Consider the following 69,928-nt stretch of genomic DNA (forward strand, 5'->3'; position numbering starts at 1 on the left):
AAAGAATAGCTTGAATTCGATTAAATATTTCCCTAGGCGAAGGTGCTGACGTAATACCATTTTCTCCCTAATTTAAAATAATAGTATGAGCTTCATTCGCATGTCTGCATCCATTCGATGCGTTCTTAAACCACGCTAATATGCACGAAGAAATTTCACATTTCAGGGTACGTGCATTTTCTTTGTTCTTTTGCAGAACTTCATAAGCCTGTTCACATAACTATCGCCAAAAATTACAAACTAAGTCATGTTACTATATGGTATTTGACAAGAGAGTGATTCTTTGTTAGAATGTTGCCTTTTTCAGAGCGTTTTTGTTATCATCGGCAGCCTCGAAAATACTGTCTACAACGGTCGGTCTCGTCGACTGGGCAGTTTGTATGTCTGTAACATTCTAATGAAAAGAGACATTATATGTGGCAAATATGACCATGAATAATGAGTGTGTATGTTTATAACTCGAAAACTCTCTATTTATTTCAAACTTGAGACATTTTGATCAAAAGAAAAACAACAAATTTTCACGGAATTCCAGCAGCTGATATTAATGCACCGTTAAAACATTTTATGAAATGGGGACATTTCTCCAAAATTGCCTAATAGTATCCGCAGTCAATAGATATCTTCAGCTAGACATATCAAGCAAATATTTCCTTTTGGATGTTATTAAGATAACATTAGGTGTATTACATCAAACCAACAATTGACGTTACTCAGAAAATCTGCGCATAATTTAAGAATAAATTTTGGAGGTTTGGTACTAATAATTAAACGAACATCATTTTTAGTATTTATAGTATGACGTATTCCATACAACATTTTACCATTATAAAACTACAAAATTAATAATAATGATATGCTTACAAGCCATTCATATAGAACTATGGCGTACCCACTTGCCGCCCCTGTCCCAGCAAGGCCTACAAAATGCTCACTGCCTATATTACTTGAAAACAATGACGCACCAACCTATTAACAATATAATATGAGCCGCGTCACGACAAAACCAACATAGTGGGTTTGCGACCAGCATGGATCCAGACCAGCCTGCGCATCCGCGCAGTCTGGTCAGGATCCATGCTGTTCGCTATCAGTTTCTCTACTTGTTATAGGGTTTGTAAGCAAACAGCATGGATCCTGATCAGACTGCGCGGATGCGCAGGCTGGTCTGGATCCATGCTGGTCGCAAACCCACTATGTTGGTTTTGTCGTGACGCGGCTCATATAAAGTTTTGATCAATCCTACGTCATGCACTGCAACGTAAAGTTCAGACTTTATTTCGTAACCCTATGTTAAAGATTGAATATTGGATACTGTTAAACACGTTTATTTCGCAAATTCGAGATCTTTGTCTTAAGCAGATTTGTTCATTTATTTGCGTTTTTTTATTTACAAAGACTAAAATTCTTTAAAAAGAAAAAAACTTCAAATTTTTTGTACTAACATTTTGGTGAGGTTATTTTATTCGAGTAAGGATTTTTCTACGACATTTTTTTAGTTTGCAAGGCTTGAAATCGCGAATATTAGCAGAAATTAAAACGTCATCAATACAACATGTTTTACATTTTTTATCAGTGCAAGGTAAAAGGTGTTGCTGTGTCAATAACTGTCAAGAAAACAAAGAATTGTGCGATTTTTACTTATTTTTCATGATTTGTTTTATCAATACTTCTAAAGGATCTAAAATATTTGAAATATAATTTTAGGGACTGGCCCCGATCAAAATAACATAGAGAATGCATTCTTTGTTTATTTTTCATTTTTATTTTTCTTATTGTTGTTGTTGTAGAAGAAGTTGTTGTTATTTATTTAGAAAAAAAAATGTTTACCGGTATCCATGACATTGAGCGTCCTGCAAGGAAATAACCTCGGACAGTCCCTCGATTCGGACGACACAAACTCTGTTTTAACGAAAAAAGTAAATGAAATGATTTTTTTTTGACAATGAAATAGAATTATTATAATAAAAGTACATAAATCAGGAACTTGTATTTCATTGAGGTTCTGGTGCCTACGGATTAGCTGGGGGAAAAAAACTAAAAAAAAAAAATTCTTAATTCCGAAGTTAGTCTATTGAATCTTTATTCGAAAAATTATTTTTAATTAAAATGTACGAATGTTATTTTTTTTAGTTTCATGTTTGCAAAGTAACTTACCCAAATTCCCACTAGCAACACTAGAACAAAATAAACAACAACAACTGAAATATCTCCCCAATGAGTAATCCGCCGTGACTCCATATTCAACTAATAATTTGATGCAATATTCCTGAATATATATTTTGTCTTTATAAAAGACTGTTGTATACTATTAAATGGAAGATTGATTTATATCATAGTAATCCTACATATAATTTTCACAAATGACCGTTGTGTTGTTTATATATGTAGATAAAACACCTTAAGGGTTAAGTCGTTGCACTGAACAAGAAATATAGGACATAAGATAACGCTTATAAGACAAAGATGGTCGCAACTACTATCTGCTATCAAACACATGAAATGACCTTTCGCATTTTTTTCTCCCACCACGTTTCGTGTAATGACATAATTATAATGAATTAGGAAATGTTTTGACGTTTTTTTCTACCGGCACAGTAAACGATTTTCACTTTTTCGTATGCGCGTGCGGTTTATCCAAAAAGTCTGGCTAAATGAAAGAATGGTAACGAAACGCTTTTGAATATGTTATCCATAATTTAATTTACATGCATGCATGATTCTGGAAAGGACGGCTTCTTTATTAACCATTTTTTAATGAAACCGTTGAGCTCACATGCATCACTTTTACATGTACCGTATTATAATATATAGGACAACGGTGGCCTAGTGGTTAAGGTGTCTGCCTCTCTACCCATGGATCATGGATTTGAGCCCTAATCGGGACACGACCATGTTTCTTTATATGAAATCAGTACTGATTGGGGTTACAGGAAGCGGATTCGAAAGTGATTATTATAAGTTGAATGAACTTGTTTCGCAAACGAGCTTAAATAACTATGGTTAAACCAAACCATGATACATACATGTGTACGATAGAAATTAATATGGTCAAATTAATTCATAAAAATATAAAATGGTACCACTTTTCAATTTCTGACATAGTTCAACCCGGCATGATTAGAGGATTGTTTCAGGATGTTTATCTCCCCTTATTTGATTTGTTTTGGGATACATTGTAATAGGACAAACAACTACCAATAAGGTTAGCCGAACCCTAAAGAAACTCCGCTAAGCTCGAAAAGTCTAAAGCATAAAAATTTGAATTTTTTACAGAGATCAGACGGGACAGTTATTATAATAGACATGCAACAATCAAGAAATATACTGAGAAATAGATGGAAAATCGTATTTGTGTGGAAGCCCGTTAGAGTCAAAATGTGGCTACGCTTTTCACTTTTGGCAATTTTCTACAATTAAAATGATTATTTTTAAAAAAGAAATATCAAATGATCAGAAATTTTGCACATTAGTTATTGGTCTAAACCTTCATTAAATAGAATATTATTCTCGAAAAAATTATTTTCCAGTCCCGTCCTGTCAAAAAACGTCAGTGGAGTCCCTTTAATAGGATAAAATTCATTGCATTACATCTAAACCGGTAAGTAGATTGCTCGATTCTAGTGCCTGATGCAAAGTAGTTATAAGGTTGTTATTTTGTTCTGGTTCTTTGAGATCAATAAGATAAATAAGATAAAAAATTTAGTATCAAGAAACTAATATCATTCATCCGGTGCTAGGGGGCCAGAGAGATGTCGCATTCTTCTATCCCAAATCAGCTAGTCTATTTTTATTTGCATTTTGTCTTCTCTGCTCGAGGAATCATGATTTATAAATTCAATTTAGTTCTAAGACCAGTCATCCTATATCACGTATTAAAGAGATCACATACATACCAGACTAGACGTTAGAGCCGTTACAAGTCAGATGGACAAAATGTTGCAATAGCAAATACTCGTGGACAGGTGGAAGGTAATGTTTGTAAATATGCCCACGCTTTGAGACTTGCATGTAGCCTTTACTGGAATTAGGTCACATGATCACAAAAAATAAAGGATCAGGATCATGATCAGGATCAAATTTGAATATTTCAAATTCTCCATTTTTGTATCCTGATAGATTAAATATTAAATATTAACTTGATAAAATTAGATTTGAAATAGCATATTTAAGAAATTTTATAATAATAATAATAATAATAATAATAATAATAATAATAATAATAATAATAATGACAATAATAATAATAATAATAATAATAATAATAATAATAATAATAATAATAATAAAAATAATAATAATAATAATAATAATAATAACAATGATAATAATAATTATGATGATAATGATAATAATAATTAAAATCATTATTATTTGCAAAATATAGTCATTTCACATTTGGTGCAAATATTGATCCTGATCCTAAAATAAATCCTATTTTTGATCGATTTATGCGTGTATTTTTTTTTATTGTTGATTATTGATCCCAAAATAGTTGGTTTCTTTGCAAATCAGCAGTTTTTTTTACAATATGAATATGTACCATTTAATCCTATTCTAGCAAAAACGATCAATTTAAATATTACAAAACAATGAAAATAAAATCAGAATCATTAATTTTTATCCTAATCCTGATATTTTCTTAGTAAACGCGCGGACAGGAGTAAAGACGAAGGAACTAATAAATAAAAGAGCATACAAAAACATGTGTTGCAGAAGAGAAAAGTTTATTCATAGAATGATAAGAGTTTGAAATACAAAAATGTAATCCTAAATGATTCAATAATGCATGTCTAATATAGACCATTTTAAAATATTGTTTAGATAAACAATAATTACTATTCATATTGTTTAGATACAATCTTTTACACAAATTAAAATGTCACTTAGATAGAGTAAAAAGAGGAAATCAACAGGAGCATTCAGGTAATGGTGTACATTGTAGGCGTCTATCCTTCAATCTTTCCAGATTAAAGATTTCCAACAAATTGATGAGGTCTACTTGGCTGGGATATTTATAATTCTCCTGTAGGTTTCTGTAAATAATTAAAAAGAAATTTGCAATGGTGTTATCGAGGCTTTGTTTTCGGGATACTTCAAAGATTCCAGCTATATCACTTTATTCAAAGTTATAAATTTTATAGCATTGTTAAAAAATTCGATTGTCTTATTTTATTATTTATCGAGGATTTGTTATGTTAAGAAACTTCAAGTATTCCAGCTATATTATTTTATTAAGATATACTTAAAATATATTTTATTGATTGTGCACCTACATGTTTCCTTTTTTTGTTTTTGGATTTCATGTTTATAACTAAATTGTTCTCACGTCAATATAAACACATATATTTGTACTTTTTAACTTAAACCTAACTTAATATCAGATTCGTACTATTTAACTTTAACTTAAAATCACATTCGCACTTTTTAACTTTAACGTTAACTTGATATCAGATTCGTACTATTTAATTTTATCTTAATATCAGATTCGTTCTATTTAACTTTAACGTTAATTTAATATCAGATTCGTAATATTTAACTTTAACGTTAAATTAATATCAGATTCGTACTATTTAACGTTAACGTTAACTTACTATCAGATTCGTACCATTTAACTTTAACTTAACTAAATATCAGATTCATTTTTCATGTCAACCCGATTAACTAAAAAAAAAACATGTGTGGTTCTTAACAGAACTTATTCATAATCATAACAGTTGTAGAATGATATAAACTATTGTTGTAAACAGATAAAGTCGAGATCATGACATGGAACTTTCCGGTGACTATTTAAAACTGATTGGTTCAAGAAACGTATTATAAGCTAATACATGTTATAGCTGGCAACACAATCGACTTAAAGTAAATAAACTTAAACTAAGTTCATCTAAATTAAAGTTAAACACTTCTTACCCTCTTTGATGACCGTGTAACTGCAGTGGCACTCTGAAAAAAGGGTAACAGCAAAATTAGTGTCACAGGAAGTAGCTTATGCATGTGTTTAGTGACCTTTAAAGGTACATAATGCCTCAGAATCAAATAAATATTTCCTTCCGTAAAAATGGCAAATATGAGTTCTATAACGTTAAGGTAATTGTTTAAGAGCATGTAGGATGCATGTCACTTGAAGAAAGTAGTCATAAATATGAAATAATAGGTAATTAAAGAAGCAAATGTAACCAAAGTTGTATTCTTACTTCTATACAAAATACTAAATCACAAAAACTGTATTTATTAACAAACAAAAAAAAGAAAAAATAGATAAAAAGTAAAATGTTGGTTTACGTATTTGAACATTGGGTAACTTTTTAGATACTACTCGTCTAAAGTTATAAAGTTACATAAAAACAGAAAAATACTTTTAAGAAATAAATATAAAAAACATCTGTGGGGCATGATTGGCCTTTAACCTGCTGGGACCGTATGTGATAAAGGTTATGTTCGTGTGACACTTATTGACCGTGCGGTTAGCTCAATAGGTGGAGCGTTGGACTGTGAATTTGGCGACCCGTGTTGGATTCCCAGACGGTTAAGCTCACTTTCGATGTGATTGATCATGAAATCTTTTCTACGATCATTCGCATTGTATCTCTGCCCTGGCATGAACAGAAGTTTCAGTTCCTTGCGAAAGTAGAGGCAACTTGTCCTGGTAAACTGACAGCGTGCCAGGGAACGATGCGGGGGCTAAACTGTGGCCTGGAAAATGTGGTTTACTGCCATGATCCCAACACAACACTTATTGACTTTGTTAATACAACGGACGTTACCCTATTTCTGAAAGTTTCGAGATCTATCAGTACGTCTTGGAAGAAGAAAAAAATATAATAAAAAATAGAATAATGATAAGAAAAATTAAAAAAAAAAACACGTTTATTTACCCAATAGTTCGTCCACTGTTTCTGAAAATAGAAATGGTAAATTGAAAATAAATTACAGCTTACAGCTTTTAAATCATTGGTTTATTTTCAAGAGCATTTATAATGATTTCAGAAGCAGAAATTAATACAAACGACCATAATTTACAAGGTATCTGTAATAAGCTAGGGTATTAAAAATGACAAATTAGATAAAAATGGTCTTACCGTCCGACATGTTGTCAAAATCAGCTCCAACTGAAAAAGATGAACACTAAAATATGTAGATTTTCGGAGTAATATGCCAAATTCATTGATACATTTGAATTTTATAATTCTATATGCAGTAAAACAGGACCTGTCTGCGGAGAGCGCGCTGCACTTTTCTCAGTGCCAGGTATTTAAGCAACACAGAAAAGAGGAGATAATTCTGCAAACACGCTTAGCAGCACTTTTCTCAGTGCTGGTTATTTGAGCAACATAGAAAAGGGGAGATAATTCTGCAAAACATACTTAAGAGACATTCTTGCCTAAAATAGTAAAAAAAAAAAATTCAAGTCTGAAGTGAGAACCTTTGACGCTTTTAAGAAAAGACAAATATTCTAATTAAAAAATAGGAAATGATTAAGCAAAAAAGGCTTTAAAGATTATCAGGTTCAGAAATGCAGGCAGTTGACAACTACTCATACTTCAAGGTGGATATATTTGATACTTTTAGAGTAGTGTACCTTTACAAAAAAGTTAATCAAGAAATTAAGACTCAAAAGGTGGCATAACTGAGAAACAATGAAGGTATATGTCCTTTAGAAATGCATTTTAGTTTAAAATTTGAACAAGTATTCTAAGCTTAGCAAGAAGTATTGAATTTTTTTTTTCTTGAGAAACTGAAATGAGAAGAAAAATCTTATGTCAAAAAAGGGGCGTAACTTTGCAAATTTAACTTTAAGGAGTAACCTGCCCTTTTGCAGTTGTGTCATATTATGATAGTGAACATGATCATGCATTTTAAAGCTTTAAAGTGAACGCCTTAGACAGTTTCCGATATAACTGGACATTAACTAAAAGGTTAACCAGTGCAAAAAGAAAAAGTTGGAAAAGGGAGCATAACTTTGCATTAAACACTTTTAGGACTATCCGTCCTATTGAAATGGCGTCCTTTTATGAATGGTTTCTGAGAAAATAGACATCAACAAAAATGTGTCTCAGTGTAGCAATTGGATAACAAGTTAGCCAATTTACATAAAAATGTAATAAATGGAACGGTCCATTCTTATGACGAGGAGAGATTCATGAAAATAAATCTTCGAAATGTGGAGTTTTTAACATAATAACGCACAGTTACCCTCTTTATCAATGCCTGCGATTAAAACAGTTCTGTTTCACTTTTATTTTAAAGATATACTATTAGTAATAAAGATGTCAAATATGTTATACGGTTCAATAAAAAAAAGGTTATAAACTTGCATAACTCGAGCCGCTTGGAGAGGGTTATATTGCAAAAGGTTTATACACAACCATGCAACGTGACAGACTTACACCATTTTATACGAATTTATCATTCAAAATGATTACTTTGCTTGAAAAAAAAGAAAGATGTATTTTACCTGACATGACAACAGCCGTGTATTATATAGGCTTATATAAAGGTCACGATTATCCAATGAAAAACGACGTTACAAACGTGCAGTATTATAAAAGCAAAACTTTACCTCTGAAACGAAGGTATCCCATTTCCTCCACCATCATGTCCGTATATTCCTTAACTTTCAAGGACACAAGGTCAGTTTTTCTTACTTAAAAGAAAACAACATAAAATAATATATACTTTTATATCAATAAAGATATACAAACTATAATTTATAAAGACTTTTTAGACAGGTTATACGGCCATATTTAAACGGTTGTTTGGGAATATATCGTAACTAACCGTTTATATGCAGTAATATTACCTGTCAGAAATACTGATTACGAATTTATAAAACATGTGCGATTTCTTAATAAATTGAGAGCAGTCAAGCATATCGTGTACATAAATTTACATAAACGTCACGATTACCCAATAAAAAACGGTGTACCAAACATGCAGTATTATTAGATCTGCAATAAGTAAAAGTAATTTAATTGTCACAAATATATCCTCCCATGTAAGTGACAAACTTGTATCAAAATAAAAATGTGGCATAAGGAGAAATTCAATAACATGAAAACGATTTATACTTTTACAGTACGAAAAAAGAAAGCCACATAGATACATGTACGAGTAATACAACTATGATTTTAGTTGATACATTTATTAAATAACATTAAGTGATGGTTTGTTTTCTTATATCGGCCTTCAGATTTTTTACAGGCAAGATTTTGGTTAGCAGATTTTATTCAGACGCGAGAAACAGGGTTTACGGAATATTTGCAAGTTTAAACAAGTAAAATTTATTTAAAAAGGTACACACATAAATTACTTACAGCCACTAGCAATGCGCAACTCCCGTTTACTGTAAAGGTCTTGGGTGTCGTCATTGTTTTCTTAAAAATATAACAGTAGCGTGTTAGAATTCGTCTTCCACTAAGCTTAGTAACGCATTTCCTTTAAAGGCTTAATATGTCTCAGAAAAAAAGTTTCCTTCTTTAGAAAAGGCAAACGCTAGTTTTATAACATATGGAAAACGTATGGAAATGGTTTAAGAGCATGTTAAAAGGCAGCATAGGCAAAACAGGGTTCAGCTGCTAATCAGTAAGCTTTCAGAAACTAAATCAGGTCATAAAAAATATGAAAAAAAACTTTTAAGAAATAACAATTAATCCATTTCTGGCGCATAATGGGTTTTTAGACAAATGACAATCAGATTGATCAGGTGTATTCTATGGTTTAAAAGTGGGGAGCTGACCACGTGATTAATCTAAACTCACAGAACAGAACTGAATAACAATTTTAAAATTGTTGAATAAAATTGTTGTTCTGTTCTAAACTAACCACTCTAGGAACAATTGATAGCGTAAATGTTATCAACAAGTGAGATTTAATATGCGATGCATTTCATTCACAGTAATCTCCCCTATAACGAGGAGCAATTGACTAATTGTTAAGAAAAAAATGGAAGATTTGATATTAGATTTATTTAATTAACAGCAGATACTTTTACAAGGAAGGGCAATTGTCTAAGTGTAAGAAAAAAGGAAATTTAATATATGGCTAATTAAAGGTCAAGAGATTTGTTATCTACTAAAATTTTCTAATTTTGATATGGAATAAGAAATTTTTTTTTTTAAATATTCCCATTTTAGGTATTAATAATTGAATATTCATCATGATTAAGCTAAAATGCCCTTACCTTTGTAGATTCTGGCAAAGGTTGTCTCTGTTTTCTCCCCTTCATCGAGTGCACACTGCATGAATTCTACCGACAAAGTAAAAATAAAATCGTTCAAAATCAATGTAATTATGTTTCAATTGAAGACAAATTAAAGTCATCAACACCGGCTTGCGATCCATTTACCTATTTGCCTCTGTAGTTGGCTCGCAAAAAAAAAAAAATCAAACTCGCATTCAAATTAACGCCGGTTAAAATTTAAAAAATGAATAGTTTTGCATGCTGTAGTAACCAGAATAGGTCACTAAAATTAAATCGACAGAATACAAAACAAGATATACAAAACAAAAATACTTCTGTAACATTCTAAATTAACATGACGTATTTTTTTCCATTTCGTTTACATCAGCGTAATTGGGCATTACCTTCGTTATAACTGGGATGAAAATAGTTCTAATAATAACAATAATTATATTGACTTTGTTTGTGTTCTGACAATAAAAACAAACTTTTAGTGTTAAGTATATATGAGCCGCGTCACGACAAAACTAACATAATGGATTTGGGTCCAGCATGGATCCAGACCATCCTGCGCCTCTGCGCAGTCTGCTCAGGATCCATGCTGTTCGCTATCAGTTTCTCTACTTGTAAAAGGGTTTGTAAGCGAACAGAATGGATCCTGATCAGACTACGCGGATGCGCATGGTGGTCTGGATCCATGCTGGTCGCAAACGCATTACGTTGGTTTTGTCATGACGCGGCTCATATTGCTTTATTTCTTAAAGGGGCTCCGCGGAGGTTTTTCTAACATGATGGTACAAGGAATACATTTTCACAGGCCTAATGTTCCTTTATTGTAAGTCTAGACAAATTACCAGTGTGCAAAATTTCAGATCATTCGCTAACATTTTTTCAGAATAATTATTCTGTGGAAAAATAAAACAATACGTTACAACGCTTTTCACTCAAACTTGGGCCTGCAGAATAGCAGAAAATATCGTTTTCAATCTATTTCTTATTATTATATTAAATAATTGCCCTTAGCATATATTTCTGTACTGAATGTACGTAAGAAAATCAGGTTTTATGTTATAATGCTTCTAGACATCAGTGGTTGAGTCCCTTTAAAATCAAATACAATATGCATCAAATAAAATTGTTCCGTTTTGACATTGCGTAGTTGTTATACATGAGGAACGAACGATTAGTCTGCCCACAAATTGCACTGCGAGTTTGAAATGTTTGAAATTGATTCTTATTATACAATCACTACGTTCAAAAATCATTCATGATATAAATTAAGGATCGAGGATGGCAGTCAGGATGTCTGTGTTAAACTCGACAAAATCCTAAAACACGCAACGTCTTAACAGCCGAATATCAAACTAAAAAAAAAGTATATTATAATAATATCGTAGAATGTCAACAACATTTTTTAAAATTTTTTTCCCAAAAAATTAACATTTTTTCCTTATAGGATATGTATTTATAACTTCATTACTTACTTCGGCATTTATTTATTTCCCTAAGTATTTATATATGATTTTTACTTTAAAAAAACATAAAGTTTTTTATTTCTGTACTACCACTGACCACTTAAGTGCCCAATTTTTCATCTGTTTTTATTTTATTCGAACAAAACCAATTTGTTTGCTTCTTATACAATACAAGCGAAAATACTATCAGGGGAGATAATTTAAGAAATTAAGAGTTATCGCTAATTGACTTACCTCCGTCATCAGTCATATCTATACAAGGTACTGTGATATTGTACTCTTCATCACACCTCTGTCCTAAAAAATGAGGGAATTAATGAATTAATTTATTGATTAGTTAATTAATGAATTAATTATCAATGAATAAATGTATGAATGAAATACTTAGTAGATACAAGGGTGTAAAAACGGCTTTATCTTGGTATCAACGATATACCAAGATATTTTAAACATGGAAGACTCAGTATGATATAGCTTTTCGTTACAAATAATGAAAACTTTAAAACCATTAAAGGGCCTCTATTGCCGAATGGTCAAGGCCGGTATCTCCAAACCACTTGTTCCTCGCCACTGTGAGTAATACTCGGATGCTCACTTGTTTTAAAATAATAATGGAATGAGGAGCACCTGAGGTAAAGCTCGAACAACTCCATAAATTAAGACCCTAAATTTAATGGAGTTTGTTTGGCTTGAAATACAACCGAAATGTATATCCACTCCTGGTAAATGATAGAGCAACCTCTTTCGGAGATAAACGATAAATAGCTGCTCTATCGCTACTCTATCGCTAAAATCAAGAGTCAAGTGTTCTCATTTTTTATATTTTTTGTAAGTAACGTTAGTGTAATGACGTAATGTAATGACGTAATGTAAATGGTATCATACCGGACTCTTCTGATCTGACAGTATGGCTTCGGCTACGAGCTCGCATTGCATACTTTGCGATCATTTCCTCTGAAATTTAAGAAGACGTGTATACATCAATTATTTATGAAAATACTTTATAATTGCAGAAACTTGTAAAAATATGTATACTTCAGACTATGTTTGTCTGCATTTACGCGTGTGTACAGTAAAGCCTTCAAATAAAACTTAAAGATCCTGTAACACTATTTTTTTCATACTTTTATTTCATAACTATGATGCCCAAATTAAGAGTTTTTAACATTGTAAGTTCCAATAAGCATTATTTATAAACATATTACCCAATTTAACATTTCATGTAAATAAAGGGAGGTAATTAGAATTTATTTTCTATAAATTCTTAGTCAAATTTTACAATAAGAAAATAATGCATGTAATTTATTGATTAAATAAAACGTGCACAAATATTTGCAGTACACATTTACATATTCTTCGATGTTTGAAAATTGTTTAATTTGTATAATTTATATACATATATTTTTTTGCAAGTGTGGTATACACACAGTAACAATATCAATAAAAAAACATACAGGATCTTTAAACAAGCAATGTTTATGTATTCATATATTTACTTACTTTTTCAGTGTTTTATAACGAGTATTTTACACTTGATAAACAGTTTTTGATATGAAAACAAAAATCTACTTACTCAGTACTTCACGGAGATCAGCTGTAAACAAAAGACGTGGAATATTATAAGGTTATATATATAAATATGCATTATTTAAACAAATGTAGGCCACAATTTTTTTTCTTTCCTTCAGACAGGTATTATCACGTAAAATAGAGAAAACAAGAACCTCTGTTGTACGTCAAAATAAACGGCAATAACTAAAAAATGAAAATATTGCCAAAGAAGAGCGTAATACACTATGCCCTATTTATTATTGCCCCGTACATCACACCCGTAAAGTGATCAGTTACTTGTGTAATACATGTACACTTGACCCTGAGGCCGGATCATTTTTTTTCAGAAGAAATAATAAATTGATAAAACTGAGTTACAACCCTTAGTAAACAGTTTAACGTGTTTAAAGAAAAAAGAAAAAAAAAGAGAAATAATTTATATATTATCCGTGAATACAACGTTTATATATATATTTTTTTTTTAAAATTGGAAATTTCACAAATTTGTACAGAAAAATGCCTGGATAAACTAAGTATTAGCAAAATCTGAAGTTTACTTACCTTTCCTCTCTTCTTCGTTTGCAAGATCAAATTTGACTTTTGGACGAGTCGATCTTTCGTCAACCTTGTCTGCAAGCAAAGCATGCAAAATAATTTCTGTGTATTGCAGTCAGAGGTGCAACTTAGAAAGTTATTACCTATTGAGGCCGCCATTATTTCTAAGACAAACTATATATGAGCCGCGTCACGACAAAACCAACATAATGGGTTTGCGACCAGCATGGATCCAGACCAGTCTGCGCATCCGCGCAGTCTGATCAGGATCCATGCTGTTCGCTAACGTTTCTCTACTTTTAATAGAGTTAGTAAGCGAACAGCATGGATCCTGATCAGACTGCGCGGATGCGCAGGCTGGTCTGGATCCATGCTGGTCGCAAACGCACTATGTTGGTTTTGTCATGACGCGGCTCATATGTTGGCAGTATTTTTAAACCACTGTCAAATACTTGCATCAAATTCAGTGCTTTAAGGCACATGATACAACAATTATATGTTTAAGGTATTACTAAAAGTTTCAGTATCAAACTCAAACAATTTTAAGGTACGGCCTTACCCATTGGTCGAACCGTTTTTAAACTATAATAATAGTAACTAGAGAGTATCTCTTTGACGTATGCATTTCCTGAATAGCTGTATTATAATATACATTGTTACATATTTTAATGGAAAACAACAACAACAACAACAACAACAAAATCAATTTCAGACATTCAAATATCAAGACTGATCTAGCCGTATGCTATTGTTATAGCTTACAAAAAACATAATTTTTCTCATGTTGCACAAATTAAAAAAAAAAAGAAGATAAATGGGAGTGTTCAACATTTTAAATGGTACTTACCCAGCATTGCTTTAAACCTTGCTGCAAAAATAATATATAATCATACGATTAGTTAAGAAATAAGCACATTTAATAAGTACATTTAACAAGTACATTTAATGAGTACATTTAATAGGCACATTTTATAAGCACATTTAGTAACCACATTTAATAAGTACATTCAATAAGTACGTTCAATAAGTACATTTAATAAGTACGTGTAATAAGTACATTTAATAAGCACATTTAATAAGAACAATTAATAAGTACATTTAAGTAGTACATTTAACATATCAAATGTATAAAAAGCCATACACTATGAATATTAAGATTATTTAAAACATAAAAATTTACTTAGTGCAAATTTGCTAACAAAACAAAGTATCTTGGAATTTAAATCTTTAATCATCTGTCCTTTAATAAATTAATGAATTCTAATAACATAATCATTTTCATTATCGACAACATCATCATCATCATCATCATCATCATCATCATCATCATCATCATCACCATCATCATCATCATCATCATCATCATCATCACCACAACCACCACTTTCGTCATCATCGTTGTCATATTCATCATCATCATCATCATTATCAATATCATCAATCATTGACATCACCATCTTTGTTACAATGAATCAATTAGTATTATCAATACCACCACCATTATCCTTAAATTCATTATTTTTTATCATCATTCTTATCATCTTTATTTCTGCTTTTCTATCAATATTTAGAATATTTGCAAGTGTATATTTCAAAATGAGTTTAATAATACTCACATCTTAGGTAATACTATCATAGTAGCAGTGTTTTTGAAATTTGAATATTTTCAATTTACAAACTGTCTGTCCTATCAGTGCATTGTTATATTATTAACAAATACATGTACATACATCATAGAACTATATTTATTGTTCTTTAAAGGAACTCGACTGAGGTTTTTTGACAAGATGGAGCCAGAAATATTTTTTCGAAATCAATGTTCCAGTTGGTGTAGATCTAGATAAATAACATTTCAAAATTTCAGATCATTTCGTTCACACCGTGTTTTTCCAGAATGATTATTCTAATGGTAAAAAAATGACCAAACATTGAAAAGTGTTGCATAGCTTTTCACTCAAATTGGAAATAAAATAGCACAAAATATAATTTTCAATTTATTTCTGAGTATATTTTTTTAAATTATTTTTGCTTATCTTCTGTTTAAAGATCCACCCGTTGATCTTTAAATGGAATTCAAACTTGCTTTTCTTATCTTTTGGACTCAGATGAATTCCTTTAATAAAAATGGAAACGAACATATTGTCAAAGGCTGAATAAATTGAATTGAATTAAATTGTAATCTGTAAACATTTGTTAATATCAGCAGACCACTTACAGAGTTTTAGGTACTTGACAAATTATTTTCATTTCACTTATTTCAGAATTATATCTTTTAATTTGAAATCGTTTGTTTCGATACTAGAATTAATTGTATATTTTAATTGGATTGTACCAAATTTTTATTCCCAATTTTCAAGGATTTAGGCGGGCATTAGATTTAAATTGATACGCCGAGCATAGGTGCTAATCTTATCTTTGGCGAGTAATAAAAAGGTAAGTAAATCAATAACAATGAAACAAATGGTACTAAAAAATGTTTACATATGTATCTAAAAATAACATTACGATGTTTTAATATTTATGATAAATTTAACACCTGTACAGTTTTATAGCGTTTTAAGACAATTTGTTTCCTTTAATAAAAGCTAAAGAAAACCGAATAATTTAAAATCACACCTCCCACACATAATAATACAATAAAAATTTCTTACTTTAAACGGCTTTTTATTGTTGTTGTTTTATGTATTGCGTATGAAAACATTGGATCTCTCAGTTCACTTAACGCTGAACTTCTATATTTAGCTAGTAGTTTATACGAAAGGACATAACAAATGGCAAAAATACTGACTTCAATTGAACAAGAAAAGATAGCAATAACAAACATGTATTTGAAAATAAAATGGCATTTCAAAATTCACGGACCGGATAGTGCACTTTTAATTTACTACCTGTTGGTTATATATAATTCACCGATTTTTGAACTGTTTGGCAGACGAAGCTTATACTTTATAGAACAATTTTAAAATATCTTCATTTCATGGTAAACAGATTATACTCTATCTAAAATAGTTTGTGAAATTATTATAATAATCAGAATGTAATGGTAAAAATACGAGCAGTGACTACAGCTTAATATCGAGGATTTAAAGCCAATAAATATTAAAGCTTTTAAGGCCAAGTTTCTTTAAAAAAAACATTGTTCGTTTGTTACCTAAACTATACATACTTCGTAACATAAAGAATCATGTATTCAAAGATAGTTTGCTTGAGCAAAGCGGGGTTGAAGGGAAGAATGATTTAAGAATTAACAATATGATACATTTGAATAGTTGATGGCGAGAATTCGGATATTTTCGGTTTCCGCTTTAAAGTGGATTGATTGGTCTATATTTGGCACATATTCCACAAGTATGCCAAATATTGATAAAAAAACAATAGTAATGTATCATTTGTATATTCTTTTAAAATCATTTTTGAGAAAAAAAAATGTTTATGAAATTCTATGTGTCTTAGAATGAACAGTTATATGATGAAAAATGATGTTTTGTCCAAAGAAAATAATTATCTTCTGCATACAGATATGAAAAATCGGACGATGTATCCCTTATCTATCATATATTATTCTTATGTGGTGTACTGTCATGTCTCGTATGAAACTGAATACTATAAACATAATAATTCATGGCAACAAACCGCGTCGTAAAAAGGTCTATTACAGTTCTTAAACTTTGGACCAATTAACTTTAACGTTCGAAGAGCAGAATATTACAAATCAGTAGAAGCTCTTACACGCGCCCTACCGGTCTAGATGAAAATATGTTTGAGTTGAAAGCAAGAGGTTATAGCTCGAATCTGGATTCAAGAATAGACATAATTCGATAGTACACAGGTTTGAAAATAATTAAATGTAAGTTCTATGGGGACCTAGATGACATGAGGAAAATCACAACCTCCATCAGAGATATGACAGAAGAAGAAGAAGAAGAAGTAGAAGAAGAAGAAGAAGAAGAAGAAGAAAGAAGAATAAGAAGAATAAGAAGAAGAAGAAGAGAGAAGAAGAGAGAAGACTAACTAAATGAAATACAAGTTAATCATTGAACACATCTAAGAAAAACTTACATTGCTTATCCTGCAACAAAATTTAAAGAAAATATAAAAAATATCAACATAAATCTATCATATGACTTTGTAACACATAAGTTTAAGTATAAAAAACAACCTTCATTCCGTTTTTTTTTATCTTTGGAACAGAATTAGTGACGGAAAAAAAGAAAACAGTAGAATTACAAACACACGATTTTAACCTTACTTGCTTAAAGCTGCACGCCTCCAGATGAGCCAAGATATTGTAAGAAATTCAATAAATGTATGAAAAAAAAAATATTCATATATTTCATTAAATTATTTACATGTTATGTGCGATAAATGACTGATTTTGCAGTATCAATCACTATAATTCTACTGCGGTACTAACGCAGTAAGAGGTTTTTTTTTGGTATATTTTGACCTCTTTCTGGTAATTTCCATGGATTGTAAGTGCCGTTTGCAATGTGTAAATTACTGTCTTTGTTCACTTCACAATATTTTATTATGAAATATATTCATGAAAATTAGAATGTATCTGGAGGCATGCTGCTTCAACCATTGTAAGTTATCTAATTAAAAATGGAAAGTAATATAATAAAAATGTATCAGAATTGTACCGAAGTCTTCTTCGTTAAAAGATATAATAAATAAAATGCTAAAATTGAATACAGCTGTCTACTTTTACTAGTTTAAGGAACATTATGCCTCAGAAATGAATGTTCTTATAACATTTAAATGAGCCGTGTCACGACAAAACTAACATAATGCGTTTGCGACCAGCATGGAACCAGACCAGCCTGCGCATCCGCGCAGTCTGATCAGGATCCATGCCGTTCGCTTACAGACCCTATAACAAGTAGAAAAACTGATAGCGAACAGCATAGATCCTGATCAGACTGCGCGGATGCGCAGGCTAGTCTGGATCTATGCTGATCGCAAACCCATTATGTTGGTTTTGTCGTGACGCGACTCAAATAATGACTTCAGAGCTAGCCAAAAGCCTTTCACCTGAAGAAAATATTGCTGAATGTAAAGTTTATCCGTCATAAAAGTAGCAAAATGTAAAAAAAGCAATAAGTTTACTTCCATACAAAGTACTTTAACACTTTAACTGTACTTGTCAATCAACAACAGAAGAAAAAAGATTTTGGAAGCTATAAAAGGACATCAAAACTAAAAAGCTTTCAGGGAAATAAAAATGTTTCTGTTTCTGAGGCAGGGAAATAAAAATGAAAATATTTCTGCTTCTGAGGCAGAGAAATAAAAATAAAAATATTTCTGTTTCTAAAGCATTTTCTTTTTCTGAGGCATACTGGACCGTTTACGTATGAAAACACGTTTTGCATATTAATTTGACAAATAACTATGAGCTCATTTCAGTGTTTTAGATAAAAAATAGATGGGCAGATTAAATTATCTTAAATCATAAAATTATTTACTTTTGTTGATACTAAACAAGTATCTTTCGTTTCTATCAATAATCATGCTTAAAACTTTATTTAAAAAGATCAAAAATATAAATGTACCAATTTAAACCGTTTTAAATCGTTTGAAAAGCTTGAAATTAACGCAATTTCAAAATAAAATGTTAGCATAACGTATGAAAGAAGTGTAAAGTAAATTACTGCTTGTTAATATTAAAATAAAAACGTATTTAGATTTCTTTACTGACACATATATTCATGATGCATGCACATACAATTGAGCCGTGTCATGACAAAACCATTATAATGCGTTTGCGACCAGCATGGATCCAGACCAGCCAGTGCATCCGCGCAGTCTGATCAGGATCCATGCTGTCCGCTTACCAACCCTATTATAAGTAGAGAAACTGATAGCAAACAACATGGATCCTGATCAGACTACGCGGATGCGCAAGCTGGTCTGGATCCATGCTGGTCGCAAACGCACTATGTTGGTTTTGTCATGACAAGGCTCAAATGTAGATAAATAAATAGAGAATATACAATCATAATACGTTTTTCGCGGTAGTGACATTACAATTTGAAAGACTTTTCCTAAATTTTGAATATTGGCTTAATTAAGAAGAAAGTAGTCCGACAAAATTACAGTGAAAATACGGAAAATATGTTTCACTCTAGTGAAAAATAATTTTTACAGGGAAAATACGAAAAATGAAAATAACGCTATTTATTTCATCAATTTTACCAACATTTTATTTAAAAGTATATAAAAAAAGTCTAAAGTCACTGCGTAAAATAATCTTATTTTTCGTTGAAAATGATTTTAAAAATCTATGTGTAAGACAATAAAGAATGGAGAATAAACATTACTGTACTCTAGTAAAAATACTGTATATACAATTTTTGAAAATCCAAATAGAAATAAATCAATTAATCGCAAATAGCATAAACGAAAGAAAATACAAAACAAAGTACCTCAAAGTTAGGTCTGGCTGAAGCGACGGCAAAAAGCCCCAAAGCGATGATTGCTAGAGAACGCATTTTTGGTCCGCTGTTTGTTGTCTTTTCACGGTGAGTGTGGTGCTTAGAGTTGGGGCGGTATTTTTATATTGGTACTGGTACTAAACATTAAGTGCGCACGCATCGGCATTGGTTTAACATTTTACAATATGTTGATTGGAGCTTAGCCGAACGTTTTAATTTTTAACTTATCTGTAATGAAAACTATAATTACCGGATTATACGAACCGTTGCATAATGTTTATACAATCTTTAAGGACGTTATAAGTACAAAACTATCATACGAAGGAAATAATAAAAATTGCAATATATTTATAAATTGATGACAATAAAAATCTGACATTGATTTTTTTATGTTTTATAGATGACCAAGTTTGTAAAATAATGGCCGTTTAGTGAGAGACAGATTGAAATTATGTACAGTATTTTAAAAATTTGATCTCAGTAAAATTGAAAAAAAAAAGGTTAGAGAATTTCCAATAGGAACTGCAGGCTGTGGTTTATTTTTATATTTCTTGTACCTATTTTCTAAACAAATTGTCTGTGAAGTTTTCAGTTATCTTTATTGCCTAAGTGTATACTCGTACAAATTAAAAGAAATTTATTAAAAGATAATAAATTTTAAAAATCTGCTGGTACAGGGTTAAGAAAATGAGCCACAATCTGCAGTTCTGTTTCAATGCTTAAAAATGAAAGTAAGCTCCAAGCCCCTTGACAAAGTCTTATGCATGCATCTTAATTGGTACCTATGCTGTTGCGCATGCGCTAAATATTAACGCTTTTAAATAATTATATTTTTGCAAATATAGATGAAAATCTCCCCATGAATGCTAAACGTGCTACAATGAAATCGGAGTCTGTCGAACACTAGACACATATAGCTCTTGTGTGTGTTTTTTTTTTCAGTGCTATTCAAACTGTTTGTCTTGTCACAGAAAACAAAACAATTCATCATGATTTAATGATCAATTATTAAAAAAAATCATGATAACCTAGAAATACCTTAGTTTGACAAAAATGATATTTACATTGTTATAAGAATCAACAGACCTATTTTCTTTCAACGTAAACCATTTCGTCTGGTTATAACGAGGTTAAGGCTATAAGTTCCCCTGCATCTTTATAGCCATTATGTGCCATTAACCGCACTAATATTCTACTAAATAATACAAAATGAAACTTATTTCGTGAATTATTTAATAAAACTTTTTTCCATGTGTACTTAAACCTACGATATTGTTAAACAATATACATAATTATATCTTGGCAAATTTTGTACCTTTCTACTGTTTTACGTGAAAGTGTTTTCCGATTGTAACGTTTTTCTTCATTTCTCACTTGTTCCTGAACATGAGTTTCGTCCGCGTAGTGTAGAGATGATAATGATAATGATAATAACAATAATAATAATAATAATAATAATAATAATAATAATAATAATAATAATAAATAACCCTGGGACAAAAAAAAATGAAATGTATTAGGTCCCCTGGCTAAAATTATCACGGAGCCGATGTGAGGCTGTTTTTGATCGTGGGTGGGAACGTCTTTTTGTTCATTTTGAGTTAAACATTTTTTGCCAAAACGATTAAAAATCTGCCCAATTAACTTCACCCACACCAATACTAAAGTACATTTTTTTTATAGTTTTCACGAAGGTCTTACTAACAAATATGCTTTACCCCGCACATGAATTGACTTGCAGTGTGCCAAGGTTTAACATTTTTAACTTTACAAATAGCTTTATTTACATTAAGAAGAAAAAATATTATCATTACGAAGATATTTAATTTCCCAGACAAAATAAACTTAATTAATTGTAAATTATTTTGATACCATTACGTCAATATTTTGCTGGTATCTTACAAGATCGGTCTATGTCTCGTCGCATTGGCATACGCCAGTATAAAGTGTTATATTTAAATGCCCATAATGCCCCAGAAATGCTTTCATTTTTTGTGTCTCAAAATCTGTTTTATTTTTGATATTTTTTGTAGTTTCCAACAAGCTACTCAACAACAATTACCCGAACTCTATACTTTTTCTGTTGCTTTCCGGCAATTAGTACATTTATAGTTATTTAGTATTGTATGGCAGTCAAAATACTGTTTTGTTTACATTTGGCTGCCTTTTTTACACATAATTTTACATTTAGCACCATTTTATTCTGTTAATAAGCATCTAACATGCTCTAAAACCATTATTTAAAAGTCATCAAACTTATGTTTGATCTTTCTAAAGAAGTAAATATTTATTAATTTCTGGGGCATAATGTGTCCTTACTATACAGTGTACCTTACACTATTATAATTCAGATTATGTATATGAAATAAATTATGTGATTAAAGTAATTACTTATCTACTGTAACGATAATAAGTTTTTATTAATCTGATTCTATAAAATATAAATTAAAATTTTAGTTTTGTTACCAAAATTCATTGGTACATTGTGTATTTTAGTGATATTTTTTATGTTTTGTATTAAACAAATTGGATAGGACAAGCCATTCGCTTGTGGAATCCATAAGACGCATGAACTTCATTATATCTAAAAATTTCATTAATGTGCAGAAATACAGATATACTTTACTTTGGTTAACTCGGAAAATTATGTAACGTCATTATGACATTTTAACACTTGGCCTGATGACGGCAACAAAATTTATCTAATCAAAAATGGTGCTCTGTTCGCGAAGCAATCATTGCATATTTCAAAATTCTCCCCCCAAAATTATGAACGTTTTTGTCAAAGTTGGAGATTACAAATACATAAATTAGGTTAAGCACACCAAACTTATTGAAGCCACAGCTTCGAATAGCGAGTGAGGATTTCTTGGATATAGTGAGTGAGTATTCTTGACTTAAATGTCTGGTTGTCTTTCAGAATTATGCAAAACTATGGAACGGTCTTCCAACTTGTATAACTGAAATTAACAAATTTCCTCGTTTTAAGGTAGCCATTAAAAGTCACTTTCTAAGTAGCATGTAAGTATTTTCCTTAAAATTTCTTGCAAGAAGTTTTTATATGTTTCATTTTTTATTGAATTATTTTTCGGCTCAGGTTTAATGTTTCATGTTTTGAAATTTGTTTTAAATTTTTTATTAAAATTTTATAAAAAAAATTCTCTTTTTTTTTTAAATAGCGTAATCTATGGCATGTTCTTTCCTTACATACTCATAAGAACTGCGATAATTTTTTTAATGTAATCTTTTCTTAATATGCACATGATTATTTCTTAATGTAATACTGACTTTTTATTTACATTAATTTACATTTTAAATTGTGATAATTTTAAATGATATCCTTCATAAATGTGATTTTTCTTATAACTAGTGATTTTTTTCTTTTATGAACCTCTCTTTGTCATGCCACCAAATGCTAAGGACCACAATGGAAATAAGAGCTTGCTCTTTTTTGTGTTATCATTAGTTTTGGGAACATGTCATGGTTTACATAATATAGTATTTATTCATTTATTATGCTCCCCGAAAAATTTCGGGGGAGCATATAGTCGTCGGGTTTTCCGTCCGTCCGTACGTACGTACGTACATACGTACGTACTTGTACGTACGTACGAATTCGTGTCCGGCCCATAACTTTGTTATTTGAAGTTGGATTTTAAAACTATATCACAGAAATGATCACCATATTGAGACGACGTGTCGCGCGCAACATTTGGGTCGCTACCTTGAAGGTCAAGGTCACAGCATGACCTTGCAGCAAAATCGTGTCCGGTCCATAACTTCATTATTTGAAGTCGGAAATTAAAAATATTTCACAGAAATAATCATCATATTGAGACGATGTGTCGCGTGCAACATTTGGCTTGCTACCTTGAAGGTCAAGGTCATAGCATGACCTTGCAGCAACGTACGTACGTACGAATTCGTGTCCGGCCATAACTATGTTATTTGAAGTCGGATTTTTAAAAACTATTTTACAGAAATGATCACCATATTGAGACGATGTGTCGCGCGCAACATTAGAGTCGCTACCTTGAAGTTCAAGGTCACAGCATGACCTTGCAGCAAAATCGTGTCCGGTCCATAACTTCATTATTTGAAGTCAGATTTTAAAAACAATTCACAGAATTGATCACCATATTGGGACGATGTGTCGCAAGCAATATTTGGGTTGCTACCTTGAAGGTCAAGGTCATAGCATGACCTTGCAGCAACGTACGTACGTACGAATTCGTGTCCGGCCCATAACTTTGTTATTTGAAGTTGGATTTTAAAACTATTTTACAGAAATGATCACCATATTGAGACGATGTGTCGCGCGAAACATTTGAGTTGCTACCTTGAAGGTCAAGGTCACAGCATGACTTTGCAGCAAAAGTGTGTCCGGTCCATTCCTTTGTTATTTGAAGTCGGATTTTAAAAATATTTCACAGAAATGATCACCATATTGAGATGATGTGTCGCGCGCAACATCTGGGTTGCTTCCTTAAAGGTCAAGATCACAGCATGACCTTGCAGCAAAATCGTGTCCGGTCCATAACTTCGTTATTTGAAGTCGGATTTTAAAAATATTTCACAGAAATGATAACCATATTAAGACGATGTGTCGCGCGCAACATTTGGGTAGCTACCTTGAAGGTCAAGGTCACAGCATAACCTTGCAGCAAAATCGTGTCCGGCCCATTACTTTGTTATTTTAGTTAGATTTTAAAACTTTTTCACGAAAATGATCACCATAAAGAGACGACATGTCGCGCGCAACATTTTGGTCGCTACCTTGAAGTTCAAGGTCACAGAATGACCTTGCAGCAAAATCCTGTCTGGTCCATAACTTTGTTATTTGAAGTCGGATTTTAAAAATATTTCACAGAAATGATCACCATATTGAGACGCAGGATCCGGAACATTTGGGTCTCCACCATGAAGGTCAAGGTCACAGCATGACCTTGCAGCAAAAAGCGTGTCCGGCCCATAACTTTGTTACTGGAAGTCGGATTTAACAACTTTTTCACAGAGATGATCACCATATTGAATCGACATGCCGCATGCAACATTTGGATCCCTACCTTGAAGGTCAAGGTCATGTCATGACCTTGCAGCAAAATCATGTTCGGCGCATTACTTCGTTATTTGAAGTCGGATTTTACAACTATTTCACAAAAATGATTACAATATTGAGACAATGTATTGTGCACAATATTTGGGTTGTTTTTACACTTTGAACTTTGTCGATGGCATAACTCTGACACAACAAGAGGTATACCTTCCTGTGTCCAAAACCTAATTGGGGAGCATCACCGGTTCAACCGGCTCTTGTTTATTTATTTGCAATTGTTTTAATCTACATTGTGTTTGTTTTTCATGTAACATGTTTACCTCTTATGCCGAAATAAATCTATCTATCTATAATTTAAAGCTTTGTTCTTACATTTTTTACCCACGCTGAATGCGCATACGTGACACTCAACATCCGTTACTGTGGAAATCGTATTATAAAAACATCTACTGCACAAAAACTATGTAAAAGTGAACAAAAGCCCGTTTTGTCAGGCTAAGTGAAATGGCTGGAAGCATGTCTAATTACCTTTTTGAATATACAAGGCTACCAATCCATATTTGTTTTTCTGAATAAAAGTACTTTAATGGTTTTTAGGAAGTTCTTACTAATAAAAACAAACTTTTATCATATATCAGTCATTAGTATTTAGTGCCAAGGTTAAACTTTATTGACAAGATGTTATTACATGCAGATCAAAACAATATTATTCGAAAAACGGATATCAATTTCCCCGATAAAAAGAAATCAAATTAACTATAAATTGTTTTTATTCTATTACGTCAATATTTTGGTGACCGCTCTGTGAAACCTTGAGGTTTAAATTACCTTTCTTTTTGCGCTTAGCTTACTATATACTTAAGTTAGATAAAAAAAAAAGACTTAACGAGTTATTTTACATTGCGATTAAACAAAATGCAAACACTAAGGCTTATAAATAATCAGGTATGAAAATATTGCTATGTATCGGCTTACAATGGATCGAACCCCGTGTGATTGCAAAAACGTGTTAACATCGCCGTTAAAGTAAAATCCAGTGAACAAACATACAAACAAACAAATATACAGTAGATACAATGTATCTTGAGATAAAAGTACATTTCGATTGTAAAATAACGTCTACACATTACACTTGGCTTACTTCTGTGTTTGACTATAATTTGTTTGTGTTTTATCAAATAGGTAAGAACATCTGCCCATTTCAGTTCAGCAAATTTGCACTTTTAAATTAAACAAGAGCTGTCACAGGAGACAGCGAAGCTCGACTAATAAAATACTGGACACAGTAAGGAGGACAGAACTATGAAAGAAAAATCAATTACAGTATGTATAATTATGTATTATATATTTAATATTATTAAAAAATAATATTTGTTAACATAAATTCTAAGATCAAGGGGAATAATTATAGAAATAGTCATGCTAGAGTTATGGACCTTGTCACACAATATTTGTGTAATGATAAGAAATATATATTTGAAGTTTGAAGTAGATACCTTAAAAAGTAAAGAAGTTATTATATTTCTTAAAGAAAATCCCAAGTTCAAAGAGAGATAAATCTGTAAATATTGCTTCAAGAGTTATGAACATTGTCACATAAAATGTAATTGATGATAAGGAATAAGTATTTGAAGTTTGAGGTAGATACCTTTAAAAATAAAAAAGTTATAATAAAAAATAACATTTTTCTGGTAAAAAAAATCTAAGTTTATGGGAAAATAATTCTTGCAATATTGGTGCTAGAGTTATGAACCTTGTCACACAAGATGTGGATGATGATAACGTAAATATATTTGAAGTATGAAGTTGATCCCTTTAGAAATAAATAAGTAACAGTAAAAAAAAATATTTTTTATGGAAAATTCTAAGTTCAAAGGGAGATAAATCTGAAAATATTGGTGCTAGAGTTATAAACCTTGTCACATAAGATGGGGATGATGAAGAACGGAAATATATTTGAAGTATGAGGTTGATCACTTAAGAAATAAAGAAGAAACATTAAGAAATAGTACTTTTTGAGGAAAATTCTAAGTTCAAGGGGAGATAAATCTGAAAATATTGGTGCTATAGTTATTAACCTTGTCACATAAGATGGGGATGATGATAAGGTACATATATTTGAAGTATGAGGTTGATCCCTTAAGAAATAAAGAAGTAACAGTAAAAAATAGTATTTTTTAAGGAAAATTCTAAGTTCAAGGGGAGATAAATCTGAAAATATTGGTGCTAGAGTTATGAGCCTTGTCACATAAGATGTGGTTGATGATAAGGAACATATATTTGAAGTTTGAAGTTGATACCTTAAGAAATGACAAAGTTATAGTGAAAAATATTTTACTGCACCAAAACTTTAATCTAAAATCTGGACGCGGACGCCGACGCCGACGCCGGGGCGAGTAGGACAGCTCTCCATATACTTCGTATAGTCGAGCTAAAAATGAACATTTAAGAACAGTCCATATAAATGGCCATGTAGTTATTAAAAATCTTTAAGCTCACAAATGAACTTTAAGAATTAAAAAAAAATAAAATAAAAGAAATAGATAAACCTTCGCCTTTTAAAGGACACTAGGCGGGAGGTCGATTTCTTTTTTCATTTGATTTCTTGCCAATATTTTTTCAGATGTATTTGGGCACTTACACATTTTATCTCGTAATTATTGAAAATTTTTGAACCGTGAGCAGGGGAGTATGTCACGGTTCAGAACTCTTCGCTATTTAGGGGAGAAGATTGTTCACAGTTTAAAGGGATAATTAGGCAAAATAATGACAAAAATATTAAAATAATCTTATGTACTCAAATCACGCTAAAATGACTTTCCTTGAAGTTTCATCATGAATTTCTGTTTAAATTCTATATAGTTTGGGTTTGAAGCGTAAATGTATCTATATATGTTGAACAAAATTTAGACGCCAATAAAATCACCAAATAGTTTTAAAACAAGTCAGGTGTGACTTGAACAAACTCTTAAAATTACAATAACAGAAATTGTGGATATTGTATGATTGAACCAAGCCTAAGTCATTCATTTGACATGTTCTTTAACGTTTCCCGAGTTCACTTTGACAACTATTGTGAAATGCTAGGGCTCTAACCTGACCCACGCGGGTCAAGTTAGGAAACCACCATTTTATTCTTTATATGGAGAATAGTTTTGTTCCTTTGACTGTCTAATATATTTATTTGATGGAATTTACAGAATAATGAATGAAAAATTCAACACTAAGAAATGAAAATTTTGCCTGTGTCTCCTGAAGGAAAAAACAGTGTACCATCTGATTTAATTTTTTGATTTTGATATATTTTCATAGTTTTCAAATACTATTACTAAGCGTTTGTACATTTGTTTACATATTGCTGTCAAAACACAGACAATAATTTCAGCGAATCACGAGATTCATGCCATTTTGACTCCAAAGGCTTTGCATCGAATAAACATTGCTTTGCATTGTATAAACAGTTGATGACGTCATACTGGAAACAGTGCTTTGTGTAGTCATGGTTATTATTTTTTTCCAGTTCTTGGCGATGTCAATGACAAGAGGTGACAGTAAGACAGCATGCTCGACTCTTCTTAGTGCTTGACAGTTAAACAAGAGCCTGGATAATGTAGATTTTTAAAGTTTAGTTCCAAAAGGGACTTCCATCAAAAACGATGTTAGAGTCATGGACCTTGTACAGGGACCTATTATGCTCTAGAATAAGAGTTTGACCTTTCAACCCATTATCTTCAGTAGTTATAGACACCAATTTGCACGCAAAACTTAACCAAAGTGTGACGGCGACGCCGACGCTTCGGCGAGACAAAATATCTTCTTTGAATATTCAAGCTAAAAATAAGTGTTACCCCTAAATGATTAACTTTCTGGTGAAAGAATCTAGGTTGAACCTCTATGTACTTTTTATCAGTCAAGCATGTATCTGAATACAACCAGCCACCTCCTCAACTCACCACCCTCTACATGGCCACAGAATCTTCCCCAATACCCACACATCCGCTAAAATTTCATCAAAATCATCTGGGAAGTAGGGACAAAACTCAAAAACAAATGCCTTTAAAGTACAAAGTTTACTTTTAATATTTAACAAATGATACTGCATAAAACATATAACAAATAAACATACATGTAGATGTTAAAACTACAAGATATATAAAAACATTTTATCAATTAAAAATTATTGTAATATATGTATATCATACTCAAAATTCACAATGAAAAAAAAAATCATGTGCAAATACTTTAAATTTACCAGCTACTTTTTTAATGATAAACATGTACAATCAAAATTGAGGAACTTTGCTGCAGATCTAGGATATTCATGTTTAAAAAAAATGTGTTATTCACATTAAAATGACTTAGAATGAGACAGGGAGTGGGGGGGTGCTTTACTGACAGTTGGCCATGTGAAGAAATTCAGCTTAAGAACAATTATATAGCCCACTGCTACATCTGGCATGGGAGACAATAGCCAACTACTTACAAAAATGGTGGGGTTTAGGTTTACATTTTTCATGTGGCAACTTTTCAGCTTTACTAGCCTGGAATATCTAAGGTGCCCATTGACACCCATCCAAGAATGTCCTCACATGAAAGAATCCTAAGCCCCAAGCAGGAGCAAAAAAAATAGTAAGATTTAAAATGAGCTACCTTGACCAATTAAGCCAGTGTTTCAATAGAAATGGACCCCCAACAACGTCATAAATAATGTATCAACAAAATTGAGCCTCGCCATGACAAAACCAACATAATGGGTTTGCGACCAGCATTGATCCAGACCAGCCATCCTCGCAGTCTGATCAGGATCCATGCTGTTCGCTTACCAACCATATTACAAGTAGAGAAACTGTTGCGAACAGCATGGATCCTGATCAGAATGCTCAGATGCACAGGCTGGTCTGGATCCATGCTGGTTGCAAACGCACTATGTTGGTTTTGTTGTGATGCTACTCATAAAATGACTATCTTTAAAGTCACATTAAGCCACAGAAATTAATACATTTTTTATTTCTGAAGAAAAAGATAAACAAATGTATTATCATGTTCTGAAAATAAATTAAACGCACTTTAATTACTTGAAAAAAGCACTGAAAAATAATCATAGCCAAACGTAAAAAAAGTGGTACTTGGACTTCCATACAAATTACCAAAATCGTTATAATAGTACTTATTGCCACTGACTTTAACAGCCTGGAAGGGATAATAAATCATAATTATTGAGATCACAACATTTCTAATTAAGCTTCACCAGCTGGACAAGCTAAAATATTTCCTATTTACTATTTTTATGAATGATTCACAACAAAAAATTACACAATATTCATGAAATATCAACTTGGAAGTTAATATGACAATACATGTATATATTTATGTAATTGTTTGCATCTTTTTGACTTGATCATTTACAAAAAAAAAAAAAAAAAAAAAAAAAAAAATTAGTAAAACAACTGTACAAGTGAAAATTACAAATAGATATTTACAATTTTACTATTTACAAGAATTTATAATACAAAATGTGACCAGCACACACCATAAATATATCTTACATACAACTATTTACATTTTCAGCACAATTCATCACCAATTTTTTTTCTCTTTCCTAGAATATTACTTTCATGCAACATATCTACAATGGCATATATTATAGCCATGTATTAAGACCAATTATCATGACCACAAAAATCACCAATAATAGAACAAAAGACAGTTGTGGGCTGATTTTATAATCGTAGACAAGTTAAGCAATCAATAATAATTTTCAGCTCTAATTCTTGTGGGAAAATCTGATCATGTCTTAAAACTGATCCATCTAAAAGACAGGTAAATAGCATATGACTTAAAAGTCACCTATTTAGACCATAATAATCACCATAATCTCAATAAATGATAGTCATGTGCCAACTTTAGCATCCTGAACAAAATACACAAAATCAATTTTCAGCTATAAATCTTTTAAAAAAAATCTGATTGTGTCTTATAATCAGGAAAACAGCAAATTGCATATTGTCAAGTATTAAGACCACAAAAATCTATTAAAGGTAGTAATGTGCCAACTTTAGTATCATAGACTAGATATTATATATATAATCAATAACAATTTTCTGCTATAAATCTTGTGAAAAAGATCTTAGCCCCGTCGTATAACTGATCCGTCTTATAGGTGGGTAAAAAGTACAAAAGTATTAAACTAACCCTTTTCCTATTGAATTATTAGGGGGATATCAAATGAGACAGGTTATATCCTGATGGCAAAGACTAATCACATTCTGTTTCAGCACGTTAAGGATTAAATTGATATAAAAGTGATTAATATGCTCATTTTTTTGTCGTCAAGTTAAATTGAATTAGTAACATATTTCAAGAGATACATTATCATAATGGTGATTGGCCAAAGATTGATAATGTAAAAAAAGGTTTAGGATAATACTTAAAAACTAACCTAATTATAAATAGTCTGCCCCCTTCTTTTACAAAAATTACAAAAGTAACCCATATTCGGTACCATATTTATTGGGTTATGTGTATTACTGAATTATTTTTGCATAGTCAAATATTAAAATGTATTTTTTTTTTATTATAAAATGTAAAATTATTTTGACTTGAGCCATGGATGGTCATCATGTCACATTAAGTTTGTAAAACGTTGTTTTTTTGTTGTTTTTTTTTTCTTAATAGAAACCAAAAAACAACACATTTCTTCATCTAACCAAGAATTATATTAACACAGATAAAATTCAGACAAATAATAAATACCGACAAATAAGGTGTAGACTTTCGGCACAACAGTCCTCTCCCCTCTTACAATAATAGATGTAACAGAAAATAAACACAGCACTTTTGCACTAAAGTGCAATTTGTTTATGCATAAGACCATTCGCGAGTGTTTCAATAAGCTTAAAGCTTCCAACAACAATTGAACTAAAATAAATACCCTATAAAATAACTATATATGTTGCTGCTCCAAAATTCAACCCCAAACAATTGATTTCCTTATATTAACCATTCACATGTTACAGTTATTTATACTCATTAAGGTATTAGCACCCTAATGCATTACCTGCGCTTTGAAGAGTATTCAAATAGGCTAGAACTACTGTTAACTACATTGAAAATGAGGGGCCATGGGTTCAATCCCCAAAAGGGTCAACTTTTTTTTTCTTTCTTTTTTTCTTTTAACATTATTTATGTATCTCTCATGTCCCATTTGGAAAGAAAAAAGTGTTCAATTTAGATTTTTTAATTTATATAGGTATTTATTGGCTAAATTATGCTTAATCTAGTAATAAATATGGTACCTGATATTTTCAAAGTGTAATATAATCAAAATTAGACGGTAAAAGTATTTCATTTTTTACAAGATCAACCAATATACCTTTTTAAAAATTTAGGGAAACTTTGAAAACAGGCACTCATTTGGGTAAATTTTAAGAATTTTTTAAATAAGGCTCCCTAAGTAGAAAAATGGTCAGACACGTGGTAAAAATGGGTGGGGTAGGGTAACATTTTTATACAGATTTCATAAATTTTAAGTAGAAACCATAATTTTGCTTAATATGTGGATTGTTAGCTGAATGGTACTTTTTGTTTCTTACCAAAAATTAATGGGAAAACATTTTTCATTAGAATGTTATTGCAGATTATTTAAAGGTTCCGCATTTCTAAAAAAAGGCCCTCATAACATCCTAGCTTGAGTTCAGAAAAGTGGCCATAACTTGATTTCCGTACGGTAAACTTTGTTTAAATTTTGCATACAGGCGTCCTTTAAGGTATACATCTGACCTATGATGTCAATTTTTAAGTTTCTGATAGTGCCCATTAGGGTCCTAATACCTTAAATAATACAAAACCTGCCAATCTTCATAGTACAAAACTATAACACAAACTCTATCACATTTTTCTTGTTTTCCAAGTGTCAGATATTGATCCACAAAACCTTTCCGTGCACTGATGTCAATGTAACCATTAAGTCTACACATAAAACCTCAGGATAGTTCAAATCCAGTGTTAGAATGAATGGCGTATTTCAGTTTCTCGCGTAATGTCGCTTTTTTCTGATAGTTTGGAAGTTTGAGCAAATTAAAACATGTGGACGAAGTTGGGAGGCGTCCTACAGGATCACGTTTCTTAATATTGAAGAATCCCTTAAGAACACTTCCGACAGTATCCCCGGTGTCCTGTCAACAGAAAAAGAAAATTTATAATTAGAACTTGAAACAATTCAGAGATGCAAAATTACCAAGTCTTCTTCTTTTCTCATTCTCTGAGTGTCAAAATACAAAACAGCCAAACAATCCAAGTCAACTAATGTCTTTTTGTTTGTTTATCTGTTTTTTATGCCAATTTTAAACATTTTTCTTTTCATATGTCGGTGATTATTTCACCTGAACTGCTCTCCTGGGAAATTTACCAATGATTACCAATTTCTACTAGAGTGACCTACTATTTATCCCGCATGATTTCTGAATTAGCAGTGAGAAACAAATGACTAGTAGGCTCAATAAATAAATGTACATGACCAATTATAAGGACGTAATTTATTTCGCACCAGCAACCTTACATATTTTAATACATAGGGAGTAGGTTCAATAATAAATTCATTAAACGAGTTAAATATAAAATTATATCATGTGAGCCTCTGGAGTTTGTATCATTTCATTCCAGGAGCTAGATAAATTTAGTAATGTAAACATAAATGTAATGTTCTTTTTCTCAATCAGATACCTAAAAAAGAACAATTTTTCATTGAAAAGAATCATTTTTCTAATTGATGGGCCTAAAATGTATTGCTAAAATTTAGAGTGTTTTTACACTATGTTTGTCTGACCCAAAATATATGCATGGCAGTGCTATACTGTTTTTATACAGTCATAAAAGCTGCACAAGGATGTAATAAATTAATATAGATACCTGATCATCACTGACTTCTACACATCTTATAGAAAATGGCGGCTCAAGATGGGCAAACCCTAACAGTGGAGCCTTTGAACAACTTGTTACAAACTGAAACAAAAATAAATTATAATAAAGTCTTATCCACCTTTAGTTTAGAAATGGATTTTTGTATTATTTTGAAGCTAGAAGTGTTTTTTTTACATTTAAGTCACACTGACACAGAAGGGGACACATGGTGACTTTCCAGCTTTACTGGTAGAGGAATAACTAAGGTGCCCTTTTGAGAAATATTTCCAGGATGTATAGGCACCTGCATAGAACCATAAACACTCTGAAAGCTAACTGAATAGCTTCTCATCTTGAAATAAACAGGACTCAAACCCACAGAGGTAAGTGGCAACTGGTTTGAAATCAATTGACCTTTTCGAAAACTTAGCTAAACACCGTTTTCCGGTACGTTACGGATTTAGCTCTGGGGAATTACACCAAATGAAGTACATAACACAGTTACATGATATTTCTATTTTTCTATCATTATTTTTCCATTTAATGTGAAAACATTTATGTATTTGAAAGTTATCAATATTCCTTTCATATCTTTTGCAAATTTTTCAAAAAATAAATTGTTTACAATTAAAATCCATAAAATTAAAACAGACGTAGTGGAATCTTCCATAATAAATAAGGTTATTTTCTGCGTAAACTTGTGTATTTACTTCATTTTTTGTATGGAATTATTCATACAATGATATTTAATTATTTTCTTATAAAGAAATAACTGTTTTATTTCAATTTAATTTAAGAAAAGGCCGAAAACATCGAGTTCGCTATTACACTCAATTTGGTGAATTCCCCAGAGCTATGTACAGAAAGTACCGGAAAACGGCGTTTAACTAGGTTTTCGAATTCGTGAATAAGCAGAACCTCTCAGCCACAGACACCCTTGGTGTCAGAGGTTGCTATTGCTGTTTTAGCTAAGACAGTTTAGTATCAAAATACAAAGACTAGGCAACAGAAGAGTCTAATCAGATTGCATATTTATTTGTAAGGATGATTTATAGTTAAGTTGTACTTTAAGTGATTTTAACACTATATATGATAATAAAGTATGACCATCCAGTTCTTACTGCTACAGCAACACTCCAGATGCCTCAACCTTGATTTCCCCACATATAAAACAGCGGCCTATAAAAGGCCTTTTCCCCATTTAAATTTTCTTCATAATCATACAGTTTTCCCAAAAATCTGAACATACCCCAGCTTTTTTACCTCCCAAGTTATCAATTTTAGCGATCATTTTTCCCAAAATCAAGAAGCTAAGGCCTCTTTCAAATTATGAAAGAAAATCCATTGCTCACTAACCACAAATTCTAGTATATAACCAGCAAACAACTGAATAAAACAGGATTTGTTCACCCTTAACTTGCTGAATTTCTTAATAGGGCTTGCCAAGCAAACCCTTTCTATTAAAATGCCCATTGTCAATTTTGGATTTACCATGCTGAACAATTAAAATCTAAGCCAACAGCATTGGGCGAGGTCAGCCTGCAATGCACAAATGTGTCGACTGACCTGGCCCTATACACTTGGAAAAGGCATGTACTTTCCCTTTCAGCAGGCTAGGAATTAAACATAGAATGAAACTATAAAACAGATTTTGGTATAACCTTGAGGAAAGCTGCCCTGTCTGCTTGATTAAAATCTTTCTCCAGTATGTCCCACAGCCAGTTAATCACTTTATGGTTGTTATGGTAACCTCCATAATATTGGGTATGTTTTCTAAAATTAATATCGAAAAATGGTTTCAATTCAGTTTTAAATATTTTGAGACATTTAGTAAAGTAAATTACATGGTGAAACTCAAAACAATGCTGTTGATTTTTGTTAAGTTATACAATTAAAGACAGGGCACAAAACATTACGAAAATAAGTAAATAATAAAAACTTTTATCAAAAATTGCAAACCTCTAATTATAATTCTTGCACCTTATACACCAGCTAAACCACAAATTCCAATTCTATGACTATTTTGTCAATGATACCAAAGGACCAGAAAAATATAACAACACTGAAGTGAAGTACAAGGCAAATTCAAGACTTATTTTTATCTGAAGCACACTGTTTTTCCATTTATAGCTCAAGTACACTGTTTCCCGGCTTGTAATGAATTATATACCTGAGGTCACTGGTATCCATATCTGCTGTATCTCCAGAGATCAGTTTCTGTAACTCCGGTGACGAGAACATACTTAACCAATCAGAATTCACGACAGATTTAAATCCCTTGATAAACGCTAGCGTCTGATCCCTAATCTGTCTGTACATACGGAAATGTGCCATCAGGTGAACATAACGTATCCTACAAAAAATATGTGAGTGTTTTTCATAATATCATAGAACAAAAAAGTTCTTAGCTTCCAGTGAAAATATTTTAAAACACATTGTACTTTAAATATAATCAAAATTTTGAAACACATTGTACTTTAAATATAATCAAGAAGAAAATATACACAAGTTTTCCTTATAATACTTTGAAATGAAATATTGAAAATATTGATGAAATAAAAGACGTATTTCCATTTTATTTTTTACATTCACTGAAAATTTACATTTTTCACTGCAGTGAAAAATATTTTCCATATTTTCACTGGTGTCATGCCAGACTTTCTTATAATAAATTTAATGAATACACAAAATTTAAGGGGTAGTCTTTCAAATTGTAATGCCAAAAAGCTAAAAATGTATGAAAGAAGCTGAAAATTCAGGTTTTGTTTCTATAAATACAGGATTTATTTTCATCTTAAGGCATAAAAATTATCATATTTCACTAGTGGCTACTGCCAGTTATGAAACATTTATTTTCATACCACTCAATGAATATAATACCTGTATTCATAGAAAAACTTGAATATCCTATAAGTTCATATCTACCGTATCTTTTTGTTTTGTTTTACTAAAAATCAAATTATAGCACTTTTATAGTCACTTTGTTTATTTTTCAAAAATCAGTGCAAAGCATCTACAAAGCATCATCCTTTGCTGAGAGGTATTGCTCTATGGAGGTTAGACCTAGAGTAAAGTCATTTTTATTTTTTGGCAGGATTATTAAGGTTGTTGTAGAGAGGTTATTGTTCTCCAGAGGTTGGCCTTGCAAAAAGCTGCATTGTATGTACTTAAACTGACAAACCTGTTGTCATTGGTTACAGAAAACTGACAAACCTGTTGTCATTGGTTACAGCTACAGCTTTCCCGCCAGGTACCAGTTCATGAGTCTCTAATCTCCCCATAATATCTTCATCATAACAGAATGTCAGGTCAAGGTCACTCACATCATCATCAAAATGCTGTGGATAAGGAATATTCAACTATGAGAATCTGTTTACACAATGTTTGCTATAACAATATTTTCATTACTATTTTACTCTTATGCGCCCTAGTGGTAGTTATTATGACTAACTAAGCTTAAAGCTATTTACGGTAAGAAATATAAGAATTATCACATGGCTCCAATTAACATTCATTATACTAAGAAAATCAAATAAACCCCTCCCCCCCTAAAAAAAACAACAACAAATAAACCCAAGGCACTTTTGTTTATAATCTTTACTTCCACCAAAAGCAGGTACAGGGTATCTATAAAGCAAAACAAATATAGTATTACTGGACAAATCAGAAGATATATTAGGCCATCCTTAGAAAAATGTTTGTTTGCAGTAACACGACCAACTCACAAAATTTGCCCCTACTCAAATTTTTTTTTTCATGGTCTGAATAAAATTTTTTTTTTTGGATCAGAAAATTATGCTTTGTGCTTTGTTTTTGTTCTTTTAAAGGTTAATAGAAGAAATAAAATGTAGTTCTTATTAAATTAGAATTCAGTTATCAATTTATTAATTGTTACCAGATTATCAAAGCATATATTTTCCAGCATTTTGAAATTCCATGTTTATTTGGGAGTACAGTTCAATAAAAAAAAAAAAAAAAAAAAAAAAAAAAAAAAAAAATCGACCTACCTACCCACCTTGAAAATTCTGGGTCGGGTTACTGCAAACAAACATTTTTTTAAGGATGGCCTTACCTTGATATATGTAAGATTCTTGGCAAGATCTGGATCCAGGGACGGTAATTCATCAAGAGAGCTGTACGTTGAACTAAAACTGTGACCGAGAATCTGAGTTAAGAAGAATGGAGCAAACGGGACCTCCACAATGATGCCCTGAAATACAGAAATTATTATGCAACATAAAATCTCTTAACTTTGTAAGCTTATCTATTTATATTCTTTCCTAAAAATATATTTGGTGCCTGTAGTTGACAAAATCTGTTAGAATTTTGAAAAAATAATGATTTCAATATATCTATATGAAAGAAATATGTATGAATATTTCCTTAAAACCAATTGTGCATGTACTTAACCATTGATAAATGGTAAAAATCTTTCTTAAAATATTTTTTTTTTACAGAACATTTTACTCTGTATACATGCAATATTCATGTATGTTAAATGTCAAGATACTTGGTAACTTGATAACTGTAATATTCATGTATGTTAAATGACAAGATACTTGGTAACTTGATAACTGTAATATTCATGTATGTTAAATGACAAGATACTTGGTAACTTGATAACTGCAATATTCATGTATGTTAAATGACAAGATACTTGGTAACTTGATAACTGTAATATTTCATGTATGTTTAAATGACAGATACTTGGTAACTTGATAACTGTAATATTCATGTATGTTAAATGACAAGATACTTGGTAACTTGATAACTGCAATATTCATGTATGTTAAATGACAAGATACTTGGTAACTTGATAACTGTAATATTCATGTATGTTAAATGACAAGATACTTGGTAACTTGATAACTGTAATATTCATGTATGTTAAATGACAAGATACTTGGTAACTTGATAACTGTAATATTCATGTATGTTAAATGACAAGATACTTGGTAACTTGATAACTGCAATATTCATGTATGTTAAATGAACAAGATACTTGGTAACTTGATAACTGCAATATTCATGTATGTTAAATGTCAAGATACTTGGTAACTTGATAACTGCAATATTCATGTATGTTAAATGACAAGATACTTGGTAACTTGACAACTGTAATATTCATGTATGTTAAATGTCAAGATACTTGGTAACTTGATAACTGTAATATTCATGTATGTTAAATGACAAGATACTTGGTAACTTGATAACTGTAATATTCATGTATGTTAAATGACAAGATACTTGGTAACTTGATAACTGTAATATTCATGTATGTTAAATGACAAGATACTTGGTAACTTGATAACTGTAATATTCATGTATGTTAAATGACAAGATACTTGGTAACTTGATAACTGTAATATTCATGTATGTTAAATGACAAGATACTTGGTAACTTGATAACTGCAATATTCATGTATGTTAAATGACAAGATACTTGGTAACTTGATAACTGCAATATTCATGTATGTTAAATGACAAGATACTTGGTAACTTGATAACTGTAATATTCATGTATGTTAAATGACAAGATACTTGGTAACTTGATAACTGTAATATTCATGTATGTTAAATGACAAGATACTTGGTAACTTGATAACTGCAATATTCATGTATGTTAAATGACAAGATACTTGGTAACTTGATAACTGTAATATTCATGTATGTTAAATGACAAGATACTTGGTAACTTGATAGCAGTTAACTACATAAAAAGTGATGAGTAATTGGTTGAATACTTTCAGTAATGTACAAATTGAACACTAAATAATATTTCTAAAGACATTTTTAACTGGGTTTTACATCGCACCAATACAGTATAGATCAAATGGAAACTGTCCAGTCTACTGGTGGAGGAAAACCTCACATGCCCCTCTGTGCAATATTTCAGGCACAAACGGTCACCTAAGTATTTTCTTTATTTTTTTTTTTTAATCCAGGGGCTCTAACTCTTGTATTGGTTACCTCATAAACGGCCTTGGCGAGCATTTTACCGACAAACTCGAACAAGAATAAATGGTTTTCCTGTATGTAGGAGGTAGAAGATGGATACAGTTTCTGCTCACTCGTCACCTATAATACAATATAGTTCAAGATTTAACTTTAATATCTTTATTGCTGAATGTACAACAAATATCTGTAATGATCAAAATCTTATTTTAAATTAATTAAACTGTGTTTCTTTTTCTGAAATTTTGAGATAAAAATTTCAAACTGAAACAGATGCACCAAAGATTACTACTGTTGTAAAATATGTGAGCTGTTCTTTCTTTCAACAAATAGAGACAATGTTTTCATTCTTGAATCTTATCTGTATATTTGGTTTAACCGCGCACCAACACAGTTTAGGTCATGTGGCATCCAAACAGGAAAGATGGCTTTGGCTAACCTTGGGATTAACAAACTTTAAAGTAAAACCAGCTCACCTACTGCAGCTAAGAGATGCATAGACTCTAGCTATTCAAACCAATATAATCGCCTCTTACAGTCACACAGAGATAAACAGTGGCTGCGATACTTTGACTCAAACGTTAAAAGCATCCCCTCAGCCACAAGGGGCTTGAATCTTATCTAGCCAATTCTTATGTTAATACCTGTCTATTTTGAGCAAACTACAACTAAAATTACCAGTCACAATGTTATGCTCAAGCCTATGAAATACCGTATAAGTGTTTTTTTCTGCGGTGACTTTATTTCTGCGTTTTCTGCGGCCAGTTTCAGCACCGCAGAAGTAAAAACCGCAGAATATTTTTCCATGTTTTTGTTATTTAACCTGGTACTATATGTGCACTGCACTATGACCTGTTTCATCTAAAGTAATAACGACTTACGAATTATAACGGTTAGCGGGTTTTCCAGTTGAATAAAACTGCTGTCTGCTAAGTATGTATTCTGTGTTTGCTTGTAAAGATGTGCTTATTGTTAATTATTTTAACTCAAAAATAAAGATATTTAAACAGCATATAATTTATTGTGTTTTCCGATACGCTAAAGGTTTGTTTATCACTAATAAATCATTCAAACAATTTCAACACTTATACTGCTAAATAATCGTTGTATACTTTAATTGTCATCTGATTTACGGTATTAAATTAAAGATACTACCGGGGTATATTTTTCACACGTCATTTCACGCTGATCAAAAAAGATGCAAACCTTTCTTTTGTTACGCATTATATTGTATGCTTGTTTGTAATTACTGTGCAGTTTTGTGGTGACGACGATAAACAAATGCGAATGTGTACATGCAATAAAATAGAGAAATGTTACTTACAAATGTAGACTTTGAATAGGAGAGTCGCAGAAATTGAATCACTTTTTGTCCAAAGAATGTGCTGCAGAAATAAAGTCCGCAGAAATAAAAACATGCTAGAATTTGGAAAAACCGCAGAATTTGGAGCCCGCAGAAAAAACCACTTATATGGTACTGAAAAATACCCCAATTTTTGGTTTGTTCAAAATTAATGTTAATAAAAATAGACTTGTGTGAAATATTCATAAATCTTACCTTAAACAGGTTTAAGGATGGATCAAACACTTTTGTTATAGTTTCTTCAAGGAATTCTTTAAATACACCGTCCTGATCTATACCGGCCTCGTCCAGTCCTTGTTCATTGATAAACCTAACCCTGATAACACCTTTAATAGCTCGAGGAGGAACCTGGGCAAGCTGCCTGTAACCATCCTAAAATCATTAAGTACAAAATTGTTTTGTTAGTTTCTTTTTCTAGTTTTTACGCTGATTTTAACACATTTTTTGTCAAATTTCGATAGTTGATCTATTCTTGGCTAACTAGGTTAGCTTCTTAGTCACACATCTCTTTAAGAGAAGTGGTGGCCTTCCAGGTAATTTACCTGTGTCTTAAGACAAGTATCATAGTTTTCAGCCAGGGAAAGTCATATCAAAGTCAGAGTCATTGATTTCTTGGCCACAAGAGCCAAATCATTCAGGCTTATATAAGATTTTATATTTGGAAATGTATGTAAATGATAAAAATTTTAAACCAACCTCTACTATTCGGCTTCTATGTACAGTAATCAAGGTGGACTGTGGTGTAGCACTGACAGATTCACACAGACCTAACACTTCTCTCTCCTTTTGTACACTCTTCCGGAATATCTTTACTCTCTGTAAAAAATAGAACACATATTGATTATATTATCATATTCATTATCTCAAAGTTTAGAAATTCTATGAAACTTCCTTTTTCTTTTCTTTTTTTTGTGAGAGGGGGGGAAGCTGGGGTTAGGATTTTATGTAGTGCCAATACAATAGAGGTCTTATGGCTACTTCAAAGTTGCACTGGTGAAGGAAAACCTCAGGTGCCCTCCATACATTAGATGAAACTTTTACTTATAAAATAGAAATGAAAATATTGCTCTTCAATTGTAGATCTCTGTATATTTCTTTTTTATTTTGTCTTGACTTATTTGAACTTGACTCTTCATAATTTTCAGGGAAAAAAAAGATTTCTTGACTGAAAGGAACAGTGTAGATCATTATCAGACAGCACAAATGTTGGTCTGCACTGGTCGCATGGGTAGATTCAGTTGCTTATACTCCTTACTGCATGAATATATCATATTCCTCTCTGTGTAAACTATTTTGAGCAAAAAACTGGCACCCTTGTTGAACCACAACCTTCCATAATTATGCTACCTAGATAGCTCCCTCAAAAGTATGAATCCAAAGTTCCTGGTTGGATTCAAACCCACAGTGGTGGAAGACATATGATCTTAAACCTCTTGACTTCTCTAAGGACCAGTCTTTCCATAAAACTAGACAGAAATGTTCTTACTAAATCAGCAAATATATTTTTCAAACCTACCTCTCCAAATGGAATGATGTGTGGAATTTTCTGTAGGATAAACTGAGCCAGTTTTCTCCCTTTATCTAACTCGCTGAGAAAACTGCTAGGCTTTACATCTCTGCAAATAAAATATAATAGCTGAGTAGTGTACATTACATAAATTGGTATTATTTGTTATATTAGTATTCGTAAAGGAGCACCCCACCAGATTCATGCTAATTTTCATGAAAATTTTGAAAATGTATTTGAATGTGTAATATTGTGAAGTAACCAAAGGAAGCAATTTACACATTATTAATGGCACTTACACATCATTACCAAAATGTGGTCAAAATATGCATAAATAGTCTTTACTACATTAGTAACGCAGTAGAAATATAGTTGTAAATACTGAAAAACTAGTAATTAATCGCAATTAATGTAAAATATTTCTTGATTTTTTAAACTTTTTACTTTTCCTTACATCTTAGTACATTTTTCTCAAGTTTGATTTTATTAAAATGTCTGGAGGCATGTAGCTTTAAAAATTGTTTATGTAACAGGTCAATACAAAAAATCATAAAGCAGAACATTTTTCATCATCGGATACCAATGGCCAAATGATTAACATTTATGTTAATTAAAAACGTGATATCTTTACATTTTTTCCTAATGAATCTGTCAAGAATTTTTCACTTCATTAAAAATCAAGAAAAAGTCAAAATCTTAATGTCTTTTACAACTTAAGTATAAAATTTTAATGTCGGTATTTTAAATGCTATCTATTAACTAAGGCAACCCTTTGTTTTATAAGATACTCCAGGTGTTTCTCTGTGAATAATATTATACGCAAGCAACTGCAGGTGTAGAATAAGCAAATACAAACGGGCATAGATACTTTTTATCCAAACAGGCATAGCTACTGTTTTATCCAAACAGGCATAGATACTGTTTTATCCAAACAGGCATAGATACTGTTTTATCCAAACAGGCATAGATACTGTTTTATCCAAACAGGCATAGATACTGTTTTATCCAAACAGGCATAGATACTGTTTTATCCAAACAGGCACAGATACTGTTTTATCCAAACAGGCATCAGACCACTAGAACAGTTGCAGAACCACCCAAACATGCATAAAACCTGTAAAACTACCTCAAAACCACAAGATACAGAATCACCAAATTGATCATTGAAACGCAATGACAGACATATTATCATCAAAACAGATTTTAGAACCTCAAAAACAGGCATAGAACCATTAAACAAGCAAAATCCATCAAAACAGTTGAGGAACAGACAAAACAGGTCAAGAACCACTAAAACACAGGCACAGAACAACCAAAGTACAAAATGTTGGAACTAAAAAGAACCACAGCTAGCTGAATCTTAAATACTAGTAACAAGGAAAAATAATCCGATTTATTTAAAAAAAATAAAAAGAGTGATTTTCCAGACGTAAAAAAATTACAACTAAAAACATACTTAATAAGCCAGTGGTCTTTGGGAGCATAGTTCCTGCGGCTGTCACTCTCGTATAGGATCATCAACAACCCTCGGGCTGACGTAAATACTTCACTACTACTAGCCGTGCTGATTGCTGTAAAATTTATATAATTATCATGTCTGTATGAATGGTAGTGATTCTATCAATTTATAAATCTATACAAAGAAAAACTTTTCATATATAAATTTGCACTTATAAATATAATGTACTTTTAGCAACAAAATTTAGTAAATAATGCTGTAAAGTTGAATTTTTTATTCTTATTTTTGACAGAAAATTTCCATGGATTCAATAAATTTCCAAATTGAAGATAAGAAAAGACAAATATTTTAAGGGGAGCGGTGGCCTAGTGGTCAAGAAGTCTGCCTCTCAACCCAGGGATCATGGGTTTGAGCTCTAACTGGGTCACGACCATGTTTCTTCAAATGACACTAGTACTGGTTGGTTCCAGGAAGCGCTCTCGAAAGTGATTAATATAAGTGGCAAGAACTTGTTTCGCAATCGAACTTAAATAAATATGCTTAAACCAAACAAATATTTTTCAATTGAAACTAGTTTAGGAAACCATATACATACACTTCAATTGATATATAACATGCAAAAGAAAATGGCTGAGTCAGCAGATTAAAATGGCTCGAAAACTTACACATAAGTCCACCCCAGACAACTCTAAATACGAACAGGTTTAGAAATTCACTCATCTTTATGTAGTCTTCTACTTTAAATAATTTCTGATGCTCAAACATCTCTATGTGATCCAATGTGCTGTAAAAGATATAGGAAATGTATAATCAAGGGTAAAAGTTGGAAATTTTAAAAATCCTGAAAATCTTGAATTAAGCATTTTTTTCTACAGTTTTTCATAGGAAATAGAAGGCTTTCAGGAGACTTAAAATTTCTGGACTTCAGAAAAAATCCTGAAAACTTATACCCATGTGTATTTAGAAATTTTTATCTCTACTATTCAAAACAAAACAGGAAAACATAGTAAATGTTATGGCAATGAGCTGTTCACTAATTTGAAGATAATGTGTGTAATTGTAAAGATAGCTGGGTAGGTTAATTGGAAGTTCAGTTTTCCTCTGGTTCTGGATTAGTGTCCTGGGTGTGCTGAGCACTTTTCTCAAACTGTGACAAAAAATACCGACCTTCATTTAACACTAGACACAATATAACTGTACAAGCATAAGCAATTTTTATGTTGACATCCAAAAGACTTATTCCGGAATTAAGAATATTTAGGGTTTTTCCCAGCTAATCTGTAGGAACAAAAAAAACTTTATCAGTTACAGCTTTGAAAATAAGCTTAACAGGTTGACTTTTGTCACAGGTAGTGCACTGTGAAGATATAACGGTAATATTCTGTTTGTACCTGTAGGTTAGCTGGGAAAAACCCACATTTGCCCAGTACCGGATAACAGCTGATTTATAAATGTAAGTTTAAATCTCATATATATGCTGTTATAACACAAAAATACGATAATAAATTTTCATGAACATGCTTATAATTATTATGTTTATTATATTTATCTAACACATTTACCATATATAGTTTGATGCTGCCTCACAGAACAGTGTAAGTAGACTGAACACCGGGTGTATGGTACTCTCTGGTGTCTGTTGTAGTAAATCCAGGAACACCTTGAGTCCACAGTTAGGTCCCATATCACATAAAAACCTCCACAAGATGGGCAGTAAGATCTCATTGTAACTTAACCCTACAAATGATCAATAATTTTGTTTTGTCTTAGCATGATTACGAAACAATGTTTATTTAATTCTATAAACACACAAAAAAAGCCTCTTAATTTTCATAACATGTCGTAACTAACCAGTAATTACCAATTTCAATGCAAGTTTTTTTTGTTTTGGGTTTTACGTCACATCGACACAGTATAGGTCATACACTGACGTTCCAGCTTTACTGGTGGAGGAAGACCTCAGGTGCCCTTCCGTGCATTATTTCAGGCACGAACAGGCACCTGAGTAGAATCACTGACGTTCCATAAGCTAGCAGGATAGCTTCCTCACACAAATGAATCATCCAAATTCCATTTTGGGATTCGAACCCACAGCGGTGAGGGGCAAGTGGTTTGAAGTCAACGACCATAACCACTTGGCCACGGACGCCTCTACATGACTTCTGAGTTAAAGGTAAGACAAATGGCCATTAAACTTAATGTCCAAGATTATTGTTATGAAAATTTGCCTTGCCCAAAGATCAAAACCCTTGATTAAAAATCCGAAGCTTTCCCTATTGTTCTAAGTGGGTTGACACCTATATTCATCAAGAAAAACCTGTTTTACATACCACTGACTATATCAAGTCTAAGTTGAGAGAGGGTGTTCATGGCACACTGGTACAAGGCACATGGTAAGCAGGTTGACTGGGCTATAGTGCTGCCAAGTTTGATTTTTGAGACTGCATTTTTGGAGGATGCTTTATCTAATGCCTTCTTAAAAAGTCCTGAAATAGATCAATATCCATTTTACTTTCAGTTCGAAGATTAAAAAGTTAAAAAAAGATAAAAAGAAATGATGAACAGTCAAAGTTATATATTAAGTGTAAAGCAGCCTCTAGAATTTTGCTAAATATAATTAAAGCTAGCATGACTAATGAGGCAATGACGTTCCAAATAAATTATCTAAAATCTGTCAAAATATATCATAATATTCCTGAATAAGTAACAGACCTCAAAACTGTACCTCAAAATTGTATTCCTTTCGACAGTCCGAAATAGGACAGTGTTTTTTGTTATATTTTAAGTCAAATAAACAGTGTAAGAGTTATATGGGTATTTTTCCAGCTTTATTGGTGGATGAAGAACTAACTGGAAAAAGGTTACTCCAAATTCAGATATGTATTGAAATCATTTGAGTACAACAAAATACAACCAAAATGTAATATCTTGTCAGAAAGAAACAAAGTTAATGTTGAAAATCTCAGGATTTTATTAGTACAGTCGGTTAAACATTTAACACTGTTATTAAGTCAACATTTAAATGGTTAGCATTTTTTTAACTGAGACGCCCCTACTCTTAACCAAGGAATTTCCATTAACAAAATAATAGAAATAAAGGAAGAAAACTTTAAACTGTAACACATAATTATGTTAACCTTTATCTTTGGATGCAGCTTTTTGTGTGTCAATCTCTTTGGCATAGTCCACATAATCTATAAGTTCTAGGAACAACAGCCGTACCATCTTACTACACCATAGTATCTGTAACTGCTTTACAACAAATGGCATAGCTTCATGTAATCTAAAAATAGAATGTGTATAATTGAATGTTTTCTAAAAATAGAAATGACTTTGGAAACAATTCATAAATCATTATCTATTGCACAAAGTCATCAGTATCCGACGTTTCGAGAGGTAAACCAATTTATTTTATAAATCATATATAAACCTTTTTCATACAAGTACATTAATTTACAAAAAAAACTACAGGAAATGACGTTGTTGACATCAACAATGAAATTACGCAAAAATTGATAATGACATCTTCCATCAAATTTGTTAATTTCATTTGCATTATGTACAAAAAAGAGTATCTATAGCTCTAAAAGAACCATATATATCTATTAATTAAATTTTATTTCATATAAAATTACCACAACATACCCTTGGTCAGTTTTCTGAGAAAACCATCCCAGTACCGGATGCCAGTGTGTTAGATTGGATCTCTTATTTTGTACATAGTTTTTACATTTGTCCAGCAATCGTATTGTCACAGTCTAAAATATACAAAAATATTAACTTCTATAAATGTCCTGTCATGGAAACCTTATTAAACCAGTTGAACAGAAATATATTTCATCTTAAATTATGTATAATTATATATATTATGATAAAATCCAGTTGACTGTATTCAATACAGTTATAGTATTCATCAAAAGATTAAGCAAAGAAATTTAAAAACTTAAAATTCTCTCACAAACATAACACAAATCATGTTCAATTACTGCATGTACTGGTACACCATTGTGGTATCTTTATACTTAAATATAGAATCCATTTATTTGTTTCTGAAGAATGCCTGTACATGTACATAGATGTTTTTTTCTGTCTTACATTTGTTGCTTCACCTTTTAAACTCTGAAACAATTTTAAGCTTGTTCCACAGTCTGGCTTTGAGCAAATTGATGATGCACACAATAGAAGATGAATTATATAAATATATCATCTATTTTGCAGAAAAAATACAGTGCAAATAACAATCCATTATTTTAAACTGTTATTGAAAGCATGTCAAACTTAATCAAGATGTTATTATAATTAAAAGAAAGTTTTGATAATCATTTTAAGAGTATAAGATTAGATTACCATAAAACTGTTTGTATTTTCCACCAAGCCTTCTAACTCCGAGTAACCAAGCTGTATCAGGTTTGCTGAAAATTAAAACATTATGAGGGTTGACCACAAAACTACAGTATCTTATATGAAATAAAGAAGTTCTTACAACAGTTTTGCAATCAATCCTGAATTATATATTATATACCACACTAAATATATAAAAAGATCCTTTGTTATGGTCATAATGTTTTATATAAAGTTTCAAAAGATTCCCTTCAGTTGAAATGTGGACACCAACTTGCATGCAAAAAACTTAATAACTAAAGTGTAACCTAGACACTTACACAGACGTCTAGGCAAATACAATAGCTCTCCCTATTCTTCAAATAGTCAGGTTAATAAAAACTTTAAATATATAGAGGATATTTGTTTAGTTCAGTGTTAGATCAGAATATATTTCACCGAGTGAGCACCTAAAGGTATATTTCACGAGTGGCGCAGCCACGAGTGAAATATGAACTTTTGGTGTTCACAAGGTGAAATATATCTCGATCTTACACTAAACTAAACAAATTTTTTTTTTATTATATGCAAAGAAACGTTTTAAAAAGACATTTAACCTAATACTGAATGAAAAGCGCGCCAAATAATAATACAACGTGACGTCATTTACGACGTCACGTCATTCAGTTGGTACCCAGTACTGTGCACGCTGGTATTTCACTGAAACAACGTAAGGGGCTTAAATTCAAAGCAATGAAATTATCAAAGTGGTAATTTCACTGTTTCAAACAGTGAAATTACCAGTTTTAATTCACTGATATATTTCTATAAACAATCGAAAAGCATGTAATAAAAAGTTATTATATCATACCCAGCAAACACAGTGCATAGTTTCCCTCTAGTGAATTGAATATTATCCTAGTACTCTGTTCATTTGTCAATAAATCCAAGGATCTCTTGAACACCCTGTTTGTTATCAGATGGGTCAGGCACTGGAAAAGAAATTATATTATAGTGCTAGTTTTTATACATGTTTATTCAACAAAAATTACCAAACCAGCCCATCTCTTATTATGTGCATTAAGTACTTATATAAATCTGGCTGGTTTGTTAGGAAAAAAAAAGATACCTTCAAAGAATCCTGTATTTTGTTCACATATTATTTATCCATTTTGAAATGAGGAATTTAGACAATCCACATTTTAACTCTGATGATAAAAATATATTATGGAGTGAGAGGACTGGTGTAGTAAGAAAGACATGAAATTTAAATTAAAAAAAAATGTCTTTCTTTGGAAGTTCAGCATTAAGTCATATAGACACTGCAAGATGACTTTACTACTTAACTTGTAAACTATGACGTCAGATTGCTTGATCTGAGGCTAAAGCAGGCATTTTAGTAGAACTACCAACCTTTATTTAGGTAGCTGGAGCTATCAGATGTAACAAAATTGAAAATTTGAGCCTGAAGTGCTGACAGCCATGTGACCTGATATCAAGGTTATAAAACAATTTTCTGAGTTCAAGTAGTTTTATTGGTCAGTGAACATTCTGTGGCACTTTCTGACGAATCAAATACCTTAAATCTTTATTTGAGCTTACAGCTCTTTTTTTTATAAACTCAGACCATTGACTATATAAACAAGAAATCTCCTACTACAGAAATATATAAAGTTAAACTTACATCAGGAGCTGTTGTAGACAGGTGATGCACTAACGCTGGTACAGACAAGATGTTTAATACAAACAGTGTCAACAGATTGTCTGAGAAATTTGCTGCTAATAATGGTCTGAAAATAAAATAAAATACAGAATACAAAGATGATTACTACAATCATACGGTGGTTATATTCAATATAATTAAATGGTAACTCAAGATTATGAGACCTGTACCAACCAAGTCAGATAGTCACAGAGAACAACCCTGTGGAGTTTCAACCCATTCCCTTGAGTACATTTGGAAAAACCATCTTGCACACAAAATCTTAACCAAAGTGTGATGCAGTGATGCAAAGTTGAGTTCAATTACTCTCCCTATTCTTTGAATAGTCAAGTTAAAAATACAAGGTACTACTATATGCAATATTCTGGGCACAAGCAAGCACTGGACTAAATCTATCAACCTTATATTGCCTAGTTATTACACTGAAATAATACCAAATCCCAGATGGCATTCAAAGCTACAAATAGGATTATGATTTGAAGTAAACAACCTTAACCACTTGGACAAGGAGGCCTACTTGTTTTATGTACTAGAAGAAAATCTAATAGATAAATATATATACCTGAGTGATATAGTAAGAACAGCTGTTAAGGATGTTTTTGTAAAGGCTGGTTTACTTCTTGCTAGACCTCTTACTAGCAGTATCTATAAATAGAAACAACATCATTACATATACATGTGAAATACTTGGTCAGGTGTGGTCTTACCAAGGGTTGTGCCTTGGATGCAGACATCATTACCATCTACTTCCACCACGCTCGCTCTGACATACATACACAAGTGACAAAATACAACAGAGATATTGCAAAAATTTCATGAAATTGAAACTGGCAAGAGCTCCTCAACAGATATATCTTTACTCTGTTCTATATAAGCATGACAAATCCATAAGCAAATTTTAGGTTTACCTCCATAAATTAGTTTGTCATGGAAGATAATGTCTTTTCCACTGTAACTATTTTCTTATAGTAGCATATGAATGTACAAAAAGTTTATTCATAATACCAAAATGATGTCATGTTAAGAATGCACTTCATTTATAAAATGCCCTAAACTGATATCATTTTGGAGCATGCACACATCTCATTTGGGACCTGTCTTGCTGGATGAAATTTCCAGCATGTGAAAAATTACCAAAAACATGTGTCAGATTTTGATATGTAAAATATACAAAATGTATACATGTACCTGTAAAGCTGGGTAAAGGCCTTTATTATTTAGGTGTCCCATAATGTTGTTGCATAGTTGATTCATTCCAGCAGTTAGACCCTCACCTACATTATATAAAATAAATTTTTAAAGAATCAAATGACGTTTTTCAAGATTAAACATTTATTTCTTCTCAGTTAAATTTCAAGTCGGGATTCAAAATCCACAGCAGTGAGAGGCTAGTGGTTTGAATTCAACGACCTTAACCACTCGGCCATGGACACCCCATAATTAGCAAGTAAAACTTCACATTTCATTGAAAATGTTAACATTTAATAAATCTTCTTTAGCTTTCATGATACTGCATGTTTGTTACTTCAGTTTTCTTTTGATAATCTTGATATTTATATAAACTTTATATACAGCTGCTGTTAATAAATGAAGTAATTTATTTTTTTTTTATAGTTTTATAGCTGTATATAAATGGTTTTATGCAATAAAACCCTTACAGTCAGCCTGGGTTATATATAGCATCACCATTTAAATAGAGCCATATAATCTGTTAAAAAATCTTCACAACTAAAAGTGTATAATTGCTGTGCACATAAAGATTAATGGATGTATATAAACAGTTTTATGCAATATAACATAACCCTTGATTATAAGCTCAGGTTATATATGCGATCAACAGTTTAAAAAGGGCCATATAATCTGTCAAAAATTTTCAAAACTAATAGCGGTTCAGGTCATTTCACACAAAGAAGATGTTTCACTCTGTTCCAAGGTACCTTTTCCTTTAATGATTTTCCATGTGGCTGTATGTGTAAATGTTATCAACATTCTAAGGTACACCATCATTATCTTCACATCCACGTGGTTTTCTGGCTGTAAATATGCAAGAAGTATATACCCTTTGATTAGTTTAAACGTATTTATTTAAACCCGATTGCAAAACAAGTTCTTGCAACTTATATCAACCACTTTCAAGTCTGCCTCCCAGAACCAACCATTAACAGTGTCATGTGATGGAACATGGTTGCTATGCGATTAGGGCTCGAACCCATGATCCCTGGGTTAAGAGGCAGTCACCGTTATATAACCACTAGGCCACCACTCCTTTTAAATAATTGTGACATTTAAACCATATACATGGCCAATAATTTCACTTTTTCTTAAATAAAGAAAGGTCATCTATGAAAAAAACTCTAACATGTAAATGCCATCAGTAAAAGAGCTAGGCTCACCAAGGCTACATATCTATGCAGCCTGGCTAGGCTTTGTACTGCTGTGGCTACTAAAATTTTGGGGAAAAAATCTCTGGAAACAATTAATTATAGTGTATTTTTGTATTCCAAATTTAAATTTTTAATATAAATAGCAAGGTAACAAAGGGAGATAATTTTGACAAAATTCTGGCAAGAGTTGTAGAACTTGGATCTGACCTTTATCTGTTTTAAGCACAGGACACACTTCCAGAGTATCTCCTTCACCTGTTGTATCCATGGCAACACAAACTGCTTTAACAAAGATACTGACACATAGGATATCTGTAAATAAAGCAAAACAGATCAATGTTATACAACAAATAATAATTATTCAATAAGAATTTATGCAATACAGTCTAACACTTATTAAAAGGACTCCACAGTGGTTTTTTGTTGACATGAGGGGACAAGAAATAATTAGAACATTTCGAGAATAATGTTCCATTTAATGAAGGCCTAGAACTTGTGTGCAAATTATCAGATCATTCGCTCATTTTGCTTTTCCAGAAAAATTAGTTGTATTGTGAACAGGAGCTGTCAGTAGTACAGCATGTCCGACTATTCTTAGTGCTTAATAGTAAAAGAGCCTTGATAATGTCAAATTTTCTCAGTTCACAAAAGGCACAATCTTTTTCCCAAATCCATGTTAAAGTTATAAGCCTTGGAAAAGGTCCTATTATGCTCTCAAAAAAAGTATATAAAATTTTGACTTGTTTCAAAGCAAGATGTCAATGAAATATGAAAATATTTGAGAAGGTACACAAACTTTAACAGAAATTCTAAGTCGGAAAAGGGGCATAAATCTGTCAAAATGCTTGATAGTGTTTCTTCCTCCTAAAAGGTTGGGTTTCTGATGGTGAACAAGTGTGCAAAGTTTCAAACCCATATGTCAATGGACTTTAAAAATATTTGAGGTGTAACAAAAACTTTAACATAAGTGGTTACGCCGACACCTACAGTCGGGTGACTAGGATAGCTCTAACAAGAGCTGTCCGTAAGACAGCGCGCTCGACTTTTTTATTGCTTGCCAATAAAAAAAGTTTTTGCAGTAAAAGGCAATACAAGAATCTCTGTATTTTTAAAGTGAACAATGGCCATGAGCATTAAGATATTTAGTGAAGAATTATTTTACTGAATTGTGTGATACCCTTGAACACTGCAGCAAAGTTTGAAATGTTTAAGTCAAAAGAGTTAAGGGCCATAATTCAAATAAAATCTTTGACAGAATTACCTTCTCCTGGACATGTTTGGGAATCATGATTGTAAACAAGTATTCCAACTTTCAAATTAATATCTCAAACAGTTCAGTCAAAAAGTGGACTGGTACTAAAAACTTAACCAAGATTCTAAGTCGATAAAAGGCCTTAATTTTTAAAACAAATCCTTGACAGAGTTACCTTCTCTTGCGTACAGATGGGGGTAATGATGTGAAATAGCATTAAAAGTTTCAAAGCAATATCTCAAAGGGTTAAGGTAATAAGTGGATTTTACCCATATTCAATGTATTTTCTAAGTCAAAAAGGGGCATAATTCTGTCAAAAACCTTGACAGAGTTATGTCCTCTTGTCTGTTGATGAAGGTCGTGATGGTAAACAAGTATGGTCAGTTTCAAAGCAATACCTCCAATGGTTTTGAAATAAAGTGAGGTGGTACAAAAAACTTAACCAAGCTCAATACACTTTCTAAGTCAAAAAAGGGCCATAATTCTGTCAAAAACCTTGACAGAGTTATGTACTCTTGTCTGTAGATGGAGGTTATGATGGTGAACAAGTATGGTAAGTTTCAAAGCCATACTTGTAATACTTCTGAAATAAAGTGGGGTGGTACGAAAAACTTAACCAAGGTGTGACGCCAACGCCGACGCCGACGCCGGGGCGAGTAGGATAGCTCCCCTTTTCATAGAAAAGTCGAGCTAAAAATGACCCACATTGAAAAGCTTTGCAACGCTTTTAACTCAAATATTATTTTTTTTAGACTTTTGACCCTCATTGGTGTTCCTAATATAAAAGATTATTAAATTTAAAAACTGTTCACTAAAACACCATAACAAATTTAGCTTAAACTAATATTACCTTCAGATCATCTGAATCCATGGTGGCCAGCAAATACCTACATAACAACTCCAGATACTGAAATAATTAAAATTTTGAATAAAAAGAAAAAGACCCATGCAAATATCAATAACAGCAATAGTGTATTAACATATTCTGCATTCAGGAATAACCATAATTTCTGACTCCCCTACCCGGAACTAACCAGTTGTGGAGTCATATGTTGAAAAACATAGTCCTGACTGGAGTGGAGCTTGAACACACAACCCTTTAGTTGAAATACAGCCATGTCAACCACACCAGTAACATAATTGACATAATTACATTGTAAAAATTTGTTTCAATAATCAACCTCAATATGTAAATATATTGAAAGTTGAACAGATATACAAAGTCAGAATATTATTTCCTAAAAGTGTACACAGTTCAGAAGAGCCCATCAACTGCATCAATCTTTCTACAACTCACCAAGTACAAAAAGGTAGCCTGACCTAATTATACATTGTCATTAACTCAGACTTTATTGGTTTTCATGGGCAATTATACACATTTTGTAAAATGGTATAACACAACTTTTTCTCAAATATTTTGTTCTTTTATAACACTTACAGATCCTGTTAGTTGTTAATCAATTTATTTTATATGGTTTTATATCATAAATATAATGCTCAAATGGAGATTTATCAATATTGTAAGTTCCAAAAAGCATTATTTGTAAAGATATTATCTAATTTACATTTCATGTTAATAAAGGGAGGTAACTAGAAATTTATTTTCTATAAAGTCTAGTAAGTCAAATTTTCCAATATATTTTAATGGTTACATATAATGTGGGAAAATATTTGTTTTAGAACCATAAATATATACATATATAGAATTTCACTTAAGTGTGGTAACAACCTGAATTACAACATAAAGGATCTTTAATAAATAGAATATTATTTTTTACATACATGACTATCAGCGCCATCCGTGTACGTGAACAGGAATCCCCTGATAAACTTGTAAACCTCCAGGGCTGAAAAACAATTACAACAAACCTCAAAACATGTACATTTACTTATATTTATGTATTACATGTACACATGTACATATTTTCCACTTTTAAAATTAATAAACTGTATGAAAATTTAAATTATAAATACAGCAATGATGTTAATAAATATATAAGTCTAGAGCTGTCACTGGGTCAAAGCAAAGCATATCGATGATTTAACGATATCAGATTATGCTTATTAAAGTGCCATCATTATGCCCATCCAAAATTCAGAAAAGTAAAACAATTGATCATAAAGTAAACAAGAGCTGTCAGTAGGACAGCACGCTCGACTATTCTTAGTGCTTGATAGTAAAAGAGCCTTGATAATGTTAAATTTTTTAAGATCACAAAACGTCTAATTTTTTTTAAATAAGTTCATGTTATAGGCCTTAGAGAGAGTCTAATTATACAGTGTTGGCTTGACTATTCGGAAGGTAATGTCACAAGGTTGTTTTATTGAGTATAATAATACTAATTACCTATGAATACATAAATTTGACAGAAAAGGTATAAAGGCTTATAATTAAGATGTTTTATCAAGTAAATCACTGCTTTATTATTATGAATGCATAAAATTGTCCCAAAAAAAGGCACAAACCCTTCAGTAGTAATTAAGATAACAGCTTACAAGTAAAACTTTACCATGAATTTCTAAGTTGAAAAAGGGGAGAAAAATCAGCCTAAATGCAAGATAGAATTATGGATCTTTGTCAGTGACCTACAATTATGACCCTAAATGCATATGTGAAGTTTTAAATAAATATCTTTAATAGTTATTGAGATATGTAAAACTTGCATGTAAACATTAACCAAGAGATTAAGTAGAAAAGGGGATATGAATCAGCCTTAATGCAAGATAGAGTTATGGAACTTGGTCAGTGACATACAATTATGACCCTCCAATTATGACCCTAAGTGCATGTGTAAAGTTTCAAGTTAATATATTTGAAGACCTTTAACCTTTAACAAAAATTTCTAAGTTTCAAAGGGGCAAATAATTCTTCAAATTTTGCAGGCAGAGTTATGCAATTTTGCAAACTGATGTACATTGTTACTATAAAAAAGTATTTTAAATTTCAATTGAATATCTCAAGCAATAATTGAGATATTTGACTTTACAAAAAAACTTTAACCAAAATTTCTAAGTTCCAAAGGGGCATAATTCTTTCAATATTGTAGGCAGAGTTATTCAACTTGTCAATCTGATGTACCTTGTTACTATAAATAAGTATTGTAAGTTTCAATTGAATATCTCAAGTAATTATTGAGATATTTGACTTTACAAAAAACTTTAACCAAAATTTCTAAGTTAAAAAGGGGCATAATTCTGTCAATATTGTAGGCAGAGTTATCCAACTTGTCAATCTGATGTACCTTGTTACTATAAATAAGTATTGTAAGTTTCAATTGAATATCTCAAGTAATGATTGAGATATTTGACTTTACAAAAAACTTTAACCAACGCAGACGCCGACGCGGACGCTGACACCGACGCGACTACAATAGCTCTCATATTCTTTGAATAGTCGAGCTAAAAAGAGAAAATAAGAATTCCTAAAGAAAGTCCAACACGGCAAATTTGAAAATGTTGCAGACCCGGTTTGATTGAGCCTGTTCATGGATGGTATTGTCAAGTACAAACTAACGTCCTAGCCCCCTAGCACGAATTAAGCAGAATTCAACATATGTCATAAGAAAGGATAATTGATGAAGCTTATATATGGTGGGTCCTCTTTATAGCAACAACTATAGGGAAACAAACATTTGGATTTTCACATAGAGGTGCTGCTCTAGGAGGTCTTACTTTTTGCAGAATTAATACGGTTGGTGTAAAGAGGTCATTGCTCTACAGAGGGACACATTGCCAATGTTACACTGTATTTGTAATTTCTCTTTCTTTCTTTTTAGAAAAAAAAGTTACCTGGTTTGAAATTAGGTGTGTATTCACCATCATCTGTAGCCGGTTTATTTATCAAATCTTCAATTTCCTTTCTGTAAGTGATAATATATATATTATTCAATACAATAGTGCCATCAAAATTTTTCTGATTTAACAGGTTACCTTGCTAAATATCTTAAATGAACTTGTCCATCTTACAGTCTGGACAAAACCATTCATCATTTTAAGGGAAAATTTTAAATTTCAAAATATTTAAAATGACAGATAAGAAAACAGTGATCATTATCTGCATTGGTAGTATAGGTTACCTCTTGCAGGCTATAGCATAGTTCAAGTAATTGTACTAGCAAGTAGCCTATGATGAAAATCAGATGAAATTTCTTCCAATCCATTTTCGGTTCAATTGGATGGGATATCATTCATTGATAACTTTCCCATTAATAATCAACTGAACAAGAAAGTATAGAAGTAAAAATACTGATAGACTGTATCCAAAATAGTTATTATATAAACTATGTAATCATAATTTTTTATTTTTTTTGAGGTGTGGGGGGGGGGGGGGGGGAGGGGGTGTGTGGGTTTACCTCACATCAACACAGTATAGGTCCAGCTTTACTGGTGGAGGAAGACCTCAGGTGCCCTTCCGTGCATTATTTCAGGCACGAACGGGCACCTGAGTAGAACCATCGACATTCCGTAAGCTAGCTGGATAGCTTCCTCACATGAAAGAATCCAAAGCCCCTGTCAGGATTCGATTGTACAGTGGTGAGGGGCAAGTGATTTGAAGTCAACGACCTTAATCATTCGGCCACAGACGCCCCTAACAAATAAATAAAAAGATGTATGTTGCTATTTTAGTCGGCAAAATATAATTTCAAACAAATAAAAACAAAACTAATTACCTTATGACAAGATTCAAACTGCGTCTGGATTTGTATCCTCGATACACACTCTGAAAAGAAATATTTACAAATTAGCTTTAATTGTTTATCTACAAAAATTGACAGCAGATGGTACAACCTTATTTACCCTAACCACCCTTAATATCTTTAATTGACTTGTCCATCTTTCATTATTTTAGCTATTTGAGAATAGCTATCAGTGGAGATCATATAACTAATAAGGCACACACAACTTTTAAACTATCAAAATAGTACCTATTCAATTTAAAATGCTCAAATTAATTATTATTTGTCTCTCTGTTGAATACAAAGGTGTTCAGTATGTTGATTGGTCACCATCAGCAACAAAAACAAATATTGTTATCATATAAATTCATTATATATTTTTTTCTTGTTGGAGGAATGTGCTGAACACATGTGTTTGAATATATAGAGGATATTGAATGAGTTTACTGTAGGTTCAAATATATTGAATCTATTGAACAAGTTGAATAAAATTATATTATATGAGCCTCTGGCGAGCAAAATATTATTTTATTGAACAAGTTCAATAAATGCAGTAATGAACCCATATGAATATAATATTCTATTTATCACATACCCAAAATAAAAACTGTTTAAAGTTAAAAAGAATCACCTGTTCTTGCTTTTACATTGATGCACATATAGTGTTACGCTCACATTTAGTGTATCTTAATACACATCTTTACACTATGTCTGTATAATGCAAATTACATCACTTCAAAAAATATAAGCACGGTCTTGCAGTATCATTTTTACAGAGGACTGCACAGGTATGATGATACGGGCCCGTACGGCTAGCCACTTCCATACATGTGATAAATACATATGTAAAGTATGTTACTTTATCCTATTATCTGTATCAGATTATATTGCACTGCAAGTATAAGTCCTTCATTGAAAGACATCGCATTTTCTTTTGTTACAGTTTGACTTTAATTGGAAAAGCAGACTTGTCCTATATGTAAAAAATAGCTTCAAATCCGCGGTTATGTCTAAATATTTGGACTATGCAAGTATTTAAACAGATTCAACTTTCTTTTTGTCTACAAATTGAAATAATGGCAAATTTTATGATTTGTTCTGCAAGCCTTAAGTTGGAGCAGCATCTGAACACTGACTTCAAACTGGAAGACAGTCAAAGCATGTCTATATTACCTGGTTACTGTAACAGAAAAATACCTGAATTTTAAGAGCAGATTTTTCTCTTTGCTTCTCTAGAGCTCTCTCTTCTCTCTGTGCCTTAGTTTGTTCAAGGAAGCTGTCTTTCTGATGACTGTCAACTTTACTGAACATGATAACTGAATTAAGTTTTGGCTATTACTTAACTTTAACTTTTTGTTGTTGTGTTTTTATCGGGTCGAACGAAATTGAGTGCGAATCTACATCATCATAAAAAATTCTGATACACGTTCCGCTACGGATGTAAATAACTATTCAAATGGATAGAGTAGCGAATCAACATTCTTCTTTTTTAGAAATACCTTTAAAATCACATAATCTCACAAAGAAATCGTTAATTATTCAGAATTAAATATCCTTATAAATTCAGTCGTAATGTGCAATTAATTACACGGAATGTCATATAACGCGGAGAAATGCGGTACGCACAAATAGCGAAAAGTTCACTTATGCGAAATATGCAGTGTTTTTTTTTTGTTTTTTTTTTGTGTCTGTTTGTTTTTTACAAGTTCTCTATAATTTTTTTTTTAAATCTTTATTAAATAATACATGTATTATTATTTGTTTACGGGTACCACTAAAATACGCATCGGAGATTTTTTTGGCGCAACGGACGCAACGGGCGCAACGGAGATATTTTTTAGAAACCGGCATAGCGCCTTTCTTAAAGTCAGTGCATCTAAAATGATTGTTTAGTACTATTAAATAAATGTTTCATAAATTGTAAATGTTTTATTGCACTGAAGGGTTATATGCCTTGCGAAATGGAAATTTCATGGCGCAACGGATTTTTTTTAGAAAAATCAACACAACGCCTTTTTTTAAAGTTAATATGCTATATTTTAGCATCTTAAAAGATCGTTTAGCTCTATTAGGTAAGTATGTTTTAAAATGTTTCATAAAGTGTATATGTTTAATTGCACTGAAGGGTTATATGCCTGGCGAAATGGAAATTTCATGGCGCAATGGAGATGATTTTGAAAAATGGGCACAATTAACGTATACATGTACTGATATATAAATTGATTAATACCAATGTTATTTGAATAAATAAATTTAAAAAAGATATAAAAACCTTAATCATATATCAAATAGCTGCAATTTTGATGTTGTAAAGAATTGTGTGCCGGCGAAATGGACATTTTGTCTACGAGATTTTTTAGGCGCAACTGAATAGTAATATGAAGAAGTAAATCAAGATATTAACTGAATTTTTGAAGTGGTGTAATAATAGTCTGTTTTATTAATTTAAAAAAAAAATGGAATTAAGTATTGTTTTGAAAGATTTTATGAAAATGGACTATTCCGCACTGCAACGGAGCTATATTTCAGCGCAAGGGAGAATATTTTGTTTTATAAAGGATACGTCATAAATTACAACTTTGAAAATGGAATTAAATAAGAAAATTTAATGTAGCATCATATTGAAAGTCTGTCTTTAAATCACAATTTTTCGAAAATGGATGTACATGTATTATCGACGGATAAGACAGATAAAAGTATATCAGGTCGTCAGGAAATCAAATAAAAATCTATACAAATTTATGTCAAACCACAGGGATCCTCAATAAGATCTTCAAGTCTGATAAATTATCCCCTGCCACCACCCCCTCCCCACTCCCTCCAGTCCCTGTTAACTTACAGCCCCAAAAGTATATTTAAAGACAATATATCCACTATGGTACTATAAGTATATATATATATATATATATATATATATATATTATATATATATATATATATATATATATATATATATATAGGCCTATAGTAATTAAAGTCATTAAAGTCGGCCTCAGCCCCTTAGCTTATCCCAGGCTTGCAAAGAGAAGCTTATTCCAAAACACCACCCATCTATGCCAGAAGTATCTATATCGAAAGATGGTGTGAAGAAACTTTTAAAAGGCCTAAACCCAAATAAAGCTTCTGATCCTGACCAAATATCCCCTAGGTTACTAAAAGAGCTCCATCAAGAGGTTACTCTCATACTGCATGCATGTACTGACCCACATCTTCCAGATCTCACGTAAAACAGGTATTGTCCCTGAAAGCATGCAATAATTGTCCTAGTTTTCAAAAAAGGCCCAAAATGCAAACCCAGCAATTATAGACCAATCTCCCTCACATGCATAGCGTCCAAATTGATGGAGCACATCTTAGTGTCCAATATTATATGTCCTTTTATGATAAGCACAACATCCTTAGCCCCTATCAACATGGCTTTAGGTCCAAACGGAGTTGTGAGTCCCAGCTAGTAAGCGTCTCCCAGGAAATTCATGACAATCTTGAAAGTGACCAACAAACTAATATCAGAGTCAAAGAGTTCAGTAAGGCATTTGATAAGGTGGGCAATCACAAACTTTAGAGTAAATTGGAAAGATTTGGGTATAAGTCACGAGCCATTCCTTCCTTAAGTCACGCTCCCAGCACGCTTTAGTTGAAGGTAAAAATCAGGAATTCTACCAGTCCTCTTAGGTGTCCCCCAAGGCTTGGTTTTAGGTCCCTGCCTTCTCCTATCTTACATAAACGATCTCCCTTATAGTGTCAAAGGTATGGTTAGACTCTTTGCAGATGATACTGTTGTCTACCTCACCATCAAATCTAAACAAGATGCCCATACCCTCCAAGATGACCTTCATGCTCTGGAAAAAGACTGGTCCATGGAGTTTAACCCTGATAAATATGAAGTTCTCAGGATAACAAGAAAAAGAAACCCTGTAATGTTTCCTTATACCCCCCCATAACATCCAACTAAACTCAACCCAAGAAGCAAAATACCTAGGAGTCACTATTAGTCAAGACCTTTCATGGACCAAACATATAAACAAGTAAAATGGTTTCCTGCGGGGAACATTTATAAAGATTTAAAGATATTTCATTTAACTATTTTCAACATGGTTTGGGGAAAAAATTAACGTTTGTATCAGGAATATAGTTGACAATAATCGATCAATAGAAGAAGGTCTTTGGTCTTGGTCGAAAATAAAACAATATTTCTGTTTAAGAAAATGATTAAATACCATTGTATGAATAATTCCGTGCAAAAAAATAATAAAATAAAATAAAGTAAACACACAAGTTTACGCAGAAAATATCTCTATCTATTATGGCAGATGCCACAAACGAATGTTTTAATTCTGTGGATTTTCACTATAAACAATTTATTGTCTGTAAAATTTCAGATAGATATTAAAGAAACAATTATAATTTTCAAACACATCATGCAAGTTTTTCCACCTTAAACGGTAAAATAATAATAGAAAATTAGAAATATCACGTAATAGTGTTATGTTCTTAATTAGGTGTAATTCGGACTAATTCCCTAGCATTGTGTACACCGGTCATTTGAGAGACCGGTGTGTATACAATGATTCCCTAGAGGTAAATCCGTAACGTACCGGGAAACGGTATTTAGCTAGGTTTTCGAATAGGTCAATTAACCAATCATGTACGGTTTACAGATCACATGCTCCTCCATGTACCGAAAACAGGTCACGTGCTCCTCCATGCCTCAAAACTTAAACGCGTACCAATACCCTGCGGGCTCCTGCCCGCAGGGAACAATATTACATCTAAAGCAAACAACTCCCTTAGATTCATTAGAAGAAATGTTAAAACCCCAAATAAAAAGATAAAGGCAACTGCATATAAGACCTATGTTAGACCTCAGGTTGAATATTGCTCCATAGTTTGGCATCCTTGGCAGAAATACTTAATTTATAAGATAGAGCAAGTCCAAAGATCAGCTGCTAGATATATTTTTAATGACTATGACTATATAAGTATAGACTATACAAAAATGAGAAATGACCTTAATTGGCAAACCCTCGAACATCATCGAAACATCAGTGCTGTAACCTACTTGTATAAAATCCAAAACAACATTGTTCTTGTTGACCACCAACACCTTACCCAAACAAGAAATCTGAACTACCTGATAACCTACTCGAGGACACAATACATGTATCATCAAAATTCCTTCTTTCCTAGGAGCATTCGTCTTTGGGATAACCTTCCTCTATAACTGCTCAGTCTAGCCCCAGTTTAAACATCTTTACTGAGAGGCTTGACCCATTCTATAAATTCTAAATCGCACACTATGTCTTTTAAATCAATAGTCTTGTAGAACTTTTATTCTTTTAACTTTTAAATCTGCATATACATGTAAATAATTTCTTTTATTAACAGTTCCCTGACAACGCGCCTGCTAGTCATAATCAGAATTGATTGTTAAGCAGTATGATGTAGATGTAGATGTTGTACTTGGTTCATTGATAAATAAAGTGTTTTACCGTCAATATGTTAAATAACTAAATTATGACGCAATAATCATTAATGAATATGAAATATATTGTACAATTAGGCCTACTGTACAGTACATATTTTACATAGAGTTATTTGATTGACAAGTTTAGTAAATGTAATAAGTTGTAAAAATATACATTGTAAAACTAATTATGTAATTAAAGGCTTTTTTTTCGAAAGAAATCATTTGTTTATAATTGAGTACAGAGTAAATAAGTGTTGAAATCTTCAAAGATATTGTCTTTAATTGCATAAAAAAGCGTGAAAAACCACAAATTAACTCCTACTAATACAATAATTGACGTGCCCAGTGTACAATAGATATTTTAAACACTAAAAAATTAAGTTCGCCGAAACTACAACCTATCCTATTACTAGTATATAAGATAAGTTCTCCGAACAGGTAGTTCGACGAAACCACTTTTATCCTTTATAAGTAGAGGTATAATGAAAATTGTGTAATAGTCTTATCACTGTGTTTCAAACAACAATACACAATAGTTAATACATAGTTAATTTTAAGCAGGATCTTTCAAATAGAGTTTTAAGTGAAATTAAAGAGGTCAACAAACTGTAATTTAATTTACTATTTAAATATGTTCTTATTCTATTTAAGCCTAAAACTTGTGATGTCCAAAAGTCTTTTACCATTTTACAGACTGGCAAAGCTTTTTATTTTCCTCCTGTACAAGGCGGACGTCACCCCAATATTTTAAGAAAGGCTATAAAATTAACCCGACAAACTACATACACAAGAGAATTATACCATGCGCGCATCCTTAAAGTTCTGATACCGCGACCCGATATTTTGAACAAAGAGTCATGTAAAGCAAACAGAATAGATTTGAATTTAATTTCTTTTGCAAAGAAGATATCCTTACTTCTAGTTTTAATATTCCAAATGCATATACACAAGTAATCCCTTTCTCGTCAGTATTTCGCGTTGAATGCGATTTTGATTCTGGATACTGCGTTCACCCGGCGTTGAAATGTTACAGAAATTGAGAAATTGTAACTGAATGTTTCACAGAGCTGGAAGTTAGTTTATTGTAGAACCCGTTTCATAAACATATTTTCAATCTTTGTTATTTTTCCTTTGTACAAAAAATGTCTTAAAACGAACTATTTACAGGAATTAGACATTATGATACTGCGTACACTCTCAAAAAATCAAGCTACTGCGTACACATTTATTTGTTATTGGTTTTGCGTACCAGTCTAGGTTCATAATGGGATCAAAAGGTTCATAATGGGATCAAATAGATAACACTAGCGAACAAAAAAAAAAAAAAAAAAAAAAAAAAAAAAAAATAAAAATAAGATTTAAATCCTGTGATAAAGTATGCTCCCTTAAAATGTTTAAAATGGACATCCTAAAAAGGTTTGAGTTTAATATTTTTCATAAATTTGTTCATTTTCTCATTTATGTACACTCTATACTGATAATTTCGTACACTGCATAACTAACTTTTTATAGTAAAATATATAGCTCATTTAAGAAAATAAATGTATGCCGATTATGTCGCGAATTCTTCTCCAGACAACTTAGGACGACGCCGGCTAGGCATGTGCTTTTTTCTGAGTATTATTATTACTTGACCTCATACCTCTGAACACAAGTTTGAATGCCATTGTAGAAAAGAAATATTGCCCATAAATTTGGTATCAACGACCTCTTATTTACGAGTTCAGTGCTTTAATATGCACTAGCAAACCTTCGTGCACCTGTAACAATTTTTTTAAATAAACTATTCTTAACTAATAATTAATCTTTCACATTACATAAAGTTGTTTTTGATGATGTTGAATACCAATATAATATATTCTTTACCCTAAGCAGAATGCGCACGAAATGCAACATCCGTTTCTATGGAAAATTCGTAACGTAAAACGGCCTTTATGCTCTTAGGCAAAAATGTTGTTAAAACTCGTATAATTAGAATCTTGTATAAAGTAAGGTGAAAAAGTAAATTTCAGGGTGGTTAAAAAAGGAAATATATCTTGATTTTGAGTGAACGGTGCTATAATACAGCAGGGTATGGAGTAATATAATCACGAAAGCCATAGTTGGACTATATTGTTGGTGATTAAATTTTTTCGCTATTATTCTAGTAAGTTTTATTATACTTTATCGCATACTTGTGCAGAATTTGCGGTTCCGTAAAAATGGTATTGCAAGGTCGTGCATATATTTTGACGTGATGTCATTTTCGTTATATGACGCACAATAATGTTAGCGTTATACATGTACTGTAGGCGCGACAATGAATCATGGGTCTTTTTCAATTCAAAAGGAATAAATAGAATATTAAATTCATGTAAGATTAATACTAAATTTATTGAACTCTTTGAATAAAATAATAGATCTATAATACTCGGCAGATGTTATCATAATATAATTTTAATCAACTGGTTAAATTAATTCAATATTTAACGTACACTCATTCAATATCTTCCTTTTTATCACATACACGTGCCGCTTTTACGTCTCCGTAAAAATGGTATTACACAGCTGTGCATATATCTTGACGTGATGTCATTTTCGTAATATAAACATAATGTTAAGACGCGCTAAATGTTATAGCGTTATACAATAGGCTCGTCAATAAAAATTGTTCTTTTTAAATTCAAACGGTCTTTATTTTGGCATCTGATAAATAGAATATTAAAGTCGTGTAAGTGTAATACTTAATTTATTCAACTAGTTTAATAAATTAATATTATGCACGCTAGAGGCTCGCATAATGTAATTTTATTCAACTCGTTCAAGGAATTCAGTATCAAACATACACTCATTCATTCTACTCTGTTTATCACATAACCGTGTCGCTTAATTTGCGTTTCCGTGACATGGTATTGCATGGTCGTGTTTATTTAACGCATATGACGTCACGTCAAAGTATTTACACGACCGTGCAATATCACTTTTTACGGAGACGCAAAAGCAGCATGGGTATGTGATAAACAGAGTATATGGAATGAGTGAATCAATTGACTAAAAAAAACTAATATTAGAAACACTGAGGCGAGAACAAATTTAACCACTACCACTATAGTCCAACTATAGTTTTTCTTGACGTGTTAGAAAGGAAAAACATCTTGATATTTGTTTGCTCTGTGTTATACATATAGCACGATATGTCGCTCAGATGTCCGTAGGCCTACGGTCTTTGTGATAACATTACTGTACATCTAAACTGTATACCGTGTTATATTATAGCACAGTTCACTCAAAATCAAGATATATGTCCTTGTTTACCCCCCCCCCCCCCCCTGAAATTTATTTTCTGACCTTACTTTATACAAGATTCTTATAATTCGAGTTTTAACTGCTTGTTTACCTAAGAACATTAAGGTCGTTTTACGATACGAACGGGTGTTCCATTTTGTGCATGCGCATTCTGGGTAGGGCAAATTTATAAAGAAAGAATATATAATATTGGTATTCATAAACAACTTGATAAAATGTGAGAGATTAATCATTAGTATAGGATAGTTTATTTTGATAAATAATAGATGCACGAAGGTTTGCTTGTGCAAAATAAAGCACTGAACTCATAATTAAGAGATCGTGAATACGAATATTATGGGCACTATTTCTTTTCTACTATGGCATTCAAAGAGAGTTACATAAATGAGTAAGCAAACGTAAGAAAAAATAATAAAGATTGAAATATATTTGTGAAATAGATTTTAAAGTAAACTAACTTCCACATGTATGAAATTTTCAGTTTAATCGGCAGTTTCTCAATTTCTGTAACATGTCAACACCGGGAGTATGCAGTATCCAGAATCAAAATTGCATTCAACGCGAAATACTGACAAGAAAGGGAACGCTTGTGTCAAGGCATTTGGAATATTAAAACTAGAAGTACAAAAGAACTTAAATTCAAATCTATACTGATTGCTTTACATGGCTCGTTTTTGTTCAAATATCGTCATGATCAACACCACACCAAAACAGCGTCTTCGATCTTTGCTAAGGGATTTAACAGTGGAATTGTAAGGGATTATGGGTAAACCTTACTTTGATACGTCAATTGATAACTGTTTTGAAAAGTTATCATTCTTAATAATCTCTCTTTATCTTATAAATATAACACAAACATATGCTCATTGTGATACAATATTTTAGATAGACGAACGTACCCCGTTATTGTTTTGTGCCTGTTCCAGTAATACTGTGTAATGGAATAATAAGAGGCTGAGGGTCGACGTTCCATGTGTTATGTTCACCCTTTTATAAAATTGGATGAATCTGCATGAGAGTATGAGAAATGAACATTGATTTTGCGATAGATATTTCCTTACAATTTTTACTCTTTGTAAAAACATTTTCTCGTTAAAATGACGGTGTAAAATAGTCTTAACAGCTGTGTTTTATTGATGATTGTATAAATTAAATCAGTAAGCAAATTGTTTATTGTGTAAATACCAAATAGATATTCATGACATGAACACATACAAACGACAACAAAAACATCATCAACAACAACAACAGCAACAACAACAACACCCGGTACATTGGAATTATAAGTCACACTATCATACAAGTACAATTACATATAAATAATAAAAAATTATACATAAAAGTTTTAAACGTAATATATGAATGAGATCAAAGTTATTGCCATATGCTTATGCTGTACATATATGTCTACTTTAGTTTGGCTATCTTACAGTTTCAATAAACACAAATAATACACTAAGTCTAATTTGTCACATGATGTAATATCTTTTGATTTCTTAGCTCTGTTGGCGATTGGTATACTTATAGTGATTTAGTATTTTGTATGGCATTCAACACGTTCTGCATTAATTACTTCTTCAGTTCTAAAACATCTTAAAGCTCTAACTCTATCATTTAACAATGTTAAACACATGTTTAACAATTAAAAAATATGGATTTCTGAGGCATAATGAACGTTAAAAATATTATTAAATATAACAAAATATGCTACATTGCATTTGATTAATAACCATTTGAAGTTCACTTGATCATGCAATATCTTTAAAAATTTATCTTGCAAATCTATTTACTCAAACAACTCAATCAATTCAATTTTTTTATTCATTGAAAACACATTTTCATATGAATATAAACAGCTAACAAAACAACAAAACCTTCACCAAACATAGGTAATAAACAATTACAATTACAAGATTGACACAATTTCAACACTTATAATGAATAATGTTATATGCAAGTGTTAATATACCACTGTAAAATAGAAAATAACAAAATTATCAAAGCAGATATTGTTCGACTGTTTTTCACCCTACCCATTATAAGAAATATTGATTCTATCCTAACGGAAAAGTACAAAAGTTAAGTTAGTGATAACTGGTTAGTGGATAAAAGGCCATACTAAAATTGTTCACATCATTTGATTCTCTTCGTTTTATTTATTGAATAGAGGACATACGAAAATTATACAAAGTCTTTTTTATTTTGTTTGAAATGGTTACGAAAATGGTGAACACCAATAAAAATGCATTGGAAATCGGAACCCATTAATACTTGTATACGGTAAATACACTGGATAAACGAAGATAATGAAGATAGATCAAGTAAAGATCCCGTCATAACTCAAAAATACCAAAGTTATATGTACAATGATTTGTTTATGGATAG

The 69,928-nt window shown here is 31.7% G+C and overlaps 2 protein-coding genes and 1 pseudogene across 2 annotated transcripts; all 3 read right to left on the bottom strand.

The window, feature by feature from the left end:
• Positions 1-2,241, bottom strand: part of LOC132755986 (sodium/glucose cotransporter 4-like) — a 28,929-nt pseudogene extending 26,688 nt beyond the window's left edge.
• A 2,481-nt stretch (positions 2,242-4,722) lies between these two features.
• LOC132755987 (uncharacterized) lies at positions 4,723-14,631 on the bottom strand. Its single transcript, XM_060746925.1, has 12 exons — positions 14,612-14,631; positions 13,771-13,839; positions 13,232-13,252; positions 12,544-12,612; positions 11,893-11,955; positions 10,184-10,249; positions 9,318-9,377; positions 8,564-8,647; positions 7,083-7,112; positions 6,879-6,899; positions 5,914-5,946; positions 4,723-5,036 (listed from the first exon to the last, which is right to left on the bottom strand). The coding sequence occupies exons 1-12, from the start codon at positions 14,616-14,618 to the stop codon at positions 4,999-5,001; spliced, it is 561 nt and encodes a 186-aa protein (XP_060602908.1). The 5' UTR covers positions 14,619-14,631; the 3' UTR covers positions 4,723-4,998.
• Positions 14,632-33,119: 18,488 nt separating this feature from the next.
• On the bottom strand, positions 33,120-60,107 carry LOC132755978 (ubiquitin-protein ligase E3B-like; the record flags this gene model as incomplete). The annotated part of the gene is given in 28 exon segments (XM_060746918.1): positions 33,120-33,428; positions 34,162-34,254; positions 35,814-35,925; positions 36,323-36,505; positions 37,366-37,490; positions 38,225-38,362; positions 40,123-40,230; positions 41,666-41,842; positions 42,167-42,286; positions 42,987-43,086; positions 44,434-44,548; positions 45,102-45,220; positions 45,999-46,173; positions 46,767-46,922; positions 47,574-47,719; positions 48,082-48,194; positions 48,784-48,848; positions 49,628-49,748; positions 50,441-50,546; positions 51,042-51,124; positions 51,668-51,753; positions 52,417-52,513; positions 53,071-53,175; positions 54,966-55,022; positions 55,898-55,962; positions 57,905-57,975; positions 58,786-58,835; positions 59,989-60,107. Coding segments are annotated over 28 exon segments (3,192 nt in total). The 3' UTR covers positions 33,120-33,236.
• Positions 60,108-69,928: the final 9,821 nt, after the last annotated feature.

This window comes from Ruditapes philippinarum, unplaced genomic scaffold, assembly GCF_026571515.1.
Source record: "Ruditapes philippinarum isolate M1 unplaced genomic scaffold, ASM2657151v2 ctg4226_1_1_1_1, whole genome shotgun sequence".
Taxonomy (NCBI): domain Eukaryota; kingdom Metazoa; phylum Mollusca; class Bivalvia; order Venerida; family Veneridae; genus Ruditapes; species Ruditapes philippinarum.

Coding starts and splice junctions, on each gene's coding strand:
- LOC132755987 (XM_060746925.1), bottom strand. Junction 10,250..11,892: donor AGATATGACTGATGACGGAG/GTAAGTCAATTA, acceptor CTTTGTCGGTAG/AATTCATGCAGTGTGCACTC. Junction 8,648..9,317: donor GTTGCGCATTGCTAGTGGCT/GTAAGTAATTTA, acceptor TTTTCTTTTAAG/TAAGAAAAACTGACCTTGTG.